This window comes from Papaver somniferum, chromosome 5 (assembly GCF_003573695.1).
Source record: "Papaver somniferum cultivar HN1 chromosome 5, ASM357369v1, whole genome shotgun sequence".
Taxonomy (NCBI): domain Eukaryota; kingdom Viridiplantae; phylum Streptophyta; class Magnoliopsida; order Ranunculales; family Papaveraceae; genus Papaver; species Papaver somniferum.
In genome coordinates, this window is record NC_039362.1 from 18,934,050 (window position 1) to 19,006,138 (window position 72,089).

A 72,089-nucleotide genomic window follows, 5' to 3' on the forward strand; every position below is an offset into this window, starting at 1 on the left:
TATATTGTTTTTGAAAAAGCGGGGGTCTAACAACACCACCCAATATTTCGTTTGGAAATCTGAATAGACAAACTCCAATATACTTTCAAGAGAATCAACTAGACAGTTAGACTCAATCTATAAAAAGTATATCAAAGAGTTTTATATCTCTATCTCTTGATTCAATCTGCAATAAGCAAATAGGAATTTGCGAGCCCGATTAAATATAAGAGGATTAACTTGAACGGTACCAAAGACCAATGTTCAAGTGTCAATCAATTCACTCAACAACCCTAAGGTCGGATACAAGAACTGATTGAACTTAACGTACAACCTGTTATATTTCTATTATATAAATAAAATATAATGCGGAAAAGAAATAACACATACACCAGATTTTGTTAACGAGGAACCTGCAAATACAGAAAACCCCGGGACCTAGTCCAGAATAAACACACACTGATTATAAGCTGTTACATCAAATTACTACTACCTATTCGGACTAGATGTAATACCTTTTTCAGCAACTTGTAGAACTCCTAGCAGAATACCGATTCTCTTTAGAAATCCTTCACGCAAATCTTCTAGCAGAAACCGAGGCTCTCTTTAGAAGATACCACAACACGATTGATACGATTCAATATTTTGTTTGCACAAAACACCGGTTTGATTTCCCTTCAGATATAAATCAAGGTTTTGGAAATCTTGTGTTTGTTTTGATAAAAACAATTACTAGGTAAAAGTAATATCAAAACAAACCTGTAGATTAGGGATTATTATACTCTTCAATAAAAGGAAGAGAAACCTAATAACTCTACAACAAGAACAACTAGAATAAATCTAGAGATATCTTGTTTAAAACTTCTCAAGGATTTTTACGAGATGCCTCAAAAGAAGTTTTTCTTTCTAGTCTCTGATTTCGACTAACAAGTGTTGGTATACGATCGGAAACTGAAATCTATCAAAACCTAGGGTTTATGATCAACACTCTTGAATGGTTTTATATCAGAAGAGAAAACCTTAGAATAGACAAGAGGTGCAAAACCTAGATTACAAGTTGTATGATCAATCACGAAGACTAAATCCAACTTGGCTTTGTGATCCCTAATACAAAGACTTTTATCTCACTCTTGTTCACGAAGAAAAGAAGACGTGGAAAACAACTTGTAGAGCGTACACCAGTTTTCCAAAGGAATGAAAAATGTGTAAACTCGCGAACCCCTTATGTGAATAAATCACATTTTAACTTAGGCAGGATTCATAAACACTTTATGGTAATCAAAAGTGTTTAGACCAATAGCTAACTTTCCTAGATAAGGAAACATCACCAACTTGACCAAAAATCTGTTTTAGTCACGTATTGGTCCCAAGTCCGCGGACCACTTCAAAGCCCATGGAATGTTTCCTACTAATGAACTTAAATCACTCATAACTTTATCGTTATAACTCGGAATTGAGTGATTCTTGGCTCATTGGATTCACAATCTCATTCTCTATAACATGAGATCCTTTATAGAGATAAAGGTTATTGTCTCCAAGTTCATGAATCAAATAACCTCAAGTATATATACATAAATGTACATTTACCGTCATCGAAATTGTTCCATATAGTGAGCATATATCTTGATAGATTAGAAAGGTAGAATTGAACAAGAATCCAAATGAAATCAATCACATAACTTTTGATGAAGTACTTGTTTATGTCTTCTTGTAGTCTTCAATCTTCAATCTTCATCCTTTAAGGATAGCTTCGATTCAACTTCTTAGACCTAATCTAGTCCGAAACTATCTTTAGTATGCTAAATCAAGAATGCATTTTGGCAACTAAAATTGACAACTAACTTGACATACCAACGCTAGTGGGTTCAACCGAGCAGTGCTCTAACAATCTCCCACTTTGTCAATTTTAGTGACAAAACCATTTTACATATGGCTTGTACTTGTTAAAAGTAAAAACGACAATCTTGATTTCCTTGGTTCTTCAAATCTTCATGGGTTCATCATGTACTTGTTGAAGATCCATCATAGTATTATCACACAACATCAAAGTTTCATTGTATCACAACTTTGACAATAATACTATGGCGATATGTATCACTCCCCCTTAGTCAATACTCCATCTCGATCATGGAAACCACTCCCCCTTACACAATGATCCGAAAACCATATGTATTTGTAGTGTGAACTATAATATTTCTCCCCCTTTTTGTCAATAAAATTGGCAAAGGTACAAGAATGGGATCATAATGAAATTTTCACAAGAGACATTTCATGACCAAAAGAAAACATATCAACTTAATTTAGATGCAATATTATATCCGAAGCTAACAACATTCATCAAGGAGTTTTAAGATACAAGATGACCCATTTAAAATTCCACAGCGCACTCCCCGCAAGATATTACCATTAAGCGGAAGTTCAAAAGAATTCTACCCCATTAGATGTCATTCCCGAAAGAACAACAAGAGTGACCTTATTCCATATATAAGGATTTATTGGATTTTAGGAACCCTACAAGGAGATATGAGTTAGGAACCAATCACTGAAAGTCTCTCATGAGATCGTGTTACTAGAAACAAAAAGGATTATCTCATGGTAACAACATCACAATATGTAATCATGAAGATCAAGTATTGTGATAATCTTTTCTAAGATACAAACTTGTATAAACAAGAATTAATATGCTTAGAAGGAAGAATAACCTTTTTCCATAAGGATTTACACCAAGAATGGTTACCATAAGAGTATGAAAAAGATTCTTTGAGAATAAAAACCAACATCCATGGCTTTAATAATTGGTTCTAACCTGTTATACTTAAGAATTACAATCACAAATCAAGTTGGGTAATTAAGACTCATACATGTGGTATTTAACCATATTCTTCTTCACCATAACTAGTTCAATTGACTCAAATTAACTAGTTAGAGAGTTGTTCAATTGCTATGAGATCTTATGTAACTACACAAGACACAATTGAATCAAAGATAATACGATTCGATTGAATCGGCTCATGAACATTATAGCCACGGTTTGCATAAAGCATTCCTTAATAATTTAATATTTCCTGTTCAGAGCACATATTTAGATCATAACCACTTAATCTCACAAAAAAGTTCGCGGACTTAAGTTAATAGGTTGAGTTTTCCAATCTCATCAGAAATTCTCGGAAAGAGAACTTCCGCCAGTTCGCGGACTGAGTTCGCGGACTTAGTACACAAACGATTTTTGGAAAATCCAACAGAAATTATTGGTCGAGAACTTCCGACAGTTCGCCGGCTGAGTCTGCGAACTGGGTTCGCGGACTTGGCAAGCCAATTCCACAATCCTCCCAATTACTCTTGATCAACAAAGTTTGAAAAACTTCGGTTCAAGGAATACATGGTTATGTAAGCTAAACTCTCATTTCAATCATTGAGACATTCTCAGAGGACGCTATGTAGTCATTACTCACAGACCGATTCACGTCAGAGAAATTCTCAAAGTAATTGAAACTTTTCATGACTTGTGTCACTAGGTGAAGATAAACTTGATCAAAGCGAAACGCTTTACCAACACATATTTCGAGGAATATATAAGCGAGTTAAACTCAGCTCGAAACAATAAATTGTTCCACATATTTAGAAATTTCCCAACTTAATATGTGCGCCCAATTCTTTTGCAATCCTCACCGCATTTATTAGGGCTTCTTGGCGTGGATGCACTTTCAACACAATCAGATTGTGTTGAGGTGAGCAAAATCTTGCTCACTATAGTATTCGAAAAAAAATCATGCATGGACTCTAGGAATTTAAAAACTTCCTTGAAACTTTCAATAAATGTTCCATACCTTTTTAAGATGTTATCCCTTGTCAACCTCTTGTCTGGGAGATCCTTCTTAATAGTACTCGTTGCTTTATTAGACTTCTTTGGTACCCATTTCTGAGCAGCTTTTGGAGCAACGTATTTCCTTTTCTCCCCAATATAATTGTGAAACTTCTTTGGGGGAATACTGAAAGAACTGATATTATCAGACTCAGTTTTCTCCAGTTTGGAACATCAGATTTTGTCATCCTAATAGAATCATATCTGGTTTTATCTCGTTTAAGAAATCTGCAATTTCTTTGCAAGTGACTTGGTTTTCCACAATAAAACAATGTTTAGTAGAATGGAAAATTTTATGTTTAGTGTTACCTGAACGTGTATGTGCTTGCTTTGGAGATTGGCAGGATTTCTTCTTTTCGCCATCCGTAGTTGGTAGAGATGCTTTACTTTTGTCAACCGTGGAAGGTTTTGGTTGAGAATAATCTTTAGCTTTGACAAATTTTACCTCTTTGCAAATACTAGGAGCGTCTATTCCTTCATATCCCAATCCTTGTGTATCACGATGAATTATACATGCTCCCAATATCGAGGTTAATTTATCTGAGCCGTTATTTCTAGACAAACTCTCTTTTAAGCTCAAGTTTTCTTCTTCCAAACTTTTGACCTTCTCAAGCACACTAACTAGATCATTCTTGGATGATTCATATCGAGCTTTGAGATCTTCTCGTTCTGAATCCAATAACAAGTTCATCTCAACGTTATCCAAGTTATCTAGCTTAGCTTGAAGAATAATTTCCCGATCTCGACCTTCGACAATTTCTTCTTTAAGCTTACGTATTTCCTTGAGATAATCTCTTGCACCACTAGAATCAAGTTGGTCTTGCAAGTCTTTATTCCAACTATGAAGTCTGTCATATTTAACTTTCTCACTGAAGATGGTTCTCTCGGCTTCCGAGAGTTTTGTATGACATTCCTTAAGAAGATTATTAGCGACTGGATCCTCATGAAACACATCTTCGTCAGAATCAGAATCAGTGTCCGAAAGAATCTTTCGGAAGCTAATGCGACCTCACCTATGAGCTCTTGAGGATTATAATATTCAGGTCCATCATCAAGAGTAGGTAAAATCTGCTGCATATGCCAATTTTCTATGGCTCCAACTAGGACATACTGAAGACACGTGCCCAAAACCTCGACAATTATAGCATTGTACATCATCATTAGGATATGTTGCACCTTTAAAAATACTCTTTTTACTGTCTCTCAAGAATTTTCTAAATTGTCGAGGAGTAACATCCTTAGTATCTGGGGAACCAGATTTATCCTTAGAGGATTCATAATTGTTTGCAGCTTTAAGAGAAATCACCTCTTTTCTTGCGTGTTCATAATCAAAGATCTTTAACTTTCCAACAAGAGTATTTCTGGAGAGTGTAGAAAGATCGTTTTCTTCTTCAATGGCATGTTTCTTAAAATCATATCTAGATGGTAACGATCTGAGAATTTTCAACACAATGTCCTTTTCAGGAATAGTCTTACCCAATGCAAAAGATGCATGAACAATTTCAGATACTTTGTTATTAAACTCATCAAACGTTTCATCATCAGACATGCGAAGGTTTTCCCAATCAGAAGCTAGATATTGAAGCCTTGCTTCTTTCTCAGCGGTATTCCCTTCGAATATGATTTCTAAGATATCCCAATCATCTTTAAACTTATTGCTCGTAGTAACGTGGTGCTGAAGATCTGGGGTAATGGCATGGATGATAGCGTTTACTCCTTCAGAATTTTGCTTTGAAGCAAGAATCTCAAGATCACTATAATCACCAATATCCTTTGCAACAGTTACACCGTCTACTGTAACTAATGGAGGATCATAGCCATTAACAATACGAACCCATGATTGAAAATCTCGCGATTGAATAAAAGAACGCATAGCAATTTTCCACCATAAATAGTTTGTGCCATCGAAGACTGGTGGTACGTTTATAGAGATAACACTTTTTTCCATAGAATCAAATTGCTACAAACACAGACTTATGAGGTCTTAGCATGTTTGACTGCTCTGATACCAATTGAAAAAGCAGGGGTCTAACAACACCACCCAATATTTCTTTTGGAAATCTGAATAGACAAACTCCAATATACTTTCAAGAGAATCAACTAGACAGTTGGACTCAATCTATAAAAAGTATATCAAAGAGTTTTATATCTCTATCTCTTGATTCAATCCGCAATCAGCAAATAGGGATTTGCGATCCCGATTGAATATAAGAGGATTAACTTGAACGGTACCAAAGACCAATGTTCAAGTGTCAATCAATTCACTCAACAACCTTAAGGTCGAATACAAGAACTGATTGAACTTAACGTACAACCTGTGATGTTGCTATTATATAAATAAAATATAATGCGGAAAAGAAATAACACAGACACCAGATACGAGGAAACTGCAAATGCAGAAAAACCCCGAGACCTAGTCCAGAATAAACACACACTGATTATAAACTGTTACACCAAATTCCTACTACCTATTCGGACTAGATGTAATACCTTCTTCAACAACTTATAGAACTCCTATCAGAATACCAATTCTGTTTAGAAATTCTTCACACAAATCTTCTAGCAGAACCCGAGGCTCTCTTTAGAAGATACCACAACACGATTGATACGATTCGATATCTTGTTTGCACAAAACACCGGTTTGATTTCCCTTTAGATGTAAATCAAGGTTTTGGAAATCTTGTGTTTGTTTTGATAAAAACAATTACTAGGTAAAAGTAATATCAAAACAAACCTGTAGGTTAGGGATTATTATACTCTTGAATAAAAGGAAGAGAAATCTAATAACTCTACAACAAGAACAACGAGAATAAATCTAGATATATGTTGTTTAAAACTTCTCAAGGATTTTTACTAAATGCCTCAAAAGAAGTTTTTCTTTCTAGTCTCCGATTTCGACTAACAAGTGTTGGTATACGATCCGAAACTGAAATCTATCAAAACCTAGGGTTTATGATCAATACTCTTGAATGGTTTTATATCAGAAGAGAAAACCTTAGAATAGACAAGAGGTGAAAAACCTAGATTACAAGTTGTATTATCAATCACGAAGACTAAATCAAACTTGGCTTTGTGATCCCCAACACAAAGACTTTTATCTCACTCTTGTTCACGAAGAAAAGAAGACGTGAAAAACAACTTGCAGAGCTTACGCCAATTTTCCAAAGGGATGAAAAACGTGTAAACTCGCGAACCCCTTATTTATAATGAACAATAGCTTGGAAGCTAAACAAATATATTTTCCTTTTACAATACTCTCCTAAATAAGGGAGTCTTTCCTAAGTTAAAACTCTTGCCAAAAAAATTAAATAAATAACTTATTTAGCAAAAATTATATTTATGTGAATAAATCACATTTTAACTTAGGCAGGATTCATAAACACTTTATGGTAATCAAAAGTGTTTAGACCAATAGCTAACTTTCCTAGATAAGGAAACATCACCAACTTGACCAAAAATCTGTTTTAGTCACGTATTGGTCCCAAGTCCGCGGACCACTTCAAAGCCCATGGAATGTTTCCTACTAATGAACTTAAATCACTCATAACTTTATCGTTATAACTCGGAATTGAGTAATTCTTGGCTCATTGGATTCACAATCTCATTCTCTATAACATGAGATCCTTTATAGAGATAAAGGTTATTGTCTCCAAGGTAATGAATCAAATAACCTCAAGTATATATACATAAATGTACATTTACCGTCATCAGAATTGTTCCATATAGTGAGCATATATCTTGATAGATTAGAAAGATAGAATTGAACAAGAATCCAAATAAAATCAATCACATACCTTTTGATGAAGTACTTTTTGATGTCTTCTTGTAGTCTTCAATCTTCAATCTTCATCCTTTAAGGATAGCTTCGATTCAACTTATTAAACCTAATCTAGTCTGAAACTATCTTTAGTATGCTTAATCAAGAATGCATTTTGGAAACTAAAATTGACAACTAACTTGACATACCAACGCTAGTGGGTTCAACCGAGCAGTGCTCTAACAGTTTTCTTGAAGAAGTTTCTCAATTTCTTTTGAGAATGACCCTATAATGCTGTAGAGTACTTGTTCACGACCAATAGACTTTTAGAATTCATCCATGAGTTGTACATGATCCTTGAGATCAACAAAATCTGTAGAATTTTTTAAAATTCTGGTGAGCTCCATTTCAGCTTTTTCCATTATGTCCAAAGTCTCATTGGAGGAAGAATGACCAACACAGGATGCAACAGTCTTCCTACCTAGGGATTCGGAAGAATCATCTAAGGAGTGACCCTTTGAGGTATTTCCGAGACGATTGACAAGGTTGACAGCTTTAGGAAGAATTTTGGTATGCGTATGAGATTTTGTCCACAGACTCAGATTGCCACAAACACAGATTTATGAGATCTTTAACGGGTTTGCCTGCTCTGATGCCACTTGATAAAGCGGAGGTCTAAAAACACCACCCAATAATTCGATTATCAATCTGTATGGACAAACTCCAATATACTTTTTATGAGAATCAACTAGACAGTCAGACTCAATCAATAAAAATATATATCAAAGAGTTTATATCTCAATCTATTGATTTGATCTTTACTCAAGCAAATATAAATCTGCGAGTCTTTATCAAAGAGAGATAACTTGGACGGTACCAAAGACCAATGTCCAAGGATCAATCAATATCAATCAACAACCAAAGGTTGGATTTCCAATTGATGATCACGAATGCACAACCTGTATTATTTCAATTATATAAAATATAATGCGGAAAAGAAATAACACAGACACCAGAAATTTTGTTAACGAGGAAACCGCAAATGCAGAAAACCCCGGGACCTAGTCCAGATTGAATACACATTGTATTAAGCCGCTACAGACACTAGCCTAATCCAAGCTAACTTCGGATTGGACTATAGTTGAACCCCAATCAGTCTTCCACCGATCCAAGGTACAGTTGTACTCCTACGCCTCTGATCCCAGCAGGATACTACGCACTTGAATCCCTTAGCTGATCTCACCCACAACCAAGAGTTGCTACGACCCAAAATCGCAGGCTTGATAATAAACAAATCTGTCTCACACAGAAAAGTATATCAAAGGATAAATATGTCTCCCACAGATAAACCCTAGGTTTTGTTCCGTCTTAAGATATAAAATCAAGGTAACAAGAACCAATTGATAATCCGGTCTTATATTCCCGAAGAACAACCTAGATTAATCAATCACCTCTTTACAATCCTTCCTGATTACACAAGCGGATTGTCGAGGAATCACAAACAGTGAGACGAAGATGTTTGTGACTTCTTTATATTGCCTATCGGAGAACTCTCACAATCTCAAGCCAATCAATCGATTGTACTCGTACGATAGAAGATGCAAGATCAGATCACACAACTACGAGAAAGTAGTATCGGTCTGGCTTCACAATCCTAATGAAGTCGTTAACCTGATTTTAGAGAAGAAAATCAAAGGTTAATCGAGATCGACTCTAGCGAGCGCACTAGTATCACACAAACGTGTGGGGATTGGTTTTACTCAATGCTAGATGTCTCCATTATATAGCATTCAAATCAGGGTTTTGCCTTAGTAACAAAGCAATCCATATTCACCGTTATATGAAAACCTGATTTAGATTCAAGCTAATATTTCTCAACCGTTAGATCGAAAACTTAGCTTGTCATACACACTTGGGTAAACGTTTACAAGGTTCGTGAAAACCTTGTCAAACGTGTACGTGTATGTTGGTTCAACATAGTAACCCAAAAGGTTAACCATATGAGCATTTAATATTAACCTTGTTCTTTTTCACCATAACTAGTTGAATTGACTCAAATGAACTAGTTAAAGAGTTGTTCAATTGCTATGAGATCTTATGTAACTACACAAGACACAATTGAAGCAAATATTATTCGATTCGATTGAATCGTCTCATGAACATTATAGCCACGGTTTGCGTAAAGCATTCCTTAGTAATTTAATATTTCTTGTTCAGAGCACATATTTAGATCATAACCTCTTAAGTTCACAAAAAAGTTCGCGGACTTAAGTTAATCAGTTGAGTTTTCCAAACTCAGCAGAAATTCTCGGAAAGAGAACTTTTGCCAGTTCGCGGACTGAGTTCGCGGACTTAGCACAACAAACGAGTTTTGGAAAATCCAGAAGAAATTCTCGATCGAGAACTTCCGACAGTCCGCGGACTGAGTCTGCAGACTGGGTTCGCGGACTTGGCAAGCCAATTCCACAATCCTCCCGATTTCTCTTGATCAACAAAGTTCGAAAACTTCGGTTCAAGGAATACATGGTTATGTAATTTAAACTCTCATTTCAATCATTGAGACATTCTCAGATGACGCTATGTAGCCGTTATTCACAGATCGAGTCACGTCAGAGCTATTCTCAAAGTGATTGAAACTTTTCATGACTTTCGTCACTAGGTGAAGATAAACTTGATCAAAGCGAAACGCTTTACCAACACATGATTTCGAGATATAGATAGACGAGATATACTCGGCTCGAAATATCAAATGTGTATGATCTAATCTATATATCATACGACTTTTGTCTCATAAGAAGTAGGAGATAGAATAGATAGACTTTTGAGTAATAAATAAGTTCAAGTCTCCACATACCTTTTTGTTGATGAAGTTCAACGGTTCCTTGTATAGATATTCGTCGTTGTATGATGAATCGCCATGAAGTCCTTGAGCTCAACTGCACTTTTTTATCCTAGTCCGTGACTTAGCTATGTAGGCTAGATCAAGACTCATATTTTTGATCACTAACATTGACAAACATGCTTGAGATAGCAACGCATGCGAGGTCGACCGACCTATGCTCTAACAGATAGCCATATCGCATTTTCGGCTTACACACCATGTACAAACACACTCATGCAGATTTGGATATTAATGTCGAAAGATTAATAATATTCTAGGTAAACACATACACCTATTTATTATTTAGCGGTCATCTTAGACCCTGACCATAGATAGCCATATCGCATTTTCGTCTTACACACCATGTACAAACACACTCGTGTATTTAGTTAACCGAAGATCTTAAAACTTCGATTTCTTTGTAATATATTCGTATTTTACAGCCTAATACACTCTCTATATATCAAAACAAATACTGTGATGGTCAACTAATATATTGTTACGGTCCGCAAGTTATAACCCATCCACAAAAAACCCATCAAAACAAAAGTAACACAAAAAATCCAAAAAAACAAAAGTAACACAAAAACCCCAAAGAATTTGATGAAACCAATTTTGGTTTCATCATAAAATTTGATGAAACCAATTTTTAAATTTTTTGTATCAATTTTTAAAAATTTGGGATTTTTGTATCAATTTTGTTTAAGATGGAGTTTTAATGGATCCCAACATTTGGACAGGGTTTTTGTACCACAAGTTTGGTCACCTTGGGTTTTTATGACTAGTTCTGTTTTTTTTTTTTTTTTTTTGAAAAGGAAGGATATATTGAAAAGGAGAAAACTGTACAAGGTATTTACAATGATTTAAAGATCACAACCCAAACAAAGAAAAAAGATTACATATCCATAATGTCCTCCCAGTGGTGAAGTATCTGGTTAACAGAAAAGTCCGTAAAGACGTTTGTATTAGAACTCCACTGTATAATATCCATCTTCACTGCTTGCACCAACTCATCTTTTGATTTTAGCCTTCCCCATGCACTCTTTTGTTTCTATCATTCCAGAGTTCCCAGCAAATGGAAAACGGAATCAAATGCCAAACTTGATTCTTCCTAGCTGAGTTTCCAAAATTCTCCATCCCTTCATCAAATCATTGAACTCACACGGCATAACCCATCGAACATGTAGTGCTGATATGAGGACATCCCAAATATATTTTATCTAGCTGCAATGAATGAATAAATGCTCGATAGTTTCCAGAGATATATTGCAGAACACGCAGAAGTTGGATTGAATTTCCACTCCTGTGTGTCGTAGCATCGCCCTCGTGGGAATAGAATCTTACAAAGTAGCCCAAAATAAAAACAGTACCTTTGGAGGAACTGACTTGCTTGACAAGACAGTAAAGCAATCCCAATATGGGTCAGCTTCCGAGCTTCTTATAAATAATCACCGTTGTACAATCCCCATCCAATCTATCGTCTTCACCTTGAATTAGTTGCACATTCCTTAAGTAATACTTGATTTCCAAAAGGTCGATTCTTTCAGCTGGATCCAGATATCTTGAGAAGCTAAAATAACAACCATTATTCTTCATCATTTCTACTGAATCTTTTTTCTGCATACTTATCTTATATAGCCTTGGATATTTCTCCTTAAGGGATTTTTTTCCACCCACCAATCGTGCCAAAACCTGATTGCTCTTCCATCTTTCACCTGAATATTCATTATATCAAAGAAATCAACATTATCTTTCAAAATCTCGTACCACATGCTTTTGCAAATCGAATCTTTAACCTGAGATGGAACTATGAAGTTTTCATCTGTCCTAGTTTTCTCACATACAATTCGTCTCCACAGTGTTGTCTTCTCTTTAACATATTTTCCATGTCATTTAGCTAATAATGATATGTTAACAAGTCTTAAATTCCTGATACCCACCAGTCCACCTTTTTTCTTTGGTTCGTTTAACTTCTTCCAAGAAACCCAACTCATCTTTCTCTGATCTTCTTCTTCACCCCATAAGAACTTCCTCATAATTGTGTTCAACCTTTTCTCTACTGAAGAAGGCATATAATGAAGAGACATAAAATACGTAGCCAAACTTTCCAGAGAACTTCATATCAACACAACTTTCTCTTCCAAGGTGCTAATTTCGTCTGCATCCTTTGAATTATAATCTCCCAAATTATTGCAGATCTCCTTCCATATCCAATTGGCATGCCCAAGTAAGTAACTGGTAAACATTCAATCTTGTAGCCTAGCTCAAAAGCCAACTCCTGAATCAAATCATCTGCCCCAATGCTAGTCATATAACTTTTCTGCAAATTAAGTTTTAAATCAGTTAACACCTCAAACATACATAGAATAACAAGTGATCTCCGTAACTCATCTTTAAAAGCATTTAGCAAAATTATTGTGTCGTCTGCGAATTGAAGATGTGAAATAACAGTTTCATTCTCCACCACCTGAAGTTCACCAATTCTTCCTTGAGCTACAGCCTGATTCAACAAAATAGACATTACCTCCACTACCAAAAGAAAGAGAAAGGGTGACACAGGGTCTCACTGTCTAATGCCTTTTGAAGGCTTAACCCTGTTAGTTGCTTCTCCATTAACAAGAATTGAAAATTGAGCACCAGTCTATCATCATCGATAGCTATTATTTGCACAGTAATTAACAGTTTAGTTAGTGAAGTATGACTGCACCACCGTAACCATGGGTTCATATTAGAGAAAACCGAGCTAAAAGTACATTTTACACTCGCTGTAAAGTATGTTGACTTGGTCAAGTTAGGGGCAATATTTTTGATGTTTAATTTGGGCATCCTGAATGTCAGGGCCAGCCCTGGTGATCGAAGGATGTTAGATGACGGATCAGAACCCAAACCTAACAAGTCTGTTAATCGAATTATTAGTTAGATGGTATGTACACACACAAACAAAGAAACAACTTTCTGCATTGAGCAAATAGCAACTCAAACATAACTTATAATCCATTCAGAATATGACTTGGAGAGCCTTTTGTGGATCCACTCTGGCAATTTTGCATGTGTCTATAAGTGTAGCTAGTTTGATGTCCTGGCAACAAAATTACATAAGATTTTCTAGCAGACATGAGAGAAGAGCCTAAAAACTACAAACGTTTGTGAAGGGTGAGGAAAACTTGGGTCAAACACTAACCGTCATGTGTTCCATGAACTTCACAGCATCATCCCGGAACAAGAAGATATACAATTGTCGATGGTGGTTTCTAGTTTAGCGTTAAAATCATAAAAGCCTAGTCAGACAGTGACGTCAAAGAACTTGAGTAGTAATGTCTCTACCTAGCGCATTTACTGGACCCTTTAATATGTCTGCGAGAAAATTACCAGGGTACCTTTTTTTTTTTGATAATTAGGGTTTTGATAGACCAGAACCCTAATTCTCACACCACCGTGCCAATGGAAAACCATGCCAGTCACGTCTTCATGCCAAGGAATTCCAACCATGCCAGTCGCACCACATGTGCCAATTGCATGTCGTGCCAGCCACATCTCCGCGCCAAGGCATGCCAACCATGCCAGCCGCACCACCGTGCCAATGGCAAACCATGCCAGCCACGTCTCCGCGCTAAGGCATGAAAACCATGCCAGCTACACCACATGTGTCAATGACATGTCGTGCCAGCCACATCTCCACGCCAAGGCATGCCAACCATGCCAGCCGCACCACCGTGCCAATGGAAAACCATGTCAGCCACGTCTCTGCGCCAAGGCATGCCAATTATGCCATCCGTACCACATGTGCCAATGGCATGCCGTTCCAGCCACATCTCCGCGCCAAGGCATGCCAACCATTCCAGCCTCACCACATGTGCCAATGACATGTCGTGCCAGCCACATCTCCGCACCAAGGCATGCCAACCATGCCAGCCGCACCACATGTGCCAATGGCATACCTTGCCAGCCACATCTCCGCGCCAAGGCATGCCAACCATGCCAACCGCACCACCGTGCCAATGGCAAAACCATGCCAGTCACGTATCCGTTCCAAGGCATGCCAACAATGCCAGCCGCACCACATCTCCGCGCCTAGGCATGCCAGCCTCACCACCTTGCCAATGGCAAACCACGCCAGCCACGTCTTCGCGCCAAGGCATGCCAACCGCACCACCGTGCCAATGGCAAGCTACGTCTCCACTCCAAGGCATACCAACCGTGCCACATGTGCCAATGGCAAGCCGTGCCAGCCGCGTCTCCGCGCCGAGGCATGCCGACCATGCAAGCCGTCCCAACATGCCAAAGCCATGCACGACGCTGACTGCCAAAACGAAGGGTTGCGATAATCAACGACTACCTTTACATTTGAGATGCAGATATCAGCCGTCCAAGTTCGCCACCAAGCGCGTGGAAACTTCTGGCCAAATGCCAAAACTACACGGTTTGTACCAAACCCTAATTTTTGGTCGTGCATAAAGCATGCACGAGCATGCCACCATGCCGCTGGCTACCAACATCCCTCTTGAATTCTTCCTGAGTTTTACTTTCGGGCTGTTTTCACTTCCAGAACGAGCTCAAAACCTAAATATTCCCGCATAGGGAGATAGCAAATTATTTTCCGTTTAGAATGGAGGTACAGACCATCAAAATCCGAGTTCGTACGAGAATTATACAGCGATTATAGTAAAGGGCGCTAATTAGGGTTTCAGCATACCAAACTCTAATTTATACAAAGCCGCAAGCGCTTCCCTTCCAAGCCGCAAGCGCTTCCAGCTTCCCTTCCAAGCCGCAAGCGCTTCCCTTCCAATCCAAATGAAGGGTTGCATCAAATCGACGGCCACCCTTCCTCTCAAGATGTAAAATCTCGACCGTCGAGGGTCACCACCGAGCCGGAAAGTCTCCCAAGCTCAACTTGCCAAAAAAACAGCAACATGCTACATGTCTTCCAAGAAAACACTCAAGACATCAACACATGCCACAAACTGGGGGATGCTCATTAGGGTTTTGGTTTGGCGGTTTACAGCGTGCGGCGTGCACTATGCCCGTTACAAGAAAGTGCCATAAGAATGAGTCGGTTAGTAAATACAAGGAGTAATGGTGAAGCGTTTCTTTCATTATGGAACATCAATTCCAGGCGTTACCCTTACCACCTCCTTCCACTTTACTCAGCCGTTTCCATTTCTTACGAGACCAGAGTACGTTTTGTTACGACTTGTATAAACAGGTATTACCTATTTCAACCAAAGAACAAGTTTCGGTCAGGGGCATACAACACTCAGAAATCATTTGTTAGCTTTCCCATCTGTTAGCTTCCCACTTTCTGATATAAGTCGTCGAACAACTACTCTTCCAGAATCAACTATTCTGGTCTCAAAGCTCTCTTCGCTTCCCTCCCCAAAACCAACCCTTCTCCTTCACTTTGTGACCGAAGCAAGTCTGGAACGACCATTTCTTGGTTTAGGCCGGATTTGTACAGATTGATCTCTCGAATCTAAAATACTCCCTTGCAGTACATTGTTTAGGGTTTAGACTCGTTTCTCACCCACACACACGAAATTACCGAAATCAGCAGAAACCGTTTACACCCTCAAACAATTGGCGACCACAGCGGGAGGATTAATCTCTCGGTTACAATATCAATTTCTAATTCCCGATCTCATGCTTCAACCCAGATATCAAGGTGGTGGAAGCAAACGACCCGCTCAGGGATCGACGACTCAGTTACCAGTCATAACACGACAAGGGGTGACTGGGGACTTACAAGATGGTAGAAGCAAACGATCCACCCAGGGATCGACGACTCGATTATCGTATGACTCAGAGACGACTGGGGACTTTCCACAATCACGGCGGTGCTTCCCACAAAACTCGGACTTACACCCGGAAGATTCATTTTTCGTCAGGAGATCCAGAAAACCGAGTAAGTCTTTCCTAGACAAAATACATGGTCTACTACTTCAAATCTTCACAGGGATGACAAAAAACGATAGCCATATTGTTCTCATGTTTCATTTCATGCTTTCTACTGTCGCACAACATTCACAATTACATGACTTTCCTGGGATACTTATGTACCTATAGTCATAACCAAAACAACATTATTCTAAAATAATTCATTCCAAAAGAATAATCCAAAACCCTCATAGATAACAATTATCTATCAATTCAAATCAAACCATAAACCAGGCGCTTTGTTGGCCTTTCAAAAAAAAAAAACAGTCACCTACCCGTACATGCCTACTTTGCATACTAATGATTGCCCGTCACTATTCATGAGGTAGCCGACGTTACTACGGTGATATTCGAATAGGAATTATTTATGATAAAATATTTCTAAAAGTTTATGAAAGGAATCCCATGGCGAGGGTTTACACCAGTTCAGAAGAAAAATATTTCTACAGATTTATGGAAGGTATACCTATGGCTAGGGTTTGCACCAACACAAGAAAACAAGAGAACAAATTGAAAGATAAACGCTGGAGTACATAGCTGGAATATGCTTGCCCACTTTATTGCTACCACGCTACCGCTAAAACCAGGACGTGATAACAAAGATACAAGATAAAAAGGAGAGCCAACCCCTTTCATAAACATAACACTTTTGGAATTTGAATAAGGAAATGATTTCCTGTTTGAACTACGTATGGAAAAAGGCAACTGGGCCCACAAGAAAGTCCGCGCCACACCAAGCCAGCGTCGTGCCAGGCCAACAGTCAGCGCCCACGCCAAGCCAACGCACATTCCAAGCCGATCCAGCGCTAACAACTTTCATTTTCCAGCGCCGGCAACTTGCATCCTTTCCAGCGCTAACAGCTTGCATCCTTCCGGCGCTAACAGCTTGCACCCTTCTAGCGCACCCTTCTCTGCTCCACAACCAGCCAAAGCAGCGCCATCCTCACCCTTCGAAACTGCGCCACGGCTCCAGCACTTCGTGATCAAAACTGTGTCATATCTGCATGATACACATACGATCACCAGAACCAGAGCCGCTTCGGCCACCACAACGTTTCTTCAAGTATGACAACTCCAACCGTCACCAGAGACACTGCTACTCCACCATCAGGGCAAGATACTGGAAGAGCCGGAAGAAGCCGACCTCCTTTTATCACTGTTGATTTGATGAAAAGACAAAAGGTTCTCGTAAGGCTCATACAGACGTGTTTATAACTCAGGAAGAGATACCCATTTCCTCAAGACATTGATGGAGCGACCACCATAGAGTCATTTCAACCCAAGAGGGAGCTGACAAAGAATACTTTTAACATCCGGCGCAGGCGCTTTAGAAGGATGTGCGTTTATAGATGAAGAGGCTCGCGTTGCTCTTGAACGCCCAGTAGAATGGAATTAGCAATCCAATTTCATCACACTTAAAGATCAGGAACGACTTCTCCAAAATCGAAAGCAAAGGATATCAACAACCCTCCTGAGTTCATAGAGACCCTCTTCCCATCAGGAGTTGCAAGATTTCTGGGGACTTCGCCCACAAAGTCGTGCAGTCTATGATGAAACAGTTATGTGAGATTCTATATTTCTCTAAGGTGTAGTGTCAAGACATGTTTGCATCCCTAAGCCACACTGCATCAGGAAAGCAGGTGTTTCCAGCCAGCGAAGCCGTTCCCAAACCCCAACCTCTCCTGGAAAGCACGATCGATAGATGGAATTGGGGATTCCTAACCTCTGTTCACTTGAGGGATGTCGAGTTTGACAGGACACTGAGTGACGCGGTCTCAGACTCCAACATGGTAACCTTCAAGGCTCTGATAGTTGCAAGGCGTCGTTTCAACGTTATCTCCAGAAGTGGCTCCATTTCAACGTTCTCCAGCAGCGGCTCCGCTTCAACGTTCGCTTCAACAGCCGCTCCGTTTCAACGTTCGCTCCAGCAGCCACTCCACTTCAGCGTTCTCTCTATAAGATGCTCTAGGATCCGATGTCGAAGCTTCAGCGCTTAGCTCCTTGAGTTTCAACGTCCTCTCCAAGAGCCGAAACTGCTTCAACCCCACTCCTTCCTGAAAAGGGTCGTGCCACCACACTCCTCATGTCAAGGATCATGATCGCAGCCGGCCAATCTTCGTAGTCATGGCCACCTTTTGATCCATCCCACCAAAACTCGTGACCATGGACAGTCTGCTCACTTACGCATCCAGCCAATCATGTACTTCATGGATGCCCACACAATTCTAGTCAACCTGCATTGTTCCCACGATAATGTAGTCTCTTCTGATTACATCTGCTACCAAGAACTGTTGCCGCTCATTTGTCGATACCAGCCAGAGCTTCACCACAACAACAATCACTACAAAGATCTACACGGAATCCCTTTACTATCAAAGCTTTGAAGACACAGTCAACCAAAAGGCCATAGCCACAATAAGGTCATCTACCCTTCAAGGGTGTAGCGCAAGAATATCATCACCTCTCTGTCTAGAAGATGCCTTCAACACTTTACGAGGCCGCGGCCATCCCAAGCCTGATCAGAGGAAAACAACTTCAGAAACTAAAGGAAAATGCGACTAGGGACGGCTCATCGCAGTCCATCCCGACGACCATCAAAGACTCATGAGATAACTCCAGAGACTCGGCTGAAACATTTTCTTGAAGAAACAGTGGAGCCACGATAAACAACATAACTCTGTCATTCCTACCTCTTCGCTATCCAGAATATTTCGTCCATGTGCATCCCAACAACACATCCAGAAGAGTACAATAAGCTTGTATCAAATCTCGTGGACATGGATTCGAGGAGATGCAATGAAAGTAGGCTCCACAAAGATACTACCAGCACGGGACGCTTTCACTCCCCTCAACCTGGTTATTTCTGATTTCAACATCATAACTGCCGAAGTTTTATGAGCCGCGGGAATTTCTCAAAATGAAGCCGTACATGTGTATCGAAGACTCCAAAAGCATGCCACAAAGATATATTCACATATTCGGCCATGCCATCAGATCTAACAGAAATATAACCGAGGACTGCTCACCACATCCCATTCCATACGATAGTCCAAGATTCAGAAGCTGGTTCGGAGGATGTCTCCTGGGGCAAAGTCCTTGAAGACTTGATAGCAGCACATCAGCAACAAAATGTATCCTAAATCATCTATTTCATCTTGTGGCTTCGGAAGATTTATACCATGCAATCATCCACGACATATCATCATCGCGATCAGAAGGTCCAGACAACGCAACCACAATCCCCAAGATTATCCCTGACATGATCATTGTCGAGCATATATTTCATCCATCCATCCCAATAATGCAGTGGAGTTTTGGTAAATTTTGGAATCCACTGGAGAGACACTGCATACGAAAGCACAAATTCAGACGAGCAACAGAAGAGGGTCGATACTTCTTTTCATGCGGACGAATTTCTAGAGTTTGAACATAATGATTATTCCCTCTTGCTCCACAAATAGATGACTGGGCGCGACTATGCCACCTCGGGCCCGTAGCATCCCTCCTGAATTCTTTCTGAATTTTACTGTCGGGTTGTTTTCACCTCTTAAACGAGCTCAGAACCTAAATATTCCCGCGTAGGGAGATAAGAAATTCTTTTCCCATAGAAATGAAGGGTCGGACAGTCAAAATCCGAGTTTGTACGAGAATTCCACGACGATTCTAGTAAAGGGCGCTAATTAGGGTCTCGGCATGCCAAACCCTAATTTAGACAAAGTTGTCATCATTCCACGGAACTGAAGCCGGTCGTCACCCTTCCACGGAACCGAAGCCAGTCGTCATCCTTCCAAGGAACTCAAGCTAGCTCCATTCCAAGCCGACCAATGCTGACGGCTCCATTCCAAGCCGACCAATGTTGAAGGCTCCATCCCAAGCCGACCAATGTTGATGGCTCCATTCCAAGCCGACCAATGCTAACGGATCCAAGTCCAATCCGACTAATGCTGACGTCTCCATTCCAAGCCGACCAATGCTAGCGTCTTCCCTTCACGCCAAATATACGCTAGCGGCTCTATTCTGCGTTTTGAAGCCTAGCCCAGAGGACCCACAGACCGAAGCCAACATCTTGCATCTCGACCCGCGATTGCCTCTACCACTCCGCAGCCCAACCTGCAGTACCACGGGAAGAGTTTGCGCAAAGCCGTCAAATACGAGGATCATAGATTTTCCTTACTTCACGAAAAAGGTTAGACGGATCTTCCTGACCATCTTGCATGATTTATGTTTCGATTTTGTCCTTGTCTGTCACCATCTTATGCTTACCTCGCAAAATTCCCTTGTACCGAGCTAAGCAAGTGACTTAATGTTGATGGTGGTTTTTAGTTTAGGGTTAAAATCGTAAAACCCTAGTCAGACAGTGACGTCACAGAACTTGAGCAATAATGTCTCCACCAAGCGCCTTTATTGGACCCTTTAATATGTCTGCAAGAAAATTACCAGGGTACCTTTTTTTTTTTTTGCTAATTAGGGTTTCGATAGGCCAAAACCTTAATTCTCAAACCACCGTGCCAATGGCAAACCATGCCAGCCACGTCTCCGCACCGAGGCATTCCAACCGCACAACATGTGCCAATGGCATGCCGTGCCAGCCACATCTTCGCGCCAAGGCATGCCAACCATGCCGGCGGCACCACCGTGTCAATGACAAACCATGCCAGCCACATCTCCGCGCCAAGGCATGCCAACCATGCCAGCCGCACCACATGTGCCAATGGCATGTTGTGCCAGCCACATCTCCGCGCCAAGGCATGCCAACCATGCCATCCACACCACCGTGCCAACGGAAAACCATGCCATCCACGTCTCCGCACCAAGGCATGCAAACCATGCCAGCCACACCACATGTGCAAATGGCATGCCGTGCCAGCCACATCTCCGCGCCAAGGCATGCCAACCATGCCAGTCGCACCACATGTGCCAATGGCATGCCGTGCCAGCCACATCTCCGCGCCAAGGCATGCCAACCATGCCAGCCGCACAACATGTGCCAACGGCATACCGTGCCAGCCACATCTCCGCGCCAAGGCATGCCAACCATGCCAGCCGCACCACCGTGCCAATGGAAAAACCATACCAGCCACGTCTCCGCGCCAAGGCATGCCAACCATGCCAGCCGCACCTTTGGCCTAGTTTGGTACTGCTGCAACTTTTGCAAAAGCACTTTTCTGCTGTGCGTTGTTGTGCTGTGAGAAAAAAGCAGTTAGACGTTTGGTAAAATATTAATTAAAGTTAAAGCTGATTAACAAAAGCAATCAAAGTGTTAAATATCATATTCAACCATTGTTGTTGTAACAAATGACAAAAACAGACATATAACTGGAAATAATTTTGTTTCAATTTTATTGGGTTTAAAAATATTTAAATTTTTACTATTAAATATAAACATATATAATATTAAATTTACTTAACCACTTTTAAAATATATATATATATATATAATTTTCAAACAAAAAATCAAACTAAAATTAAGTAATTATTTAATATTATTATCAACTGTTTTATTAAACAAATATTTTATTATTTAATATTTGTTTTTATTTTTATTTTTGACAAACTAAATGAAAAGGTATCATAAAATAGTTTGAAAATAAAATATAATAATATTTAAAAAATAAAATATAAGAAATAAAAATTGATTGTATATATATTTAAGGCTAATTTTTGTTATTTACAAAATAAAATAGGGACAAAAAGGATAATCAAACATTAAATTTTGGTGGGACCAAAGCTTATGCTTTGGTAGCTTTTAAAAGCTCCTCCTCTCTAGCTTTTAAAAATTAAGAAATTTGGGAAGTGCTTTGGGTAAAAAGAACTTTGAATTTTTTTTTTACCAAACACCAATTTCAGAAATTATTAACATATATAGGTTTTGAAAGTGATTTTTTGGAAAAATAAAAGCATAACCAAACCCAGCCAAAGTTTCAATTATGTTAACCGTTTGCAAAGGGATGATTTTATTATTGTTTCCACAGACTGAGCCACATATGCATCATGTCCCTGAATCCCGCCCCCGCAATAAGCAGTAACAGTCCGAGCTTCATACACACAAACTTCACACACCAATAGAGATCTGAATTCTAACTATCTCTCTCCTCTGTGAGCTATACTACGTCACTTAGACGTATGCCTGCTTGTTCTTCCTACCTTTCATGAGTTTTGTCTATCAATTCCTCATCATTTGTTTTGCCATTATTGTTTACTACATTTCCTATTGTTCCCAATTCCTTACTTTCAAAGAGCTTAATACAAGTCTAGTCTTCTACAATCTCACCACATTCATCAAGGAATTCATATCATTCACAAATTTACCAGGATATAACATTAGAGATATTACTAAAATCAACACTGAAACTACTCAGAGTTCCTTAACCCATCATAACAGTTCAAACATTCAAAATCCTAAATACCCAAAACCCCGAAATTCAAATTCAAATTACAACCATCAAAATATCACTAAACAAACTCTAGTTACCACATAAGTACTAATTATTCATAAAAAAACCTGCAAGACTACCTTTCACTCAACCCTTACCAGCAACAACTATACTAGCACACAAAATCAAATAACAGCAAACAAAGCCGACCGATTTTTATCAAAAAGCAACAAGAAATTTACCACCATCACCAGCAACAGATTTAAGAAGGTTGGGATAAAAGGAAGTTACCAGAAGAGCCATTTCATAAAAAAAAACATGTTAACCGTTTTTAGGTTGTATGCACAACCTGAAAATCTGTCTTCTTCTAGTAACTCTGAGATGCTTACCACAACTCATCCCAATCATCCCCTTCACAGCGTTCGATATCTTCACTATCTGATGGAGCAGGAGAAGTTCCACTGGAGTATGATGCATCATCCCTTTCTTCTTCATCTTCATCATCTGAATCAGGCACATTCAAACTTACTTTCAATCTTTCTGGTTCACCCTCATTCATGGTTCTTGAGAAGATCTTGGGGTTGGCAATTTCATATTCAAATCGGTCCCTTAAATGCCTCTCATTGTACACCAACTTCCCATGCATGTTCTCTTCATGACTTCCAGAAGCATCTGTATCCAAGTCACTGGTCTCCATTTCTTCTTCAGACTCAAACCCATTAGTCGCTTCAGAGTCACTCTCTGTTACACTTCCATATTTGGGCACTTTTGCATGCATCTCTGCTTGTTTCTCCTCCCATTCTTCATCATTTCTCTCTCGCCTCTCAAAGTATTTTGGCAGTCATACATCATATAATCTTCGGAGCTTTCTCTCTTCTCGCTCTCGAGTATCCTTCTCCTCTTCCCTCTGACGGATTTGAATTTTCACCTGTTGATCTATCTCAGAGCGCACATCATCCTGCAATTTCTGTAACTCATCAATCTTCATTGAAGAAAGAAGAGCTTTGGCTTGTGTATATTCTAGTGAATATGGAGATGCAGTAGAAGATAGCAGTGGAGACTCTTCAGGAACTCTTTCAACCCTTGCACCATGTGAAGATTCGCCGGCCATTGTTTAGAATTTCTAAATTCTCCTTAAACCTTTCTTATTTTGGTGAAAGAAGGATAATTTTTTGCTCTAGATATGCTAATTACCCTCAAAAACCACCTTTTAAATCCCTCACCATACCCATTCATTGCCATTTAAGGCACTTGGTTAAGCGTCATGTCGCTTTGTTTACCACGCCTCTTCAAAGCCATGCGTCTGATTTTACCCATTCAAATCATAATTACCCTATCAAGACCTATTTTCAACACCTAATATCCGCTAAGACCTCTACTTTCTTTGGAACTTCCATTAAGGGAGTATTTGGTGGGTTACCAAACTTTGATATTTATCTTTGGGGTCTAATTAACTCTTTATGTTTTATGCAGACTAGGAGATGGCAACACCAGTTGGGAGGCATCATCGCAACTTGGGGCATATGAGACAGAAATGTCTCTAGCCTATCTATCAAACCTAACCACTCAGCAAGCATAAAAAAACTTCCCCCTCACCACCAATCCAAACAAAGAAATTTCCCCCTCTTTTCTACCATTATTACGTTTGGCAGTTTACATCATCACCCAAACGTCATGAATAATGATAAACCAAATAAATGTTCAACTACCCATATCCATGTCACCTATCCTTAATCCAATCTGTCTCAAATGTTACAACAAGGTACTATTAGACCTGTCTTCTTGTGACTCTATCTGTACAAGATTCACGTGAATACCTTAGTCTAAAGACAAACTCAAAATCATGGAAATGATAGCGACATTCCATATGGCAACCATCTCTACCAAAGCATAATCTGCAGCTATCCTACAACAACCTTATACCAAAAATCTCCTGACATTTTCTATTACTAAGGTCAACAATTTTCTCATTCCTTTTTTAAGGTTGAAATTCAAAAAACAACAAACTTCCCCTGCATTTCCCTCCTCCACATCGTCTGCTACCTCTTTAAAAACATTATAAATAAGAGATTCCTTTCTCTATCTCTACATTTTATATTAGTTACTTGGAACTCTGCTCTCAATCAAATTATTTTCTTATATACCCATTTCTCTTATACTATGGAAATCCCCTCTTCTTCAGATAATTCCCAAAACTTGAATCTTGAAATTCAATCTCTCTCAAAGCAGATGTCTGAAAAATTAAACCTACCTTCTTCTCTTACTAAACCAGTCTTCATTGATAAGAAAGTTTCCCTAGCAGAAGCTGACACTAACTGGAAATGGTGTATGGCAGGATATGTTTGTTGTGAAACTCTGATCCCAACCTCCTCAATCATATATTAAATCTGCAACAATTGGCCTCTATCTCAACACCCTATTGTCACTACTTTCAATGGTCAGAGGAACAAAGTTCTCATCCGTTACTTATCTGAAGAGGATTTTAACAGAATTACTTCTCAAAAACCTTGGTTTGTATGTGGTCATCTAACGGTGCTAAAAGTTGTTCCAATTGAAGGTTGGCCACCAAATCACCAACTCTTCTTTGATGAAGAAATTATGTGGTTCATCTTGTGTAACATTCCTAACAAATGCACAGGGTTTGAAGATCTTAAGCTCCTCACTCTAAATATGGGAGAACTCATAGAAGCTTAGAACCTGTTTGGTAAACATCCTTTTAAGAAGAATGTCAAAGTCTGCATTAGAATTCCAGTCCAGAAAGCATTACCAACAGGCATTCCGCTTTTCACAAATGATAGGAATGAACCTTTCCTTATCGAATGTAGACACATCGAAGTTCCAAGATATTTCTGTACCTCCTGTCGCATCCTTGATCACAAAGATCAGAACTGCCCTGCTTGGAAACTGAAGCAAAAGAAGATTAAAGATCTGGATGCTCGCTGTAGTGATTACACTCTTCCAAGTGTCTCAAAGTTAATGATGCCTTCAGAAATCAAACAAGTAACTCCTTCTTCTGCTAGTGACACTGACATCAACATGCAACACTCTGAGGTTATACCAGATACTCAAATGGAACCAACTGCAACTGAAGTGAGTGCTAAAGGCAAGACTGTAGCTGTTGATCAAAGAATGGAAAAACTACTCAGAAAAGTTTGTCAAACATTTTTCAAATGGTCCCCTTCGTCAACAGATCCACTACCCTGAAAATCTTTGATGTTGTCCCTGTTCAAAAACACCCAACTCAGTTAGAAAATGGCTTTCCATTTATCTTAAAGCAAGTTACTACTCAAAATGTTACTGTTGCTGCTTCTATTACTGGTTCTGAATCTACTCCAAGTGGACCGATTCGTACTACTAATTCTTCGAGAAGGTTCAAAATTGCTGCTACCCCAAACACCAGCTCTATAATCACTAGAGGAGAAGGAAATTCTGCTGAACAAGAAGCTATAACAAATCTCAAAAAGAAGATTAATCCAAGATCGGATTTAAGAAAACGCACTAGAGCTAACTCAATTGTTGCCAACCTAGCGGTTGTCCCTGAAGAACAAACCTCTAATGAGCCTGATTATGCTCAACTGTGTACTCCAATTAAGAATTTGGGTGAATTACCAGATATAGGTCTCTCAACTTTCCCTCTCAATACCCAACCTTTCTTCAATTCCTTCGGAAGCTACAACGTTCCTGCTGATAACACCCCAGGAAGAAATGATTTCCGCAACAATTCCCCTCTCAATGCTACCAGTTCTAGTCTCAATTCCGCCCAAAGTTCTTCTCAAAGTGGTGATGGTTCCAATGCTTCTCTTGGTGGTGGATCCGACTCAATTGCTCAGGTAAATCCTACACCCCACAATCCTATTATTGGTAATTCAAACCCTGCTTTTAACCAATTACCTGTCAACAACATAAACTTAATAGCTTGGAATCTTAGAGGCTTTGGAAAAAAATCTACAAATAAATAACTTAGTATGCTTTGTAGGAATGTTAACCCTGATATCATTTTCCTCTCTGAGACTAAAATGGGGAAAGATATGGCAACCAGGAAACTTAAAAACATGGGCTTTCCATGCACTTTCAATGTTCCTAGTGTTGTTAGAGGTGGTGGTCTGGTTTTGTCTTGGAAAAAAGAAATTCATCTGAATGTTGTTTCTTCCAGCTTGAGGGGCATCTATGTGACTTCAACTGATATTATCCATTCTAAAACTTGTCATATTCATTTTGTGTATGGTGAACCTAATAATACCCTCAGACCCTTCTTTTGGGAACAACAGTGTCAACAAACTATTGCCCCCATAGATGAATCTGTTTTTGTCATTGGTGATTTTAATACTCTTTTAGGAACAGAAGATAAAACTGGTGATCTTGAAGTTACTGATTCTGATTTTGAACACCTAAGAAATTTTTGCTCTGTCTTCAACTTGCATGATCCTGGTTTTTCTGGTCCAAGATTTACTTGGTCCAATATGCAACATGGTCCTGATTTGATTCTAGAAAGGCTTGACAGATGTCTTTTAAACCAACTTGCTGAGGATCTTTGTCCTAAATTTTGTGTTAACAATCTCCCTAGAGATTCTTCTGATCATTTCCCCTTGCATATAGGTTTTAATTATGAGGAAACTTGCATGCCTAGACCTTTTCATTTCATGGCTATGTGGATTGAGGATCCCACTTGCAGAGACATTATATCTAATTCTTGGTCTGTCAATGTTATAGGATCTCCATCCTATAAACTAAGTGCTAAGCTTCTTAGTGAAAAAAAAGGGTTTAGAGATTGGAACAAATCTTCATTTGGTAATATTCAAACTGATATATCTACCATTAGGAAAGATTTGTTAGAGCTACAGATTTCTGATCCAACTGATACTACTACTACTGCTAGACTTAAAACTAGATTAGAGTACCTCTATACCCTGGAGGAACTTTACTGGAAAGATAAGTATAGAGAAGTATGGCTCATTGAAGGTGACATAAACACTCCTTACTTTCATAGAGTCACTCTTTCCAAGAGAAAGAGGAATGTTATTAGCTGGATTAAGAATTCTTCCAATGCTATCCTAATTTATAGAGATAGTATTGGGAATTCTTTCTTAGATTATTTCAAAAATCTTTACTCTTCTCAACCACAACAATTCCAGGATGAAATTTTAAACGATCTGCATGTTAAATTTTCTGTTGAGAATAATGACACTTTAAATCTTCCCCTCACTGCTGAGGGAATTAAAAAAAGTTGTTTTTCAAATGGGAGGAAAAAAGGCCCCAGGACCAGATGGTTTCACAGGCTTATTTTATCAAAAACATTGGGATATTGTTGGTGAAGCTGTTGTTGATATGACCCAAACCTGCTTCAGAACAAGGCATATAGCTAAAGTTTTCAATCATACCAATATAGCTCTTATTCCTAAAGTTCCTCTAGCTGAGTTAGTCAATCAATATAGACGTATAGGTCTATGTAACTTCATCTACAAAATTCTTTCTAAAACTCTTGCTAATAGGATTAAACCCTTTATGAATAACATCATATCCCACCAAAGTTCCTTCATACCTAAGAGGATTATTTCTGATAATATTATCCTTGCTAATGAAGCCATATATTCTGTTAATCATAATGACAAAGTTGAGGGTACTGCTGCCATTAAACTTGATATGTCAAAAGCTTATGATAAATTGGAGTGGTCTTTTCTAGAAAAAGTTTTGATGAAAATGGGGATAGTTGAAAATTGGATTAAACTCATAAACCAGTGTGTTTCTACTGTTTCTTATTTTGTTCTCTTAAATGGTAGTCCTACTGGTTGTTTTCAACCTGAGAGAGGCCTAAGGCAAGGGGATCATTTATCCCCTTACCTATACATTATCTGTGATGAGGCCCTTTCCTCTTACATAGATAGTCTCCAAAGGAATGGTACTCTTAAGGGTATCAAAATCTGTAAAAATGCCCCAGAAATGACTCATCTCCTGTTTGCTGATGACTCTCTTCTTTTCTCTTCTGCTACTACTGAAAACTTTATTATTATAAAGGGCTATCTTCAAAAGTATTGCCTTGCTTCTGGGCAGGAAATTAATTTTGATAAATATGATATTCTTTTTAGTAGGAAAATCCCTGAGCATAGGAAAGCTCTTTTGGCTAACATTCTGGACATTCAAAGCAGAGATTTAGGCAAAAAATACCTTGGTACTCCCACTGTTTTCAAAGCTTCTAAAATCCAAACCCATATGGGAATTCTTCAGGCCGTGGATGCCAGAATTACTGTCTGGCTTCACAAGCTCCTCTCTCAGGCTGCTAGAACTACTTTGGTTAAACATATTGGCCAAGCTATAACTTTGTATCAGATGGGGGCTTTTCTTATACCAAAGTACCTCTGCAGACAGATGGATGCCCATCTCTGCAAATTCTAGTGGGGAGAATCTCTTGACCCAAAAGATAGGAAGCTCCATATTTTGGGTTGGGATACTATGTTCTCCCCTAAATCTGAAGGTGGCTTGGGTTTTAGAAAAGCTGAGCTAAATAATCTTGCCATGTTAGCTAGGAATGCCTGGAAAATTATTGAAAACCCTGACTGCATGTTGGCTAAGATTTTAAAAGTCAAATACTTCCCTAGAACTGATTTTATGAATGCTAAATGCCCTGATAAATGCTCTTGGACCTGGAAATGCCTTCATGCTATTAAAGAGTTTATTAAACCCTTTGTTTCTTGGATTGTTGGGGATGGAAAGTTTATCGACCCCTGGTGTGATAAATGGATTCCAACTCTGGGATCTGCTACTCCCAATCCTCTTACACCTCAGGACCCTAGCATTAAAGTTGATTATTTCATTGATAACAATACTAGAACCTGAAATGTTTCTAGACTCTCTACTCACTTTGATGATGCCTCTGTTAAGAAGATTGTCACAATTCCCTTAAGCCAGCTTTGCACTCCTGATAGGAGGGCTTGGGACCTTTCAAAGAATGGTAAATTTTCTTCTAAATCTGCTTACTTGGGACTCGGAGGATTAAATCCCTCTCCCTGTAAAACTCTTTGGTTACATATCTGGAAGATCAGAGTTCCTTACAGAATTCAACTCTTCCTTTGGAAAGCTGCTAAAAATGCTCTCCCAGCTAGAACGGTTCTCCACACTAGAATGCCCATGCATTCTGTTGAATGTGCTAGATGCAAGGATCCTCATGAAAACATTATGCATACGTTGGTTCTGTGTCCTTTTGCTTCTAAGGTTTGTTTCTTGTCCAGTTTTTGCATAAACACTTCTTTCTTCACTCAAAAAACTTTTCAGCAGTGGCTTATGTTCTGGCTCCTGGATCAAAATTCTAGATTTCCTGATGATGCTCAACAACTCTTTGTTGCTATCATGTGGTCTCTATGGACCAATAGAAATAACTTGGTTTTTCAAAATGTGTCGGAAAATCATAAGTCTGTCATAGAAAGAGCCATGGCAATGCTCCTCACTAGGAAAAACCTTTCTGTTGCTATTTTCACAAAACCTATAGCTTTAAATCACAAATGGATGTCCCCTTTGGTTGGTTGGATCAAATGTAACACAGATGGAGCCTTTGATGACATCTCTGGAGATAATGGTGCAGGTTATGTGATGAGAGATTTTACTAGCAAAGCCTCTTTCTGTGCTGCTATGGTTTTTGAAGTTTAGTCTGCACAAGAAGCGGAAGCCAGAGCTATCTGGGGAGTTCTTAAGAAAGCTGCGGAACAAAAGATGACCCATATCATAATCGAAAGTGATGCTAAGAAGCTGGTGGAACAATTCTCCTTAGGTTCTTTTGATGGTGATTCTAGGACAGATGCCATATTTAAAGACATTCAGTTATTTTCCTCTAATTTAATTGCTTGTATCTTTAGTTTTCAATATAGAATTTGTAACACCGTTTCTCATGAGCTAGCTCAATGGGGAAAACGTAAGAAAACTTCTATGTACTGGTCTTTGCCTCCTATTTGGTTAGCTCCAGCAGTCGAGGGGGACTTTTAGCCTTGTTGAAGGCCTTTGCTTAGAGAGAGAGAAAAGAAAAAGAACCTTCAGTAGAGACACGAACTTATGACATTTTTTACGAGAACAAACAAAGAGAAGATGAAGAAGAAGAGGGTGACACCCCAACGACTCCATTACCAGCTAGGCTAGAAGAAAAAAGAAGAAAAAAAACCTACACTTTTCTGAATATATGGATTTTCTGCACTGGGCCCTGAATTATACTAGAAGAAACCCATTTCAACTTGAGCCCAGTTTAAATATTAACGGCCACGATTAACACAATCATGGATCATGATGAGAATAAAAAAAAAGGACAAAAAGCACAACATCTTTATCTTTTACTTTTTCTCTCTTTGAAGAAAACCAGAGAAGAAAAGAAAAAAAAGAGAAGAAATTCAATTTCGATGGCGAGCATATCAGCGTCAGGAGTTAGTCTCTCATGGCTCTCTCAGTTACCCTCTTCATCATCATCATCACCATCATCTTCATCTTCTTGGCCTTCTCATCGACGTGGAGCTACTCAAATCAAAATGACAGTTTCAGTAGAGAAGAAAAAGTTCACTACACAGAAATCAGAAGAGATTTTCAATGCTGCTAAGGTTTTGAATCCAAACCCTTTGTAAAGTTTTCTTAGTTACTTTGATTTTGTATAGTAATTTATGTTATGGGTTTGTCTTTTAATTGTGTTTGACTACTTACATTGGATTGAAACCTATTGTAGTAATTTCGTCAAACACTTTGTGAGCTTCCTCGTAATTCCAGTACTTCATGGATATGTTTGTTGTCATGAGTTCAGTTGATGGGTATGTTTGGAATGCTTGAATTTCAAATATGTAGTGCTAAGTGCTAACACATGAAAGCTTGGTGTGGCAGGAATTGATGCCTGGTGGTGTAAATTCCCCAGTCCGTGCCTTTAAATCAGTTGGTGGACAACCAATTATAATCGACTCTGTGAAGGGCTCACGTATGTGGGATGTAGATGGAAATGAGTACATCGATTATGTTGGTTCATGGGGTCCTGCAATCATTGGTCATGCTGATGATGAGGTGCTTCTTTTGCCTCATATACTGCTTCCATTCATTCGTTTGTTTATATATGTGCAAGTTTTCTGAATTAAGTTTTGGTATAGGTGATTGCTGCTTTAACTGAGACAATGAAGAAAGGAACAAGCTTTGGTGCACCATGTGTTCTAGAGAATGTGTTAGCAGAGATGGTGATTTCTGCTGTTCCAAGCATTGAGATGGTTCGCTTTGTCAATTCTGGAACAGAAGCCTGTATGGGTGTGCTACGACTGGCTCGTGCATTCACTGGTCGGCAAAAGATAATTAAGTTTGAGGGTTGCTATCATGGACATGCTGACCCCTTCCTCGTCAAGGCTGGTAGTGGTGTTGCAACTCTAGGGCTTCCGGACTCACCAGGTGTTCCTAAAGCTGCCACTTCTGATACTCTTACCTCTCCTTACAATGATATCGAGACTGTGAAAGAACTATTTGCGGCGAACAAAGGAGAGATTGCTGCTGTGATCCTTGAAGCTGTTGTTGGAAACTCTGGATACATAGAACCAAAACCTGAGTTCCTAAATTCCCTTCGTCAAATTACCAAAGAAAATGATGCTCTTCTCATCTTCGACGAGGTTATGACTGGATTCCGCCTGTCTTATGGTGGAGCTCAAGAATATTTTGGTATAACGCCTGATTTAACAACACTTGGGAAGATCATTGGTGGGGGCTTGCCTGTCGGTGCTTATGGTGGGAGAAGGGAGATCATGGAAATGGTTGCACCTGCAGGACCCATGTACCAAGCCGGTACTTTGAGTGGGAACCCTTTGGCAATGACAGCAGGTATTCACACACTTAAGCGACTGCAGGAACCTGGAACATACCAGTACTTGGATAAGATCACCGGAGAGCTTACCCAGGGGATTTTAGATGCTGGAAAGAGAGCTGGGCATGAGATGTGTGGTGGATATATTAGGGGAATGTTTGGGTTCTTCTTCACAGGAGGACCAGTTTACAGTTTCGAGGATGCAAAGAAGAGTGACACTGCGAAGTTCGCAAAGTTTCATAGGGGAATGTTGGAGGAAGGTGTGTATTTGGCACCATCACAGTTTGAAGCTGGGTTTACAGGTTTGGCTCATACTTCTGAAGACATCCAACAGACAATAGCAGCAGCTGAGAAAGTCTTGCGGCAGATTTAAACGGTCAATAAATAGTCTCATCTCTGTTTCTTTTCTTTTTAAGCTAATTTTGAGATTAGTTTATGTCGGTGCATGATTGGAATGTTTCTTTGAGCACTTTCCATTAGGAGACTTTTGAGAAATTCAGAATGTAAACTTTTTGTAAGTTGAAAAAAAAACTAAATGTTGTTACCATTGCTTAGATAAGACTAGCACGCATCAACAAATATCCGGAAACAACTTTTATTATCCTAACCAAGACAATGCAGCTAAGTAACATACCATAATCTATTACTAGTACACCATATCTCATATTAGCGAAACATAATATAGATTCTGCAACATAATATTGTTTCTGCACTCCGTTGTATCTAATAATTACATGAAAACGTAAACTTCTAACACGCACAATAGAGAATAAAATGTAATCAATTATGGTTTCATGGATTTTGGCTTTGAGAATTTCTAGGAGGGGAAGGAATCCAAGTCTTAGGGTCTTTAAAATTGAAAGCAGGAGGTGCAGAGGAAGGGGCTGGAGGAAAAGGTGGGAATGGGAAAGGTAGTGATGGTGGATTGGGAAATGGAAACGGCAAAGAAGGAAATGGTGGCAGTGGTGGGAAGGGGAGGGATGGGAAAGGTGGTAATGGTCCTAATGGAGGGAAAGGCAATGAAGGCATTGGTGGGAAAGGAAACGGAAAAGGAAATGGTGGAAAGAAAGGAAAAAAGAATTTCGATGAATTCAGATCATCATTTGATATTTCTTTTTCATATCCACACAAGGTAATATTTCTAGTTGTTGGTCTGAAATTCAATGCATTTAAGCTGTAAATACAAAGATTTGCATGTTTTGATTTGACTGTTATTCCATCTGTTGTTGTTTTCAGTCCAGGAACACTGCACGAAGATGACAAACTCCCAATCAAACTCGCTTGGCAATGTGACTCCATGGATAAACCTTCAGCACAACTAATTCCGTCAACAGATGGGATTTCCAGCCTATAAACACCATGTTTATCAGTAGTTCTGTTAACTGAGAAGGTAATCTCTTCTCTTGTTGTCGGTGAAGTTGCTTTGAATTTGCAGTTCAAGTGAACTTTCACACCTGTAGAAAACAATGGATATGCTTCAAAACTGAACTTCCTTGCTATAAAGTGAGAACAATGTACAGAAGTAAAGAAGCTAGTTGAACATTACCTGGTAAGAAGTAACTATGTCTAACAAGGGTGTTATTAGAGCACATATCACAATACACAATACCCATGACACTGATTTTAGAAGTTGTTGATTTTGATTGAACTTCCATAGAAAGTAAAGAATGAGTAAGCAGGGAAACCAGAAGAACGAAGAGAATCCTTGAATCCATGGCAGGAACCCTGAGTGTTGAAACAAAGCAGAAGCTTCTAAACAAGCAAGAACTGTGTATGAATAAATATAGTTTTTCTAAAGCAACAAAACGTATTTCATGATTGCGGATATGGTTTAGTGGTAGTAGCACTACACAGATAGCTCTATAATGTCCAAACAAATTAAAGAGATAGGTATAGGTTATATAGGGTCATATGATGAATCATTTTGTGTTGTATAGGAACATGAACCCGTGACTGTGAGTCCAAATTCATGCTGAGACAAGTTCATTAAAAGGGTTTGACATGGTTTTCTATTTCTGTTCACTAGAAACAAAGGCATGTGATTGGGTTTCTTTGGCAGATTGTGTGTATGAGTCCAGAGAGAGATAGAGAGAGTGGTACATGATGTTTGTGGGTAAGTGGTCTTAGCTTCTTGTTGTTGTTGTTGGATTCACGGGTGGAGGGGAATGATTTGGAGGAATTGTGAGTTACTAGAGTGAAAAAGCAGCTAAAGTGTAGAAATGATGGCAGATATTTAGTTTTGTAATGGAAGTTCTTGGGGGATTCTCATTCACCACTTGAAGCTGCTTTAGTCAGTGGGAGTCTCACTCCAGTTGAGAACACAATTTAGTTTCCTGTCCTCTTTGTGCATTGTATTTTGTCATTTAGATATTTATTTTTGCGTGAATGTAAGTACACTGACATAATCTTGCGATTTGAATACGAGTCCTGATGTAAATGTGAAAATGGCATCGTCTCGCGATTCTGAAAGTGCACGTACCTGCTGTATAATAGATACCCAAAATTCAGCACCTCGCGGGTTAACTTACACTTGATATATAAAATGCTTCTTCCGTGGAGAAAGCAGCCCGTATTTTATGTTGTCTGGAAAACCACTCAAGGTTTAGGTCATCAATGACAATAAGTAACTGGGTAACCTTAAGACTAGAATAAAGATGGCGCTCAAGGTTTAGAGTTTACCTACTTGGATCGCCATCTGTTCTGCGTGTGTACAACTAGTCGTAGAGGTAAAACTAGTTGTAGAAAAGCGAAACATGTCACGTGTATTACAAATTTACAATCACTAAAAGACAAATACTAGACAATGGCACTCTAGTCTAGCCCACATTACCCTTTGATAAAGCTACATGGCCGCTTGCAGCCAACCTCTGTAGGACGATTAGATACAAGCGCTAGCAGTAGCGTTAATCCACACTGCCTCTTGTGATGCTAAAGCAAGGGCTAGGGGATTGAAAACTCTAATAGTGCGTTTGGATACAGTTTTTTTTCTGACTTCTGCTTCTCTAGAAGTAGAAGTCAGAAGTCCAGATATTTTGCTTCACAAAAAGCTGACTTTTCTACTTCTAGAAGTCGTTCTGAAATTCTACACCCAAACTGACTTCTTGTTTTTTGATTTCTAGAAGTCAAAATGTTACTTTTGGATGTGTATCCAAATGCGCTATAAATTAAAACGAAAAAGGTTTTCCCTGAAAACCCAATCCAAAGAGTGGCTTAAAAGTCTTCACTATAAGACAAATCGTTTGTCATGTCATACAAAGAAAATATAATCCATGACAAAAGAAATATGTTAAGAAAAACAAAACCTTTAACTCGGAGGGTAAATTTTCCTGGCTTGATTGGGGTATATTTAATGAGATAAAACCCAAGACATTTTAAAGTAAAAGAAGCCACCCCTTAACCTTGTATTTTCTACATGGTTGATGTACCCTTGTTTAATTATAACTAAAAAATGCTGATTAGGTTAATTAATTGAGTTTAGATTAAAATTTTGAAATTATGAATTCAGTAGATTAAACCTTTACTCTGTCTTATGAGTTCGACTTCGATCAAAAAATATGGTTTTGAAAATGTGAAAGGGTCGGCAAGGTCGACATTTGAATAAGGTGCCGACTACGTTTCGCCGGCATGGTCTATGTTTGCATAAGGTGTCGACTACGTATAGCCGGCATGGTCCGCGGATGAAGAAGACGCCGACATTTTTTAGGCCGAAAGGGTATTTGAATGAAGAATATGCCGACTATCTTGGGCCAGCAATTTTACGGTCGGCATGTAAATATTTCCTACCGTGCCGGCTATCATATAGTCGTCATGCACATAATTTATAACACTACTGGCTGACCTATAGTCGGCATGCTAATGATTTCTAACGTTGCCGGCTGTTAAAAAGTCGGCAACGTAACCTTGCCGACCTGTAGTTATACTCAACAAAAAACATAATATGGAAAGATGTAATTCACTTTATTCATGCAATTTTGGTTACTACATTGATTGAAACATAAAACCTAACTCCTTGTCGACGGAATAACGAATGCACTTAGCATGTTCATCAATCCTTTGAACCCCTAGGCGACCCTAGTGGACGAGTTATAGTCTCATGAGGGTTTACATAGAGATCTACCCACAAAACCTACACTAAAATCATCAATCTTCGTTGGAGGAATCCCATTCATCTCTGCATGAAGTCTGGGGCATACTCCGAGATTTTGGAGACCATGAATTCATAGCTTGCATCGAATGCGAATGCTTACCCCTTTTCCTCCAAGTAGCGCGCTTTCACGGCTTCATGCTACAAAAACAAAACACAAACTTACTTTGTTGAATTCGCCGATGAGGTTTTTGTTTCCACAATTTGTCGACTAAAATTGGCCGTTAGGGTCGAAATTTTGTTAACGTGCCGACCTTATTATAATTTTAGGCATCAGGAGTTCGTTTTCTTCTATATAACCGTCGAAAAGGTATTTTTTCATTAGCGTGTCGGCTATGGTATAGTCGGCAAGGTCGTATTTTATAACCATGCCGACCTTGTGATGATTTTAGGCATCATGAGTGTATTTTCTTCTGTATAACCATCGGAAAGGTATTTGGTCATTAGCGTGCCGGCTATGATATAGTCGGCAAGATCGTTATTTATAACCATGCCGACCTTATGATGATTTTAGGCATCAGGAGAAGGTATTTTCTGCAACACATAGTCGGCAGGGTCAATAACATAATACCTTGCCGACCCTGGTATGCAAATAATTTCTGCTGTCAGGACCGGCAGTCTGACAGTTCACAACCTTGCCGGCCCTGGTGTAGTCGGAAATGTAACTTAAAAAAAGCATGCCGGCATAAGTATTGAAACTTTACATAACTAAACAAACCATTCATTCAGCAACTAGAAATCCACCATTTTTTGTCCAAAATACGAAAGCGTGTCCCATAAAACCTAAAAAAAAAAACATTTGTCCTACCGCTAACCTTAACATTTGTCTACCACAACATAAAGAAATAAACTAGAGATTGCATTCATTCACCACCACCACCACGACCGCTGCCCCTTTTAGCATTATCACGAGCACCACCACTACCACTACTACCATCACCACGGGAACGAGCCCTCTTTTTGTCAGCATTCATCTTGGCTTGTGCTTCCCTCCTGGATTTTTATTTCCTATTTACTTCACATCAGCTTGCTTAAACAATTCATAAGCATCCTCATTGTCAACATTGCTAGCATAGTCAATATGCTTGCTTTGCTCTTCAATCGACAAAAGCTCTCATCTATCTCTCGTGCAACACAACACCTTCACAAAGATCTTCAAATGCTCCTTCTATTTTCAATTAAACAACATAATTAATAGAATGATTCGATAACGTAATCTTAAAAAAGTAAGAGCAACTCTAAAATAATTACAAAGAACTTAAGACTTGTTGTTGGGTCTTTTGATGCCATCTTCCTCTTACGAGCCAATTCTTCAGCAGGCGGTTCCCTAATCACAGTAGGACGAGCCCAACCCAAGTACCAAGTCATGTATTTCTCATTAGCTTCATGACCTTCGGTCACCTCGTCCAAAAAACTCGTATCGACTTTACGGCCACGTCTTCCATTCTAATATTCTAGAACTGGCGGTGGAGCGTAAGCGACGTTAATAGTTATTTGGGACATGGTGTAGTCAGCCCTTAACACATTAAAGAACGGCTCAACATCGAAATGAGGTTCTTCTTGGATGTAACCCAATTGTCGCATTACCCGATGTGGATCGTACATTTATAATCCATGGGAGCACAACAAGGGTCAGCAGTATAATGCAACATCGTCTCTCCTTTGGATTAAACCTTGATTTCTAACATCTCGATACAGATCAAATATGAAAAGGTGGGGGGGTCTAACAACACCACTCAATATTTCGCTTAGCAATCTGTATGGACAAACTCGAATATACTTTTAAGAGAATCAACAAGACAATCAATTAAAAGTATATCAATGAGTTTATATCTCTTTCTTGATTTGGTTTCCTCAAACAGAAAATGTGAGTACTAATCAAATATAAGAAATAACTTGGACGGTACCAAAGAACACTGTCCAAGGATCAATCAATATCAATCAACAACCGTTAGGTCGGACTCTCCAATTGATTGATCTAAACGCACAACTTGTATTATTTCTATTATATAAACAAATATAATGCGGAAAGGAAATAACATAGACACCAGAAGTTTTGTTAACGAGGAAACCGCAAATGCATAAAAACCCCGGGACCTAGTCCAGATTGAATGCACACTGTATTAAGACGCTACATACATTAGCCTACTCCAAGCTAACTTCGGGCCGGACTTTAGTTGAACCCCAATCAGTCTCCCACTGATCCAAGGTACAGTTGCACTCCTACGCCTCTGATCCCAGCAGGATATTGCGCACTTGATTCCCTTAGCTGATCTCACCCACAACTAAGAGTTGCTACGACCCAAAATTGCAGGCTTTGACAATAAACAAATCTGTCTCACACAGACAAGTCTATCAAAGGATCAATCTGTCTCCCACAGAAAAACCCTAAAGTTTTTGTTCTGTCTTTTGATAATAATCAAGGTGAACAGGAACCAATTGATAATCCGGTCTTATATTCCCGAAGAACATCCTAGATAAATCAATCACCTCACAACAATCTTAATCGTATGGTAGCGAAACAAGATGTCGTGGAATCACAAACGATGAGACGAAGATGTTTGTGATTACTTTGTATATCTTGCCTATCGGAGATGTTAATCTCAAACCAATCAATCTGATTGTGCTCGTACGATAGAAGATGTAAAATCAGATTACACAACTACGATAAAAGTAGTATCGGTCTGGCTTCACAATCCCAATGAAGTCTTTAAGTCTTTAAGTCGTTAACCTGGTTTTAGAAGAAGAAAACCAAAGGTTAAATGAGAACTTACTCTAGCACGCAAACTAGTATCACACGTAAGGAGTGGGGATTAGTTTCGCAGAGTTGCTAGATGCCCCCTTATATAGTCTTTCAAATCAGGGTGTCGCCTTGGTCACAAAGCAAACAATATTCATCGTTAGATGAAAACCTGATTTAGATTCAAGCTAATATATCTCAACTGTTAGATCGAAATCTTAGCTTGTTATACACAAATAAAATGCACGCTTCTAGGTTTGTTAACCGTTCCCAAACGTGTACATTGTTGGTTCAACAATAGTCAACCAAAAGGTTAGCCATTTGAACATTTCATACCAACCATTTTCTTCTTCACCATAATTAGTTCAAATGACTCATATGAACTAGTTAGAGAGTTGTTCAATTGCAAGGAAATCTCATGTACTACACAAGACACAATTGAAGCAAAGATGATTTGATTCACATGGATCGGTTCATGAAATTTATAGCCACGGTTTGCAAAAGCATTCCTTAGTCTTTATAATTTTAAGTTCAGAAATCATCTTTAGATATATAACCTTCTCAAGTTCGCAGACTAGGTTCGCGGACTTAAGGTACTGGACAGAGTTTACAAACTCCAGCAGAAATTCTCGGGATGAGAACTTCTCCGGTTCCAGACTGGGTTCGCGGACTTGGCTCACGGAAGTAGTTTGTCAACTCCAGCAGAAACTCTCGGGTTTGAGAACTTCGGCAGTTCGCGGACTGAGTTCGCGGATTTGGCTATTAGCCATTCTTCCAGTATAGGACTTATGCACATATGTGTTTCCACAACATACTTATGTCCATTATTGGTTATGTAATCTAAAATCTCATTCCAATCATTGAAACATCCTTAGAGGACCTTATATATTTGTTACATTATTTCTCGTCAAAGCAATTTTCAATGTGATTGAAACATATCATGACTTGCGTCACTAGGTAAAGAAAAACATGGTCGAAGTGAAACGCTTACCAACTCATATTTCGAGATATAGATAGGCGAGATATACTCGGCTCGAAATACCAAATGTGTATAATCTAAGTCTATATATATAGCATACGACTTTTGTCTCAAGAAGTAGGAGATAGAATAGATAGACTTTTGAGTGACAGATAAGTTCAAGTCTTCACATACCTTTTTGTCGAGAAGTTCCACCGGTTCCTTGAGTAGTTCTTCCACTTGTATGATGAATCTCCATGAAGTCCTTGAGCTCAACTACACTTACTATCCTAGTCCGACACTTAGATATAATAGACTAGAAATCAAGACTTATAGTTTGATCACTAACATTGATAAACATATTTGATATAGCAACGCATGCGAGTTCGACCGAGCAGTGCTCTAACAATCTTCCCCTTTGTCAATTTTAGTGACAAAAATATCAATACATATGGAATACAAAAAAGATAATGAAACTTTAAAATCTCCTATTCCACATGTCTAATCTTCAACATTCCTCGAAATCTTCGTCCTTCCAAGTACTCCAATGATCCCAAAGGTTGTAAGTTTAGCATCACCGTTGTTGAATATATGTAGATATAACAATGAGAAAGCATTGGTCTCGATCATTGTTATACAATGTCATAGTATTATTACACAGTGTCAAAGTCCAATTGTGTCACAACTTCAACAATAATACTATGGTGATATGTATCACTCCCCCTTAGTCAATACTCCATCTCACATGGAAACCACTCCCCTTACATAATGATCCGAAAACCATATGTATTTGTAGTGTGAACTACATATTAATTCTCCCCCTTTTTGTCAGTAAAATTGGCAAAGGTACAAGAACAGGATCCTAATGAAATTTTCGTAAGAGACATTTCATGACTAAAAGAAAGGACACACATCATCTTATTTAGATGCAATCATATAGCCGAATCTAACAGCATTCATCAAGGAGTTTAAAGATACCAGATAACCCCTCTAAAATTCCACAGCCGCACACCCCTCAAGATATGACCATTAAGCACAAGTTCAAAAGAACTCTCCCTCATTTGATGTCATTCCCAAGGGAACAACAAGAGCGACCTTATTTCCAAGAGAAAATAAGGATTTTTATTGGACACCAAAACCATAAGAATGATTTTTATATCCAAAAACTCAATCAAATTAATCACAAGTAAACCCATGATTAATTTAATCAGAATATGAAATCAAATTAAACCCACAAAGGGTTCAATTTAATTGATTATGCTCAACATTAGTAAACTTACGGAACATACGACTAACATAACCATTAGAAAATGATTAGGACAGTCATTCATATTCTCAACACAATAAAAACTTACATAAAATATGAAAACTCAACTAGACTAATTACAAGAGAACCCATAATTAATCTAACTGGTATACACAATCAAACTAATCACAAAAGTAATTTATTTAATTGTCATTTGTTGTGCTCGACATAAGAGAACTTACAGAGCAATAACTAAATAACCAAACAAGATGATTAATTTAGTTCACAAATGCTCAACATAAAATATCTTACAGAACATCCAGCCAAGCTAATCAACTTAGTTGTATCGTGCTCAACATAAGACACATTACGGAGCCTCACAGTATTACATAAAATATGGATCAATGAAGATAAATACCGTGGAATACACAAGGATTCATTCTATCTTCCATCATTATATGCATAACAATATTTAATAGACATAATCCTTAAACACAAAATATTTTAACTTATATTCCATCAAAGAATTGACAATATAGGCTTAACTTTTGTATTTGTCAAAAGTCTATTCATCCTTAAATCAATACATGAATACCGATCATGAACGACTTTACTTTTGACAAAATATGGGACAACATAGTTCACAGACGCAAACACCAACATCCCATAACACATTGCAATATAACAAATCATAAGATTAAATACTGCAAACCATCATCCTCCAAATATTTTTAGAATTTAAAACCAATAAACCTAAAAAATAATACAAGAAGATGAAAAATAATAGATATGTGTAGTCGCAATCATTGTTATTCAAAGCACTATTTATTCTTCCAACTAAGCCAAAAATAAGACATACTAGGCAACAAAATAAACCTATATATAACATTTCAGTTACTTTGAATATTCTTCTCATATTCCCTGTATTCATCAAGCTCGTCTTCGATTAGATCAATCCTTGATTCAAGATTATCCATCTTATCTTCAATTCTTTTGGAGGAAGCTTCGAGTTCACTTTTCAGGGCACGTACTTGATCCAAGACCAGATTCATGGTTAAAGAGAGCTTATCAAATTGTGAGACAAAAGGATTCTCATCAGAAGATGATGTATGCTTGTCATAGCACATCTCATTATCATAAGAATCAAAACGAATCTTCTTAGAGGGAAACATGACAGTCCACACATCACTTTCTTTGCTTGAGAGACTAGAGGAGGACATGATAGAGAAGGTAAATGAAATGAATACTCTGAGAAGGGGAGGCTTCTTTTAAAGAGATACAAATATAGGAATTCCAAAAACGACCCTTTAACTAACCCTAACAGAAATTGGTTATCCCCCAAAAAATAACCATTCATGTACGTGAATAGTACTGAATAAGAATGAAACAAGAATAACTCTTAGAGAATTAAAAAACACATTCCAAACCACCCTTTCGAAAATCATGATTCTTGCCTAAGAGGGATAGACGAAAGAATCACAAATGACAGGATTACAGATCATAATCACTCCAACCCAATATAGGACTGGGATGTATCTCGTGAGGAGTGGAATTATTTGTAAATTCATGTTTTTGCTTATTCGTTAGAAAAGAGGAATTATGCACATCATTCTTTTCCCTTTTAATCACAGTTTTGAAAAACTTGATTGTTGATTTGTGCAACTCCTGTACCGTTCTAGAAAACGATTTCTGAGAAGAAGGAGATTTCATGAGAGATTTATGTTTCTTCTTTTGCCTGCAGCGTTTATCAGAACAGGACTGCTTCTGATTGATTGTGCTAAGATAAATCTGATTTTTACATAAGGAAACCGAGAGTTTTGGTACCATCTTGTGTTTTTCTGTAACACCCTTGTTGTCAAGATGACTGGAGAGTGATACATAGTCAGGTGACATTTGCCGACCTAGCTTATGAGACACGGTCGGAGATGATCGACATGTCATGTAAGAATCACGTTGTTGATGGTGGATTTTAGTTCAGGGCTAAAATTGTGAAACCAAATTTATGCGCTGACATCCTGCAAAGGATAAAGCCACTGATAAAATGATGAATACTTCTTCACTTCGCTAATTTACCTAGAATGGAGCATGTGACAACAATCCCATGTACCTTGTGAATTTATAGCATTATTAATGCATGCTTAGCCTTGTATTTCTTGCAGAACTCTCATTATTAGTGCGTCATGAAGACTGAGTGTTGCTCTCAGCAAAGTAACACGAATCTTCAAGTGTTAATAATGAAGCATACACGAAATACCCGTACAGGCTACATATATCGGTGTGTTATACTAGCCCGATTGAGATGGACTGTCCATATCAGTCTCAGAAACAATCACGACCACGTAAGTTGGCCGCATGATTTAACCATCCTAGACGATCTTCATCAGGAGCAGGCTACCACCTTAATGACCACCAGCGGGCCCATTTATGCCATGGTCGGTCGAATACATACCACGCCTCCCAAATGGCCACCGAACTCCAGCCCAGAATGGGATGGTTGGGCTGGTGTGGAGCATCTTGGAAAAGCTTGTGCGCACAAGACCGCCTGCGGCAGTCTCAAATTCATCACGACCGTCCAACTTCACCACCATGATTGGACGACGTGGATTATCCCATAACCGGTTGGACAAGCTTTTCCTGCACACCGGCGGGTACCCCTTCACGCCTGCATAATCGGTCCTCCCTTTACCTAGCCACAGAACCATGTACAGTTCCCAGAAGTTGGGCCGGCGTGAAAGCTTAAAGGGTCGCAGGAAATTCCACTAAAGGTATCAAATTGATCACGACCATCCAACTTCACCGGCATGATTGGATGACTTAGATCGGACCCATAGCCGTCAGGCAGGTATTGACGTGTTCATCATCGGCCAATGTGGGCCCCACATGGTCGGCCTCCCCAAAAGAGGAGCGTGGCTTTCTAATTCGTCCAACCAAAGTAGCGTGGACGTGAAACCCTAATTAGGGTTTGCGGCACATCACATGTGTCGCAAATCAGTCTCAACCATCCATCTTCGCAGGCGTAGATGGAGGGTGTAGATGTATATTCAAAGGACCCAGAGCATGCAAACACAATCACCGTGGTCCCATCTACATGTGTGACCAATCGGCCAAGGCCGACCATGACTAGGTGCCTCGATTCGTGCGCCCAAACTAGGCATGGTCGTGGGGTCCCAATCGCAAAACGATCTCGACCACTCAATTTCGCCGGACAAATTGAGTGGCTTAGATCACATCTCCATGGGACAGTGAGGTACAGACACGAATGCTGGCAAGTCGTCTACACGCATGCCCGATCGGTTTTTCCAAAAGCCTCTCTCATGCTTGGATTCGACCAAGATGAAAAGGGGTACTTGCGCACCTCTTAAACCCTAATCCGACGGTCGCAGATGTGGGTCGCAAGTCATCTCGTCCGTCCAACTTCGCCATCTTGGTCTGGCGGTTTACAGCGTGCAGCGCACAACGCGCCATCACAAGAATGTGTCAGGAAGACATGGACGGTTAGTGATGATGGGAGAAGTGGGCAAGACTGATCGTGTGACACTAACACACGCGACTCCACTACTCCATCACTCCACTTCCTCCACTTCCTACGAGAGACGTGGGTAAGGCTCAATGACTTGTATAAATAGGTTCTCCTCCCTATTTCCAAGACAAGACAGAAACCAAGTGTTGATACAATCGTAACCAAACACCAGAACTGATAGCTTACATTCTGCAAGCTAGTTCAGCTTTCTGATACAAGTCATACACAACCAACACCTTCACAATCTCAACACCTTGTTCGCTTCCCTCCCTAAGATCAACCCCATCTCCTTCACTTTGTGACCGAAGCAAGTCTGGAACGGCCATTTCTTGGTTTAGGCCAGAGTTGTACAGATTGATTTCTCGAATCACAAGCACTCCCGTGCAGTGCATTTGTTTAGGGTTTAGATTCATTTCTCATCCGCACACCCCAAATTAACAAAACCGGCAGAAATAGTTTTCACCCACAAACAATTGGCGACCACAGTGGGAGGTTAATCTCTCGGTCGTAAAGTCAATTTCTTCAAAATCCGATTCAACTTTATCAATTTCGAAAAGGGTAGATCTTAGGACCAATTCAATCATCAATCCATTTCAAGATGGTAGAACTCAGGTCTGGATCAGCAATCAATTCTGATGGAGCTAGTGTGGATAACACTCTCGGTATTGATGTACCTATCAGTGGAGCTATTGTGGTCAATACATCTCTTGGAGCCTTCACTTCTACCACCAACGCCAGCGGAGCAGGAGATGCTCCAGTAAGTGTAACGCCTCCCATCACCAGAGCCAGAGCAACCGCGAATCCCGACATCTCCTCAAGTGTAACGCCTCCAGTGGTCACCAGAGCAACAGATTCCACTCCTTCGTCATGACGAGGAGCCGGAGGGACGAGAGGAGGACCATCTCCCATCACCATCGCAGAGTTGATGGAGAGGCAGGAAGTTCTTGCTAAGACTCAAATGGATATGGCTACAACTCAGAAAGAGGTACTCACTTTTCTTAAAACATTAACTGATCGATTGCCACAAGAGCCGCGACAGCCCCTGGAGCCAACAAGGAACGCATTCAATGCACCCGGAGAAGGTACTTCAACGACGCGGGCCTACATGGACCTGAACAAAGAAGCAACATCATATATGAGCGGTCCTATCATGGAGACTCCTACACCGGAGACTGATACTCACAACGATCCTCCTCAAGTCAATAGTTTCACTATGAACCAGAGGCCGGATCAGGAAGCAGTTTCTCTAGGAAAGTTTATGCGAACTTTTACACCTCTCGAAGAATCAGCGGGCGGAAACGTTTTGCTGCAATCAACCAGAGGAAGGTCACAACCGTGCCCTACATGTCACCGCACTCATCAAGGATTCAGAGTTCAAGAGGGCCCTTATCGACACAGGAGAGTCTTCGAGTGTGATTACTCTCAAGACTCTCATGACATCCAAGATTCGCCAAGGAAAGGTCGTACGGAAGCCTACTACAACGACGAGCCACGATAGGAAGTACCAGATGCTCCACGACAGCTGCAGGACGATACCAATTCCACAACTGATGAGCTCGAAGTGGTCAACATCGGGGATGAGGAATTAGAGCTGTCAATTAGTAACCCGGCCCGCGGGTTGACCCTAGCCCGGCTTGTTTCAACCCGTCTTGGCTGGGCTTGTTTCCTAAACGGGCCGGGCTAGGTCTGTTATATCTAACCCTAATAGAAAACAAGCCGGGCTAGGTCTAACCCGCGGGTTACCAGCTAACCCGTTAAATTATGATAGTAACCTAGAATCGGAGGTATCGGTAGTATTTTACCTGCTACCCAGGTAACCGGGTACTTCTCATTCTTATCTAAGTTTTCCAAAGAAAGAGAAATCAGAAAACTTCTCTTAAGTTTTAGATCTGGACTGGAGGGTGGAGGCAGAGCAGAGCTGCAGAGGTATTTCGTATTCGTGTTCGTGAGTTCGTCTCTTTTTCTAACTTAAAACTAAATAGGGTTGTTTTTTCTATTCTGAGTTCTAGATTAGATTTTGAATCTTTGATCTTTAAGTTTACTGTTTAACTATAATGATCTTTTTTTTTAATTTTCTAACTATCTGTTATTCTGTTTGATTTTCAGGGGTTAGGGTTAGGGCTTTACTCGTAATCAACTAACCAAGTTTTATCCTTTAGGTTGTTTTTTCACTTCTAAGTTATAGATTAGATTTTGATCTTTAAGTTTAACTTTAATGATCTTTTTTTTTTTTAATTTTCTAACTATCTGTTTGATTTTCAGGGGTTAGGGCTTTCTTTAGACTACCGTTGAAGAAGAATAGGAAAAATTGGCCGATGATTTTACTTCTACTTTCCTAATCTAGGTGATTAGTTCTAAGTTTTTAAATTTTAATGCATAACTTGTTTTAAGTACTGTTAGGTGTTTGTGGAAATGATTCTTAGAACCCCAATCCCCTTTTCACGAATTTGTGTAATTTATTGTTAACTCATGTCTCTTAATGTCAATCTATCTCTTAATGTCAATCTATAATAAATTAATAATGCATAGCTTGCTTACGTTATGCTTGTGAATATTTATTTGAATTACAAAGGTTTACTGATCCTGAAAATGGAAATGAACTTCATATGCAGCATGTCAGAATCAGAAAGCACATGTTTTATTTTGGCTTACATGAAAGTGTAAAAAAGCATACTTTTGTTGGCTTTGCCTTTGCCAGTTTGGGATGTGTACTTGTTGGGATTTTAATTATTGACAGCTCTAGTCCCCTGTGATGTAGCTCAAGGCTTACTAATTTTGGTTTTTGAATTCTTTATGTAGCTTCCTAAAATGTCAGTTGAAGAAGACCATGACGATGTCATGAGTGAAGAGGATATCACAGTAGTAGAGTCGATGACAAGTCAAGAGCATGCTTCAAAGAAAAGGAAATTTACATCAAAAGTATGGAATGATTTTGATTGGTCACGAGACAAAGATGGTAAAGAAAAGGCTACGTGCAAGCATTGTAGGAAGGAATATGCTTATGACAGTCAGAAAGGAGGAACATCAACTATGTCAAGGCATTTAAAGAAGTGCCCTAGACTGAAGATGCAAGATGTGGGGCAACTTTTGTTATCTACAAATAATGGAGAACTGGCTACTCATGCACGCAAAATAGATCAATCAAAGTTTCGGGATTTAGTTGCAAGACTAATTATTGGTAACAACTCGTGATTGGATATATGGAATCGGTAAGACTATAAGAGGCTAAGTGTCTTGAGTAATATTTAAAATTAGTTGTAAGTCTATTTAACAATATATATGAGATTGATAATTACTTATTTTCAATTATATGTAGGAGCTGCATCAACTGATGTTGAGGAAGTGAAAGATAATGATATTAGTGAGGATGTATTGGCATTTGAGCCAGCAAACAACAATGAGGCAGTAAGTTCTTATGCGTCTAATTAGTATCTGTACTTCAGCGATATAAAGCGGGTAATTATGAAAATTCTATTTATTTACATTAACACATCCTTTTGTTTGATATACTTTTTGCTGTAAATTACAGATTCATACTGGAGCATCTTGAAGTGATACACTTCTAGACACAAAATTACAAAGATACATGGAAAAAGAACATTTTTTGGGCACTGATTTAGGAAATATTTTGGACTTCCATATGATATTATCACTGTCTCCTATTTTTTGTATAAATATGAAGGGAGACACTAACGATATATATTGTATATGTGACTGCATATGAGGGTTTAGGTTGCGATTCAAGATTTCATAGTCAGTTCAGTAGACGGTAGCTTCGGCTCAGTACTTCAGTTTGTCCACTTTTGTATATAAAAGGACAAACATAGATAATAGTTACTGTCACTTTGAGGATTCTTATATGAATCAAAATCCTGGACCTATATCCTTAATTCCTTATTAATGAATATGATACTTTTTGTGCAGGAATTGGTTGTTATTATGGTCTCCTCTTCACTAGTGTAGTGATGAAGTGTTTTAGACTTTTAGCAGGTGATACTGTGGTAAACAGTAAACTGGTAGGCAGTAAAAGTGGAAGTTTGTATTTTGTTTTGGTTTTATATATGTATGTAACTATGTCTATATGCATTCCACTCCACAACTTTGGTTTGGTTCATTTCAATCATGTTTTAGTTGTATTGTGGTATGTATAATCTGTTTTCAGTATTCATATTTTTAGCACAAAAATAATAAAGTCAAATTTACCAGCCAACCCGCAACCCGTCAGAGCCAACCCGTCTAGGGCTAGGGTTGGGGTTTTGGGCTTGTACATGAACAGTACTAGGGCTAGGGTTGACCCTAACCCGTCCGTGGCTTGTCAAGCTAGGGCCGGGTTGACCCTAGCTTGCCCGTTTGACAGCTCTATGAGGAATATCCTAAGCCTATCTCCATCAGTTCGACATTGTCTGCGGAGGAACACACAATACTTGTGAAACTTCTCAAGGAATACCAGGACATATTTTCCTGGACGTATGAAGAAATGCCAGATTTAGATTGGTCACCCATCATATACATGTCATACCCGGATCCAAGACGGTTGCAGTTTAGACACGAGGAAAATGGACAGATCAGGTGCTGCATGGATTTCAGAGACTTGAACAGATGTCGCCCCAAAAACGATTCTCCTCTACCTAACATCGACATGTTAGCAGATGCAACCAGCGGACACGGCATGTTCTTCTTCATGGATGGATGTAGCGGCTACAACCAGATAAGGGTATACGAGCATGACGAAAAAGTAAGATAGCTTTTCGAACTCCTCTCGGAAATTTTTATTATACTGTACTGCCATTTGGTTTAAAGAATGCCGATGCAACGTATCAACGCTCTATGACGGCAACCTTCCACTGGAGCCGATACCTCAAGAAAACCGCCTCAAGAAGATAAAGATGTCCACGTGTCATGTCGAGCAAAATCCGGGCAAGTCACTCTATCAGACGATGGTGCATGTCTATCGTGCTATGTTGGAGAATCTGCTCTTTTGGTCATCCTTCGGACTTCGTGAAGTTGTTGAACGCTCATCTACAACAGCATCTGCCCTGCTAGAAAGAACCAGTTTTGCTGAAGCAGCAAGAGGAAATCTACCGAGATACAACATCCTGCGCGTCCAAAATTGCAAACTTCAACTCTAGTACCACATGCACGACTGCCGCAATAATGAAACAACGTCCAAGATATTCCATATCTGGATTAACGGTAACTACATCAATGAGAGACGCTTTAGAATTTGTCTCCCGTGGAAAAAGTAGTTTTGTTACCAAAGGAGATTGCACCTGGGACTTAAGAGGGTACCAAGTTCGTATAAGTTTCCACCACGCCTCTCCCTGCCAGTCTCTTCTGATCACAGCTGCTGCCAAGAACTGTTGTTTCTTGTCGATTGATACCATCCAGAGCTTCACCATATCAACGACCATTACGTACAAAAGACCCATCGGGCATACAAGATAGAACCATGTAAACCACGCTTGGGGACTGAGGCTCAGCACGAAGTTCCTTCACCATCAGTCAAGGACTTCTTGAACACGAGAGAGATGGTCAATCAAGAAGCATGGAATTCACAAAAGTAAATCAAACTGAAGAGGAAGCCACTTCAACGCTCCCTCCAGCAGAAGCTGCTTCAATGGTCTATTCAAGAGACGCCTCAACGCTCTCTCCGGGACCCACGTTCGCTTCAGAATCCTGATTCAATGCTCTCTCCAGGAGCCACCTCCACATTTGCTTCAGAAGCTGCTTCAATGGTCTATTCAAGAGCCGCCTCAACGCTCTCTCCGGGACCCACCTTCGCTTCAGAATCCTTCTTCAACACTCTCTCCAGGAGCCGATTCAACGTTCGCACCAGAAGCCACTTTGACATCCTATCGAGTCGTTTCAACACGCAAGCTACATCAATAATCTGCGCTTTGGTCAAGTTATCTTTGATGTACTCATTGCTCAACATACGTCTCATCCATCCTTCATAAGGGCCCAGCGGAGCATGACAAACCTTGAAGTCGATAGGAGAAGGGTTATCTTGTGGAACAGATATTTTCAGATAGTTGAAAGGGCGCGATGAACAACTCATCATCTATATTCGACATATCTTTAAAGCTGTCAACACTCCCTGACTTGGCATCAACATTATCCCAAGAAGACATCTTAGCAGGACCCCTTTTGTTCATCCTACAATAAAATAAAAGGGGGGAGTCGGTACTTGTATGAAAACGCATGGGATGTGTAGTCACACACGACAGGACATACATTCATGTTAAAATACACCAGGATGGGCAAAGCAAACAAGGTTGGTATTGGGCCACGTCAGCAAACGAGGCCGGTGTTAGTCAAGTCCGCAAAGCCGATGTTGGTCGAGATCGCAAGGTTAATATCCCGTCACGCAAGCAAGACTGATCACGTCACGCAAGTAGGACGGTATTGGGTCACGTCAGGCCGGTATTGGGCAAGGCTGATCAAGGTCACAAGGCTGGTACTGGTCCACGTCATCAAACAAGGCTGGTACTGAGCCACGTTAGAAAACAAAGCCGGTGTTGGTCAAGTCCACGAAGCTGGTGTTGATCATGGTCACAAGGCCGAACGAAAAAAGACAGCAAGGTCGGTGTCGATCGAAGCAGCGATGTCCGTCAGCAAGGTCGGGGTTCTTCAAATCAGCAAGGTCGGTGTTGGTCAAGGGGAAAGTCTGGTGTTGGGGTGAGGCAACATGTATGGTGTTTGGTCGAAGCAGGCACAACCGGTCCCAAGCAAAGCCGGCATGCGGCGGGTCCCACTTGATCAGCCACAGCCAACCCCAAATTGGTCGAAGTAGGCACAGCCGTCCCCAAGCAAAGCAGGCACGCGGCGGGTCCCACTTGATCAGGCACAACCAGCTCCAGATTGGTCGAAGCAGGCACAGTCGTCCCCAAGCAAAGCAGACATGCAGCGGGTCCCACTTGATCAGGCACAGCCAGCCCCAGATTGGTCGAAGCAGGCACAGCCGGCCCCAAGCAAAGCCAGCATACGGCGGGTCCCGCTTGATCAGGTACAACCAGCCCAGATTGGTCAAAGCAGGCACAGCCGACCCCAAGCAAAGAAGGCACGCGGCGGGTCCCACGTTCAAGCAAGGCAGGCATAACAAGCTCACGTTCGAGCAAGGCAGGCATAACAAGCCCACGTTCGAGCAAGCAGGCGCATGATGAGTCCCACGATCGAGCGAAGCAAGCGCAACAGTCTGTTGAGCAGTCACATCAGCCCCACGCTCGAGCGGAGCAATCACGAAGCAGGTTCTCGACCAAAGAAGGCATAGCAAGGTCTATCGAAGCAGGTAAGATCGACATCATGCTAGGGGAACGCTCGCCTGGACGCCTCTTGAACGTAACATGCTCCAAGAACAGGACGACTCGTCTCTCCTGGTAACATCTAACTTTGTCTCATAAGTTTTATCTATATATATCACCATCTAATGCCTACCCCACAATAGTGTAACCATTATGTGCTAGGCAAGGGACTTAATGTTGATGGTGGATTTTAGTTCAGGACTAAAATTGTGAAACCAAATTTATGCGCTGACATCCTGCAAAGGATAAATCCACTGATAAAATGATGAATACTTCTTCACTTCGCTAATTTACCTAGAATGGAGCATGTGGCAACAATCCCATGTACCCTGTGAATTTATAGCATTATTATTGCATGGTTAGCCTTGTATTTCCTGCAGAACTCTCGTTATTAGTGCGGCATGACGACTGAGTGTTGCTCTCAGCAGAGTAACACGAATCGCCAAGTGTCAATAATGAAGCATACACGAAATACCCGTACAGGATACATCTCTCGGTGTATTATACTAGCCCGATTGAGCATATTTGAATCTGGACTGTCCATATCAGTCTCAGAAACAATCACGACGACGTAAGTTAGCCGCATGATTTAACCATCCTAGACGATCTTCATCAGGAGCAGGCTACCACCTTAATGACCACCAGCGGGCCCATTTATGCCCTGGTCGGTCGAATACATACCACGCCTCCCAAACGTCCACCGAACACCAGCCTAGAATGGGATGGTTGGGCTGGTGTGGAGCAGCTTGGAAAAGCTTGTGCGCACAAGACCGCCTGCGGCAGTCTCAAATTCATCACGACCGTCCAACTTCACCAACATGATTGGACGGCGTGGATTATCCCATGACCGGTTGGACAAAGTTTTTCCTGCACACCGACGGGGCCCCTTCACGCATGCATAATCGATCCTCCCCTGACCTAGCAACAGAACCATGTACGATTTTCCCGAAGTTGGGCCGGTGTGAAAGCTTAAAGGGTCGCAGGAAATTCCACTAAATGTCTCAAATTGATCACGACCATCTAACTTCACCGGCATGATTGGATGCCTTAGATCGGACCCATAGCCGTCAGGCAGGGATTGACGTGTTCATCATCGGCTCAATATGGGCCCTACATGGTCGGCCTCCCCAAAAGAGGAGCGTGGCTTGCTAATTCGTCCAGCCAAAGTAGCGTGGACGTGAAACCCTAATTAGGGTTTGCGGCACATCAAATGTGTCGCAAATCAGTCTCAACCATCCATCTTCGCAGGCATAGATGGAGGGTGTAGATGTAGATTCAAAGTGTTCAGAGCATGCCAACACAATCATCGTGGTCCCTTCTACATGTGTGACCAGTCGGCCAAGGCCGACCATGATTAGGTTCCTCGATTCGTGCGCCCAAACTAGGCATGGTCTTGCGGTACCAATCGCAAAACGATCTCGACCACTCAACTTCGCCGGACAAATTGAGTGGCCTAGATCACATCTCCATGGGACAGCGAGGTAAAGACACGAACGCTGGAAAGCCGTCTACACGCATGCCCGATCAGTTTTGCCAAAAACCTCTCCCATGCTTGGATTCGACCAAGCTGAAAAGGGGTACTTGCGCACCTCTTAAACCCTAATCCGACGGTCGCAGATGTGGGTCGCAAATCATCTCGTCCGTCCAACTTCGCCAGCTTAGACGGACAGCCTAAGACAGGAGTTAGGCGACCAGTCAGACATCACCACGATCACCGTCCACCACTCTTCCACACATAGTGATCGGCCAAGTCAGGGCTTACATGTACAGCCTCAAAACGATCACTCGAAGATGGCTGGACGTGATGTTATTTTAAGACGCTTAATTCGTGACTTACTCCGTTAAGCCTCAAAACAGCGATGCTTCATACATGCTGAATATATTTGATGCATTACATGCATAGAATACACACGATATTTCATAAATATCGACTTCCTAAATAACTTAGTTATTTAATCTAGCATCACATGCTACTTTATGTGGGTACCACGATCCACACATTCGAGACATCAAACATGTCACAAACTGGGGGATACATACTGGGGTATTGGTCTGGCGGTTTACAGCGTGCATCGCACAACGCGCCATCACAAGAACGTGTCAGGAAGACATGGACGGTTAGTGATGATGGGAGAAGTGGGCAAGACTGATCGTGTGACACTAACACACGTGAATCCACTACTCCATCACTCCACTTCCTCCACTTCCTACGAGAGACGTGGGTAAGGCTCAATGACTTGTATAAATAGGTTCTCCTCCTTATTTCCAAGACAAGACAGAAACCAAGTGTTGATACAATCGTATCCAAACACCAGAACTGATAGCTTACATTCTGCAAGCCAGTTCATCTTTCTGATACAAGTCATACACAACCAACACCTTCACAATCTCAACACCTTGTTCGCTTCCCTCCCTAAGGTCAACCCCATTTCCTTCACTTTGTGACCGAAGCAAGTCTGGAATGGCAATTTCTTGGTTTAGGCCAGAGTTGTACAGATTGATTTCTCGAATCACAAGCACTCCCGTGCAGTGCATTTGTTTAGGGTTTAGATTCATTTCTCATCCGCACACACGTTCGTGATTTTCAGCAAAGAAACTAAGAGAACAATCTAGATAACATCCTCAGGAAAATAATCAAGAGTATTCATCCATGCTTTAGTTATCTTATTCACCTCAGAATATGGACTACAGCACACAAGACCATTTTCGCTAGTACAATTTTTTTTATACCTCTTATCTTTTTTATTGATTGATCGAACTTCTTTTTTAGACTTTCTCTTTCTTCTTCTAAGTATTTTCTTAAGTTGTTGTATAAATAGAGACAACGTAGAAATAAAGCAATTCTCATTTTTCTTATCAATCAATTTAGAGCGACGGGATTTTCCATCAGGAGTAGTAACATGATTACTAGGCGAGTGATGTTTATCTCTTGATTCGCGATCGAAAATTTTAAGCTTTCCAAAAAGCGTATTTCGCGAAAGAGTATCAAGGTTATTTCCCTCAACGATGGCATGTTTTTTAGATTCGTATTTAGATGGCAACGATCTGAGAATCTTCATCACAATTTCCCTTTCAGGAATAGTCCTGTCCTACCCAATGCACAGGATGCATTAACAATTTCAGACATTTTGTGATAAAATTCATCAAATGAATCTTCTTCTGCCATAAGAAGATTTTCCCATTCGGAGTTAAGGTTTTGAAGCCCCGTTTCTTTTTCGCTGGTGTTACCTTCAAATACAGTTTCTAAAGTATCCCAAGCATCTTTAGACGTGGAGCAAGAAGCCACATGGTGTCGAAAATCTGGGGTAATGGCGTGCATGATTGCATTTAACCCGTCGGAGTTTTGCTTCGCAGCAAGAGCCTCAGCAATAGTATATGTACCAATGTTTTTAGGCATGGAAGCATTATCAACTATAACAACGGGAACCTCATAGCCATTAACAACATAAAACCATGAATGAAAATCACGTGATTGAAGAAAAGTACGCATAGCAATTTTCTACCATAGGTAGTTTGAGCCATCCAAAACTGGTGGTACGTTTACTAAGATAGAACTTCTGTCCATAGAGTCAGATTGCTACAAATACAGACTTGTGAGGTTTTGAACGTGTTTGCCTGCTCTGATACCAATGGAAAAAGCGGGGGTCTAACAACACCACCCAATATTTCGCTTAGCAATCTATATGGACAAACTCGAATATACTTTTAAGAGAATCAACAAGACTCAATCAATTAAAAGTATATCAATGAGTTTATATCTCTTTCTTGATTTGATTTCCTCAAACAGAAACTGTGAGTACTAATCAAATACAAGAAATAACTTGGACGGTACCAAAGACCAATGTCCAAGGATCAATCAATATCAATCAACAACTGTTAGGTCGGGCTCTGCAATTGGTTGATCTAAACGCACAACTTGTATTATTTTTATTATATAAACAAATATAATGCGGAAAGGAAATAAAACAGACACCAGAAGTTTTGTTAACGAGGAAACCACAAATGCAGAAAAACCTCGGGACCTAGTACAGATTGAATACACACTGTATTAAGACGCTACAGACACTAGCCTACTCCAAGCTAACTTTGGACTAGACTGTAGTTGAACCCAAATCAATCTCCCACTGATCCAAGGTACATTTGCACCCCTACACCTTTGATCCCTGCATGATACTGCGCACTTGATTCCCTTAGCTGATCTCACCCACAACTAAGAGTTGCTACGACCAAAAATCACAGGGTTTGACAATAAACAAATCTGTCTCACACAGACAAGTCTATCAAAAGATCAATCTGTCTCCCACAGAAAAACCCTAAAGTTTTTGTTCCGTGTTTTGATAATAATCAAGGTGAACATGAACCAATTGATAATTCGGTCTTATATTCCCGAAGAACAGCCTAGATAAATCAATCACCTCACAAAAATCTTAATCGTATGGTAGCGAAACAATATATCGTGGAATCACAAACGATGAGACGAAGATGTTGGTGATTACTTTTTATATCTTGCCTATCGTAGATGTTAATCTCAAGCCAATCAATTTGATTGTACTCGTACGATATAAGATACAAGATCAGATCACACAACTACAATAAAAGTAGTATCGGTCTGGCTTCACAATCCCAATGAAATCTTTAAGTCGTTAACCTGGTTTTAGAAGAAGAAAACAAAAGGTTAAAGGAGAACCGACTCTAGTACGCAAACTAGTATCACACATAAGGTGTGGGGATTAGTTTTGCAGAGTTGCTAGATGTCCCCTTATATAATCTTTCAAATCAGGGTTTCGCCTTAGTCATAAAGAAAACAACATTCACCGTTAGATGAAAACCTTATTTAGATTCAAGCTAATATATCTCAACCGTTAGATCGAAATCTTAGCTTGTTATACACAAATGAAATGCACGCTTCTAGGTTTGTTAACCGTACCCAAACGTGTACATTGTTGGTTCAACAATAGTCAACCAAAAGGTTAGCCATTTGAGCATTTCTTACCAACCATTTTCTTCTTCACCATAACTAGTTCAAATGACTCATATGAACTAGTTAGAGAGTTGTTCAATTGCAAGGAAATATAATGTACTACACAAGACACAATTGAAGCAAAGATGATTTGATTCACATGAATCAGTTCATGAACTTTATAGCCATTGGTTTGCAAAAGCATTCCTTAGTCTTTATAAGTTTAAGTTCAGAAATCATCTTTAGATATATAACCTTCTCAAGTTCGCAGACTAGGTTCGCGGACTTAAGGTACTGGACAGAGTTTACAAACTCCAGCAGAAATTCTAGGGATGAGAACTTCGCCAGTTCGCGGACTGGGTTCGCGGACTTGGCTCACGCAAGTAGTTTGTCAACTCCAGCAGAAATTCTCGGGTTTGATAACTTCGGAAGTTCGCGGACTGAGTTCGCGGACTTGGCTACTAGCCATTCTTCCAGTATAGGACTTATGCACATATGTGTTTCCACAACATACTTATGTCCATTATTAGTTATGTAATCTAAACTCTCATTCCAATCATTGAAACATTCTTAGAGGACGTTATATAGTTGTTACACTATTTCTCGTCAAAGCAATTTTCAAAGTAATTGAAACATATCATGACTTGCGTCACTAGGTAAAGAAAAACATGGTCGAAGCGAAACGCTTACCAACTCATATTTCGAGATATAGATAGGCGAGATATACTCGGCTCGAAATACCAAATGTATATAATCTAAGTATATATATATAGCATACGACTTTTGTCTCAAGAAGTAGGAGATAGAATAGATAGACTTTTGAGTGACACATAAGTTCAAGTCTTCACATACCTTTTTGTCGAGAAGTTCCACCGGTTCCTTGAGTAGTTCTTCCACTTGTATGATGAATCGCCATGAAGTCCTTGAGCTCAACTACACTTACTATCCTAGTCCGAGACTAAGCTATAATAGACTAGAAATCAAGACTTATAGTTTTGATCATTAACATTGACAAACATGCTTGATATAGAAACGCATGCGAGTTCGGCCGAGCAGTGCTCTAACAAAATATTACCTCATCCGCAGTCAATTTGTCGATGGCGATTCGGATTTTGATAAGTTGTTGCAGCATTTCCTTATCCTGACCACCCTTAAAACTGTATCTTTGCCCTCTTGGCATATTAAGCGCAACATTCTCATAACTTTGATGTAGGGGTTGGCTTTCACCAAAGTAGGGAAGTGCTCATATATCCAAACCTATGCAAACACAAAGTTTAGTGAGAATCTTATCTTATGAGAATTTTGGAATTATAATGAGTTAGACAATAAATTACCTGGAAGAGACATATATTTCCGTTAACTTGCGCAGTGAGTTCCCTAGAACCCTTTGTCAACTCATTTTTCAAGAAGGTAACCACCGCAGTACCCCAAGAATACCCATGCATCTTATCTAAGGGATCCAATAGTTGCATATACCTAACGTCGACCAAGCTTCCGTAACTGTCAAGGAAGATACAACCCGGGACGTATAGCAAATAAGCTGACGCGCTAGCATTGGTTCGCACCAAGTCCACCCTTCCTTCCTCATCATTGATTTTCTTGGTCCCAGATAATATGTCCCTCAACTTCTTCAGATTAAACTTCTTGCTTAGATGTCCATCCTTCATCACAAGCATAGACTCCGTCTCATACCGAACAATGTCTTGTTCAATTTGAAAATATCCTCCCAAGAAATTTTATTAGCGAATCCCTCACTGATTGCTTTTCCCTCAACCTCGAGGCCTAGAATTTGATGACCATCATCGGGAGTTATCGCCATCTCACTGAATGGGAATAACATTGTATCAGTATCTCCGTAGAAACTCTTACAGAATGCATGTATGATAACTCTATCATGCTCAATATTCGAACTCTACACCGCATGCCACAACCCGGAGTTCTTGACAATCACTTTCACTTTGTCACATTCATCGTCAAGATTCCAGTTCTTAGTCACTGAACATGAAGCTTGACGCCTCATGAGACGGATGGCATGCTTGTGATCCTAAATACCAAAAAAAAAAAATGAAAATAAATACAAACACTTGACGCAAATTTAAGATAGATACACTTAAATAAAAAACAAAGACGGATTGAGATTACTACGATAGTATTATAGATTTTACATGCCCATGAGTCTTTGTATCCAAAAATAACATTTACATCATCTTCTGGGGTCCCCTTTGGAGTCTCACCTGGTTTCAGTCTAACCATCAAGTGAGGGGGAGGCATGTGGGAATCAGCTGGTTTAGTGATAAACCTCTTCTTCTTTCCGGTTTCAGTTGAAGTTGAAGCTTGGGTTTGTTGAACATTATCTTGCGTTTGTGCTCCATTTCCTTCTTCTTCTTGTTTCATTGCCTCTTCAACAATTTCATCTTCGATATCCTCATCTTTATCTCCATTACCATCATCATCATCATCATCATCATTACCTCCTCCTACAGGTGGCATGTCTTGATCACCATCATCATCATCATTGTTACCTCCTCCAGCAGCCGGAGTGCTTTCATCAACATCATTATCATCACCTCTTCTATCATATGGAATTGATTGGTCTTCATTTGGAGTTTCATCCAAATCACTTGGTTCCGATGGTGGTTGAGAATCATCCCGTACACGGATCTTGAGAGTCCCCGACTCAAAAAATCCCCCTTGATGTGTTGCAGTCAAGAGATTTTCACCAACACGAGGAGGTCTTGAAGAAGGAGTAGCAGTTTTGTTCTTTTGCCTTTTGCGACCTAAACAAGAACATTTTTTAAAAAGTTTGATAGTCGGCAGGGTCGACAAATATAACGTTGCCGGCTACAAAAAAGTCGAAAGGGTCGATATCTAAACTACATGACGGCTAAAGTATAGCCGACGAGGTCTTATTCCAATAATCTGCCGGCTTATAACAACTTGAACAGAGGATTTTCAACATCAATGTTCGGCAAGCTCTCTAATCAAAACAATGTCGGCTAACGTAAAGCCGGCAGGGTGGTATTCAAAAACCATTCCGACTTTCAAAATTCAAGGCATCAGGAGATACTAAAAAAACTGAAATACAGCCGGCAGGGTAAAAATTTATAACCCACCGGCTAAAAAGAAAACTGACGTCGGCTGGGTCCTAGGTTGAATACCTTGCCGACCCTGCAAGTATCAGTTACGGATACTAAACAGCCGGCAAGATCTTCAACCTAAGAGCTTGCCGACTAAACCTAGATATGAAATGTCGGCAAGGTCTTGGAACAAACACCTTGCCGGTTGAATAACTGCAAATTCATAATTTTGATTTTTCTGACCTAATTTGACATGCAAACATGAAATTGAGGTACTGGAGTGAGTTTAAGTAGACCCTTACTTTCTCAATCGCGTCATATCTCCTTTTTCAGCGGCTTTGATTTCTTCTTCTTCAATCGCTTTTTTCTTCTCTTTCTTTTGATCTAACAAAGCAATTTCGGAGTTAAATTCATTGCCATTTCTATTTGTTTGTTTCATCTTACTGGTCCTCGACGTTAGTGCTTCCATTTTTAAAGACTAATCGGAATTTTCGACGATTACGACGAATTAATCGACGAGTTTTCAATGGTGGGGGAGGAAGAGCCGGTAAGGTAGAGGTGGAGGAGAAGAAGAAGAAGAGAATAAGATGAAATGGTATAAAAGAAAACTGATTTAGGGTAATTAGAATTATAAAGAGTAAGGGTAGCATTGTAACTTTACCCATATTTGGCGTCCCCTTAGTAAGGGCACTATGTCCATATAAATCTGGGTATACCCCAATTAATTTGGATATACCCCAATTGCCAAGTAAATTTTTACCGTTGATTAAAGTAACTTTTTTTAATATATATTTTTTGGTTTATTTCCCAACACTCAAAGTACTTGAGCATTCTCCTCACATAGCGGCCAACACACCAAATTTGGTAGGCTCTCTGCCATTTTGAGAGGGATAGAGCGAGTTGAACATTTGTGTTACTTATTCAAGGCTTTTAACACGTGTTGCGCTCAAAAACAGTAGCGGAGCTTGGAATCTAGCTATGGGGAGGCAAAACTTTTTTTAAGGTAACCAAGATGGCAAAGATGGGCTTTGGAGCCCATACTATAAAAATAATGAGGATTGGGATGAAGTTTATCAGGGGCCATGAGCTGGCTCCGCGCTGCTCAAAAAGGACTATGGGAAAGAGGTAACCATAGGGACGCACAGATGATCTAGCAAGATATATACGCTATAGGAGACTGCTCAGTACTCAGAAGAAGGTGATTTATTCTTGATTGTATGTGGCATTCATTTTGAACCAGATTTATGACTTCCTTACCTACAGTTTCCCAAGTGTTTTTGGTAAAATCCTGCTTGATATCAATGAGGAATTCCCTCCACAAATAAATGGAACTTTCTAAATTCTAATCCCAAAGAAAGAGTATGTCAATAAGCCAAAAGATTTCAGGACAACAAGCTACAAGATCATCGCAAAACTTCTAGCTACAAGATTAAAGAGTATCCTTCCAGAGTTAATATCTCCATGGCAAGCAACTTTTGTCACAGGAAGAAATATACATGATAATACTATTATTGCTCATGAAATAGTGGATTATATGAAGAAAACTACTCCCTCTGTCTTTTTTTATCTGTCTTAATCTCTACTTTGGTATGTCTTTTTTATCTGTTCGCTCTGTTTATAGACAAATTTTTCGCTTAAACTATCAAATATACCTGAAAAAGCGGGGGTCTAACAACCACACCCAATATTTCGACTGGCAATCTGTATGGAAAAATTCCAATATACTTTCTAGAGAATCAACTAGAAAGTCAGATTCAATCTAGACAAAAAGTACATCAAAGAGTTTATATCTCAATCTCTCAATTTAAATCTTACTCAAGCAAACTGCGAGTCTCAATTAAGTATAAGAGATATAACTTGGATGGTACCAAAGACCAATATCCAAGTGTCAATCAATTTAAATCAACAACCAAAATGTCGCATATTCTAATTGATTGAACAACCGCAACCTGTATTATATAACAAAATATAATGCAGAAAAGAAATAACACAAACACTAGAATTTTGTTAACGAGGAAACCGCATATGCACAAAAACCCCGGGACCTAGTCCAGATTGAACACACATTATATTAAGCCGCTACATACACTAGCCTACTCCAAACTAACTTCAGTCTGGACTGTAGTTGAACCCAAACCAATCTCACACTGATCCAAGGTACAGTTATGCTCCTACGTCTCTGATCCCAGCAGGATACTACATACTTGATTCCCTTACTTGATTCCCTTAGCTGATCTCACCCACAACTAAGAGTTGCTACGACCCAAAGTCGAAGACTCTAATAAACAAATCTGTATCACACTTTAAAGTCTACGGTAATAGATAAATCCGTCTCCCACGAATATACCTTCGAGTTTTGTTCCGTCTTTTGATAAATCAAGGTGAACAGGAACCAATTGATAAACCGGACTTATATTCCCGAAGAAAAGCCTAGTATTATCAATCACCTCACAATAGTATTAGTCGACGCAGCGAAAAAGATATTGTGGAATCACAAACGATGAGACGAAGATGTTTGTGATTACTTTTGATCTTGCCTATCGGAGATAGAAATCTCAAGCCAATTATTACAATTGTACTCGTACGATAGAAACAACAAGATAAGATCACACAACTACAAGAAAAGTAGTATCGGTCTGGCTTCACAATCCCAATGAAGTCTTTAAGTCGTTAACCTGGTTTAGAAGAAGAAAACAAAGGTTAAAGGAGAACCGACTCTAGCTTAGCACAGCTAGTATCACACATAATGTGTGGGGATTAGGTTTCCAAGTTTCTAGAGTTCTCCCTTATATAGTCTTTCAAATCAGGGTATGCAATCAATGTTAGATTGGTAACAAACCATTCAATATTCACCGTTAGATGAAAACCTGATTAGATTCAAGCTAATATTTATCAACCGTTAGATCGAAAACATAGCTTGTTATACACAAGTGAAATGCAAGTTTCTAGGCTTGTGTAATCGTACCTAAACTTGTACATTAGTTGGTTCAACAATAGTTAACCAAATGGTTAGCCATATGATCACTTTCATATCAACCATATTCTTCTTCACCATAACTAGTTCAAATGACTCAAATGAACTAGTTACAGAGTTGTTCAATTGCAAGGAAATCTCATGTACTACACAAGACACAATTGAAGCAAAAACGATTTGATTCACTTGAATCGGTTCATGAACTATATAGCCACGGTTTGCAATTGCATTCCTTAGTTTATAAAGATAAGTTCACAAATATCATTTTTAGACATAACCTACTCAAGTTCGCGGACTTAAGTTCCCGGATGGAGTTCACCAACTCCAGCATAAATTCTCGGGTTTGAGAACTTCGCCGGTTCGCGGACTTAGCTCACGCATTACTCTGGTCTCACTTGATCAACAAAGTTCGCAAACTTTGGTTCAAGCAATAAGGACTTATACATATATTTTTTTCCACAACAATGCTTATATCCTCCAATGGTTATATAGTCTAAACTTTCATTTCAATCATTGAAACATTCTCAGAGGACGTTATATAGTTGTTATTCACAAACCATTTTTCGTCAGAGAAATTTTCAAAGTGATTGAAACATAACATGACTTTCGTCACTAGGTAAATATGAACTTGGCTAAAGCGAAAGCTTTACCAACTCATATTTCAAGAAATAGATAGGCGAGGTAAACTCGGCTCGAAATACCAAATGTGTGTAATCTAAGTCTATATAGCAAAACGACTTTTGTCTCAAGATAAGAGATAAATATACTTTTGAGTGATAGATAAGTTCAAGTCTCCACATACCTTTCAGTCGATGAAGATCCACCAGTTCCTTGAGTAGTCCTTCGTCTTGTATGATGATTGCCATGGAGTTCTTGAGCTCAACTACACTTTCTATCCTAGTCTGAGACCTTAGATATAGTAGACTAGAAAGCAAGACATATAGTTTTGATCACTAACATTGATAAACATGCTTGAGATAGCAACGCATGCGAGTTCGACCGAGCAATGCTCTAACAATATCATTTATTTTTTATAGTCATAAAATCATTTTTAACACAAATTTAATTCAAAATCTTAAATTTTATCACCATATATATATTCAATATCTTTGTATTAATCTTCATTCCTTTTTTAAATAAAAACATTTATGAATATATATAAAATAAAATTCGTAATAAAACTTCTACTTATTCTTACATAATTTTAGTTTTCGTAATAACATAACATTAAATAGGGCTAGTCAAGGGTTAGTCATGACATTTTACAAGATTTTAATATTTTGACAAAGTCAATTAGGACTGTTAATTAAAGACGGAGGGAGTACAACTTTTTCTGGAGTAGTGGGAGTCAAACTGGAATGTGGCAAAGACGTTTGATAAAGCGAAGTGGAATTACCTTAAAGAAATTATGTTGAAGTTGGGTTTCTCTATCAAATGGTGTGACCACTTCGTTTGAGTTCCATACTGTATAAGTACTTCTAAAATATCTCTGATGCTGAGGTTCTACATTTTCTTTACTCCTACAAGAGGTATACGCTAAGGGGATACAATCTCACCATATCTATTTATTTTGGGAATGGAAGGCTTCAGCAGACTTCTTTCTAATGCGGCTCAAAAGAATCTTTTTCTTCCAATTCAACCACCTTTGCAAGGTCCAAAAATAACCCATCTTTCTTTGCAGACGACTGCATTTTTTCTCAAAAGCCACATCAAGCGTTATTCTGAAACTAATAAATATCATAAAAAGCTTCACTTCATCCTCTGGTCAGTTGATAAACCTAGATAAATCAAGTGTCTTTTTCAACAACAACCCCATTCAAGATACTTGTAAAAATTATGCATTTCCTATAACATAAATGATAACTACACAGAAAATAGTAATAAGACTACTCAAAGGCAAGGGAGGGAGAAATCCCTTGAAAGTTGGGTAAAGATAAATATTGATGCTTTCATTATTGAAAATTATCGAAGCTGGGTTTGCTTCGATTCTTCGTCACCATGATCATTCACGGGGGAAATGTCCTACTCAGAGTTAGCTAGAGATATCCTGCAAGTCGAGATGATGCTTATGTTTAAGGATCTTTGCTGGATGAGAGAAATGAGACTGTAAAATGTGATCATAGAGAGCGACAATTAGTCAGTGGTTAAAGATTGTATTGGTTTGATTACCAGTCCTCGGTGGGAAGATGCAGGTTTAGTTCAAGAGTGTCAATCAATTTTTAAGGAGTTGAATAATTGTGTAATTCTGTTTAGGAAACGAATCAAGTTGCGAATAGACTTGCAAAATTTGCTAGATCAAGTATTAGGTTGCAAGTTTGGTGGGACAATCCCCCAAATATTATTATCTAGATATGTTAGAGCACTGCTCGGTTGAACCCACAAGTTTTGCTATTTAAGATTGTTGTCAAGGTTAGTTGATAAGAACTATATCTTGATTTCTAGTATACTAAGTCAAGTCTAGGACTAGGTACAAAAATTGGTAGTTGAGTATCAAACATCGCTCTCGAAGACTGAAGATCGACGAAGATATTTGGAGAACTTTATCAACAATGTATGTGAAGACTGAACCATTCTATTTTTTTACATGCATCATCATTATATCTATATGAAACTATGTCATATGACTTCTAGTAGATTTATGATAAGTGCATAATTCATACTCCCTTTGTCATTTTTTATTTGTCCTAATTTCTATTTTGGTCTGTCCATTTTTATCTGCCCGCTCTGTTTATAGACATACTTTTCCCTTAAACTATCAAGTATACCCTTTATTTTTAACAGTCATAAAATCATTTTAATATCAAAATCTTAAAGTGGTAATTGAATAAATGTCCCTCCTTCTCATGGGCTTCACAAATATCCTTATCCATCAACAATTATATCCCTACTTTTTTTATAAGGAAATGATTTTAACTGTAATTCCACAAATACCCATGTGTCGGTCGAGGTATCACTTATTTCCTCTTTCATTCCAATTTCAGATCTAAAAAAAAAGATCAATCTCTTCTTTATCTCTTCGTTTATCACCACCACCGTATCCACCTCTTCCACTACCACTTCCACCATCTTCGCCGCTGCTAACAGATTCAGAATTCAATCGAAAGTTATTATCAACAATAGATTTGTTCATGTTCAGAAAGGCCTTCTTTTTCATTTTCGAAAGATTAATTTTTAAAATCATATTCAACGAGATTGGGATCTTAGTTTAGGTTTTTTTTTCTAGTAATTTTAAAGTTGAACTTGTTCGAATGATCGAAGCTCAAGATAATGATGGTGGCGGCGGCGGCTGCGGCGGTGGTTTGTTCTTTCGAAATTCAAGTTCTAAATTGGATGGAAGGTGCAGCGAAAATGGGTTTATAGAAAAAGTGGTGTTGGTGTTTATTTTGTAATCTACTTGTCGGAAGATGAAATTGGTGCTTCTGGTTTAGGTGTTGAACATGGAGCTTTGAATCCTGTTGAATTTCAAAGAGTTGTGGACCTTCAGAGTTGTCTAGTTTGTGTAATCCAAACCATAAAGAATTTTGTAAAGAAGGTGAACTCTGAACATTAATTCACTTGCTTTTAATTATCTCTGCAATTAGATTAGATGATACGACTCTTTTTTAGTTTTAAATTTTGGTGTGATTGATTTTTTAACATCTGCATATGCTAATTCAGATAATTTAACTAGTTGTTTTTCCCGAGTAAATTATTCCATTGATAACCCAAAATTGGACAATAATTCTGGATAATTTATAGTTTTTCAGGTTTTCTAAGAAAATTTTTGCTACCAAGTCTTGCTAAAATTAAGTTTTCTTTGTTCTGTACTAATTAGCTGCGACTGAACAAGTGTGTTTGGATTATTAAAACTCTTTACTTTTGGATCTGTTTGAGGAACATAATGGTTTGGATATCTCGTTGCGACTGCAAATGCTATGGGTGTTGAGGTATGCCCTTTTAAGTTGTTGGTTAGGCCATTTTATACAAATTTGTCAGGAGATATGCTCAAATCATGATTGTACTGTGCATTTTGTATTCAAGTTTGAGCGCAATACATATAATTTTACGTTTTAATGACTCTAATTGTCCTGATTCTGCAGATGCCAATGCATTCTCTCATGGTTGATGGTTTTATGAAGCTACAGGTGATGATCAATTGGTATTGTTTATATGTTTTTATGGGATTAATTGTTGTTGTTTACCCAATTTTTTGTGGGATCAACTACGGTTGTTGATCCATTTAAATATTGTCAACAATATTTTCTTCCAATGTTGAAATCATGTAATTTTCTTCCAATGTTGAACTTGTGGTGCAATGGTAACATGACTGACTCCATGTCAGATGATGCGTGTTTGACTCACGCCAAGTTCACTCGATTTACATGGATCAAATTTCATTGTTGATCCAATTTAGTGGATCAACAACCACTGTTGATCCCCAAAATTGGATCAACTTCTACTGTTGATTCTTTTTTTTGGATCAACTATTGTTGTTGATCCCCTAAATGGATCAACTTCTACTGTTGATCCTTACTTTTTTTTGGATCAACTACTGTTGTTGATCCCCTAAATGGATCAACTTCTACTGTTGATTCTATTTTTATTTGGATCAAATACTTTTGTTGATACAAAAATATCTAAACCGGCGGCGGTAACGGCGACGGCGGCGGACTAGTGGTGGTGGTGGCAGCGGCAGACTAGTGGTGGTGACGGAGTGGTGGTGGCGGTTGGTAGGTGGTGGTCTTTGAACGATGGTGGTGGAATGGTAGTTGAATGTTGGTGGTGGTGGTGCTAGTGGTGGTGGTGAAGTGGGAGAGGAAGAAATTTGTTCCATTTTGAAATAAAGAAAAAATTACATGGGTGAGGGTATTAAGGTAATCTAATTCTAAATAAATAAGGTTATTAAAAAGGAGGGACATATTTATTGTTGTATAAGGATATATTTGTAGGGTGTTAAAAGTAGGGACATATAATTAATACAATCTTAAATAATATCACCATATATAAGGAAAAAACTTACTTAATATCTTTATATTAATTGTCATTTCTTTTTTAAGTAAAAACATTTATTGATAGTTATAAAATTCCTAATAAAACTTCTACTTATTCTTACATAACCTTTCATCTGTATTAATCTTTTCATCTCTTTTTTTTTGAAACACCATGGAAGAACATAAGCTAGACTATCTAGTTTTTCAAATTTCCATGGTCGAGCATATATCTAAAGAGGAAATACTCTACAATTTCAATTTTCAATTTTTTTCCCCTCTCAAATAAAAATTCCGAAGACTCTAAGGTTTTAGTGCCGGAAACCAAAATCAAATGGAGGAAAAAATATTTCTTAAATTGTGGATTCCATAATAAAAACAATATAAATTTGCTTTTATTTTCTTAAAATATTTCCTAAAATAATAATACTATCAAATTTAAGCTAATAATTTAGTTTTGGTAATAATGTAACATTAAATAGGTTAGTCAAGGGATAATCATGATATCTTATAGGATTTCCTTAATATCTTGACAAAGTCAGAGCGGACTCTTAATTTAGGACGGAGGGAGTATGATTTTAGTGTCCATTACATATTTGTTTTAGCTATTATTCTTGCATATTTTCGTATTATTACTCTTGTTTTCTTTTATTTGCCTCTATTAGGTGAATCATCCAAAAAGGAGCTACAAAGTGATAAAATGAGCTAGGAAGAGAAGTATTCCAAGTATCCAAGTGCCCAAGTCCAAGAAAAGTGGAAGAAGTGCGAGGAAAAGGAACAGAACGCTCAAAATCAAGAGACGGGCCAAAGACCGAAATTTACTCATTCAAATTCAGAATTTCTCGTCATCATCTTGAATAAAATTGAAAGAGGAAAAGAATGCAAAACGAATGAGGTCATTCCGATTTCGGACGAAGAAGTTGTGGGAAAAACAAGCTTTTTATCCAATACCAAAGATAAGCAAGTATGCAAACGGGTATGCAAACTGGTATATATTTTCTTCAACGTGCCATTTCTTCGGTTTCAACGGCGTTGATTTCTTCTTCTTCAAAGGTTTTTTACTCTGTTTGTATTGAAGTAAGTTTGCAACTCCAGGGTTATCTCGATTAGGTTTTCTATGTGTTTGTTTCAAACGATAGCCTCTGTTTGTATTGAAGTAAGTTTGCAACTCCAGGGTTATCTCGATTAGGTTTTCTATGTGTTTGTTTCAAACGAGTAGCCTTCCGCCGCTACATGTTTTAAGATTAATCGAATTTTCGATTCGACGAATTAATTGACGAGTTTTCGATGGTGGGGATGGAGAAACCGGTATGGTAGAGAAGAAGATGAAATGAGGGTAATAAGAATAATAATGGAAAATGATAGTTTTGTAACTCCACCCATTAGGACACCCTCCTGGTCCTTAAAGAGAGTCCACTTAAATTTGGGAATATACCCCAATTAATCTGGGTATACCCCAATTTGGCCAGGAAAAATATGGGTTTAGATAATTAGCCAGAACAGTGGGCGAGAATCCGGTCTTGTACTAAAATTACAGGGGTGTATTGGATCAGGATTGATCTAGATAAAATTAGATATTAGTTTTACCCGAATCAAGTGGATTTATAACGTTTTTTAATGAATCTTTAAGATTCTTATAGATATATGATTTTGGATTATAATGGATTGTCTTAGGAGTAGTTAGATTTTTAAAATTTGAACTTTATTACAAATTAGTAATATATTTGAAAAAATCAAGGTCACCATGATTCCCTTAAAAAGAAAAGAAAAAATTGTTTGAGGTGGTGGTGGGCGGTGGTGGTTGGTATGTGTGGTGTGGTGGTGCCGGTGATGATTGGTGGTAGCGGCGGAGGGCGGTGGTGGGCGTGTGCGGTGGTGGTTGGTGTGTAGCAGTGATGGTGGTGACGGTGACAGTGATGGTTGGTGGTGGCGGCGGGGGCAGTCGATGGTGGTGGTTGTGCTGGTGTTAGTTGGTGTGTGTGGTGGTGGTTTGTAGTGGTGATGGTGGAAAAACATAGCATTTTGTGATAAAAAAAATAATTGTCCATAAGAATCCATGAAATTCTTGTGGTTTGGGTTAAGAAAAATATGAGATAATAACAGACATATTTTGCCTACAAATATCCACAAGAATCCATATATATCATGTCCCTTAACTATCCTAAGAAATCTTAAATAAATTGAATACCTAGGATATTTATGAAATCTAAAACAATCCTAATTGAATACCCATGAATATTTAATGATTCCTTGCATATCCTAATTGGATACGTAGGCGTTTTTAGGATCGTTACATATCCTTGTAAATCCTAATCCAATACACCCTTGTTAGGTTGTGTTGGACGACGATAATAAAATATATTTTTTTTAAAATGATAACTTCAGCAGTTCCCATCCACCAAGACACCCATTTTCACCTAAATCATCAACAACTCAAGCGGCCCCAGAGGTGAATAAGTATACACTTTCATTATTATTATCAGTACGAATGGGCCAGAAACACCCGTGCTGTATGCTCAGAGATAAATACTACTTGGCCTACTCTAACAAGCAAAGATATACACACAGGCTCTAACTTTTAATTTGATCTACCAAAAATTGGCCACTGGCAAATAGCCGGATTTTTGGGAACAACTCAGAAACACAAGACCCTTTCTTTAAGAGCATCTTCAATGGGAATGTCTTCGGCTTAATGGGAATGTCCTCAGCTTCCTACGTGGAAGACTTCTAAAGACATCCTCGAAGAGAAATAACACTAAAAATCCTTAAAGTCAAGAGGAATATAAAATCCATCTCCAACCGTATACGTTTAGGTTAAATCAAATGTCCACTTGTACGACTTCCATTGGCTATACAACTTATTTTCTTAATTATAATTATTGTGTATATAGTATTTGCAATTTCGTGATGATCGTGATTAATCATAAAATCAATCTTAACTAAACTGGCAATTCACAAACAAACAAATTACAAAAATTATTAAGATCAATTAGGAAAAAATCGGAATTTTAATCAACAATAATTTTTTGTTTTGCTATCATCAATATATATAAATACCAAACACTGACTTCAGTGATTGTATGTTTGCCGATCTCAAAAATATACTGTGTTACTTCCTTTTGTTAAACTATACATGGCAGTATAGCATAATTTCACATTCTAGAAGATTTGATTTTTCGATCAATATAATTTTACAAAGTATGCTAGTTGAAGGGTCGTTTGGCTTTCAAGAAATGTATTACCCGATTGATTCACAGTAGGAAATACTCTGATGGTTTTGGATGAACAAAGAAGAAAAAAATCGTCAATCTATTTTTTGATTAATAATTATTTTTAATATTAAAATTGCTGATTAGGATTGATACAAATCCTCTTGGTGAACCTTTGAAACAAGAGGTTGAATTAGAGGATGTCAATAAAAAAACATGCCATGTCATCTTCATGTTTGTTGAAGAGGTTAGGGTTGGAGAAAGATTTAAGGAGATGTGGATGTGTAACCTACGTGGATGAAGAATTTTTCCCCACACATTCCATTGGAGAAGCTCTAAGCTGATCGCAGAAGTCATTTGTTCAATCCCCAACTTTTATATGAACATCAATCTGATACCATCTTGGAACTTGA

The 72,089-nt window shown here is 39.1% G+C and overlaps 3 protein-coding genes and 1 pseudogene across 3 annotated transcripts; 2 read left to right on the forward strand and 2 right to left on the reverse strand.

Moving 5' to 3' along the window:
- Positions 1 to 26,800: 26,800 nt before the first annotated feature.
- On the forward strand, positions 26,801 to 29,174 carry LOC113278817. Its single transcript, XM_026527559.1, has 2 exons — positions 26,801 to 28,007; positions 28,099 to 29,174. Exons 1-2 carry the CDS (start codon positions 26,801 to 26,803, stop codon positions 29,172 to 29,174), a joined length of 2,283 nt encoding a protein of 760 aa, XP_026383344.1.
- A 1,935-nt stretch (positions 29,175 to 31,109) lies between these two features.
- Positions 31,110 to 33,134, forward strand: LOC113281093 (glutamate-1-semialdehyde 2,1-aminomutase 2, chloroplastic-like). Its single transcript, XM_026529738.1, has 3 exons — positions 31,110 to 31,354; positions 31,629 to 31,802; positions 31,886 to 33,134. Exons 1-3 carry the CDS (start codon positions 31,160 to 31,162, stop codon positions 32,951 to 32,953), a joined length of 1,437 nt encoding a protein of 478 aa, XP_026385523.1. The 5' UTR covers positions 31,110 to 31,159; the 3' UTR covers positions 32,954 to 33,134.
- On the reverse strand, positions 33,105 to 34,454 carry LOC113281094 (histone-lysine N-methyltransferase SETD1B-like). Its single transcript, XM_026529739.1, has 2 exons — positions 34,127 to 34,454; positions 33,105 to 34,034 (listed from the first exon to the last, which is right to left on the reverse strand). Exons 1-2 carry the CDS (start codon positions 34,293 to 34,295, stop codon positions 33,373 to 33,375), a joined length of 831 nt encoding a protein of 276 aa, XP_026385524.1. The 5' UTR covers positions 34,296 to 34,454; the 3' UTR covers positions 33,105 to 33,372.
- A 37,306-nt stretch (positions 34,455 to 71,760) lies between these two features.
- The window catches only part of LOC113278819, an 8,212-nt pseudogene continuing 7,883 nt past the window's right edge, over positions 71,761 to 72,089 (reverse strand).

Excerpts from the sequence above, each read along its gene's own strand:
- LOC113278817 (XM_026527559.1), top strand. The coding sequence starts at position 26,801 with ATGGGGAAAGATATGGCAACCAGGAAACTTAAAAACATGGGCTTTCCA. Across the intron at positions 28,008-28,098 it reads TGCTGAGGGAATTAAAAAAA|CTGTTGTTGATATGACCCAA; the intron begins GTTGTTTTTCAA and ends TTGTTGGTGAAG.
- LOC113281093 (XM_026529738.1), top strand. The coding sequence starts at position 31,160 with ATGGCGAGCATATCAGCGTCAGGAGTTAGTCTCTCATGGCTCTCTCAG. Across the intron at positions 31,355-31,628 it reads AGATTTTCAATGCTGCTAAG|GAATTGATGCCTGGTGGTGT; the intron begins GTTTTGAATCCA and ends TTGGTGTGGCAG. Across the intron at positions 31,803-31,885 it reads TTGGTCATGCTGATGATGAG|GTGATTGCTGCTTTAACTGA; the intron begins GTGCTTCTTTTG and ends GTTTTGGTATAG.
- LOC113281094 (XM_026529739.1), bottom strand. The coding sequence starts at position 34,295 with ATGGATTCAAGGATTCTCTTCGTTCTTCTGGTTTCCCTGCTTACTCAT. Across the intron at positions 34,035-34,126 it reads ACATAGTTACTTCTTACCAG|GTGTGAAAGTTCACTTGAAC; the intron begins GTAATGTTCAAC and ends TGTTTTCTACAG.